The sequence below is a fragment of the Hyla sarda genome, chromosome 1, assembly GCF_029499605.1.
Source record: "Hyla sarda isolate aHylSar1 chromosome 1, aHylSar1.hap1, whole genome shotgun sequence".
NCBI classification, from domain to species: Eukaryota; Metazoa; Chordata; class Amphibia; order Anura; family Hylidae; genus Hyla; species Hyla sarda.
The window spans coordinates 894,409-966,497 of NC_079189.1; the positions used below are offsets into that span (position 1 = coordinate 894,409).

The 72,089-nt window shown below is 41.0% G+C and overlaps 3 protein-coding genes across 8 annotated transcripts in view; all 3 read left to right on the forward strand.

The window, feature by feature from the left end:
- The first annotated feature begins 15,952 nt into the window (after positions 1 to 15,952).
- Positions 15,953 to 39,179, forward strand: LOC130280068 (zinc finger protein 605-like). Of its 6 annotated transcripts, none has more exons than XR_008846026.1 (10): positions 15,953 to 16,134; positions 24,035 to 24,179; positions 25,417 to 25,596; positions 25,874 to 26,000; positions 26,098 to 26,189; positions 26,917 to 26,995; positions 27,103 to 27,194; positions 27,324 to 27,432; positions 29,592 to 34,537; positions 38,731 to 39,179. XR_008846026.1 is itself a non-coding variant. In XM_056528760.1 (9 exons), exons 2-9 carry the CDS (start codon positions 24,102 to 24,104, stop codon positions 31,442 to 31,444), a joined length of 2,610 nt encoding a protein of 869 aa, XP_056384735.1. In that variant the 5' UTR covers positions 18,909 to 19,053; positions 24,035 to 24,101; the 3' UTR covers positions 31,445 to 34,705. The 6 variants fall into 6 exon arrangements, 1 of the variants encoding a protein (XP_056384735.1); XR_008846018.1 differs by lacking the exon at positions 15,953 to 16,134 and adding an exon at positions 18,909 to 19,053; XR_008846020.1 differs by lacking the exon at positions 15,953 to 16,134 and adding an exon at positions 18,993 to 19,053 and having other exon boundaries at positions 24,013 to 24,179.
- On the forward strand, positions 34,362 to 40,242 carry LOC130299763 (gastrula zinc finger protein XlCGF17.1-like). The gene is made up of 2 exons (XM_056551490.1): positions 34,362 to 34,537; positions 39,043 to 40,242. Exons 1-2 carry the CDS (start codon positions 34,362 to 34,364, stop codon positions 39,995 to 39,997), a joined length of 1,131 nt encoding a protein of 376 aa, XP_056407465.1. The 3' UTR covers positions 39,998 to 40,242.
- Positions 40,243 to 67,223: 26,981 nt separating this feature from the next.
- Positions 67,224 to 72,089, forward strand: part of LOC130283320 (gastrula zinc finger protein XlCGF26.1-like) — a 15,550-nt gene continuing 10,684 nt past the window's right edge. The window contains exons 1-4 of the mRNA XM_056532691.1: positions 67,224 to 67,395; positions 67,789 to 67,977; positions 68,089 to 68,256; positions 70,194 to 70,320. Coding sequence (XP_056388666.1) covers positions 67,828 to 67,977; positions 68,089 to 68,256; positions 70,194 to 70,320 — 445 coding nt within the window. The 5' untranslated portion in view covers positions 67,224 to 67,395; positions 67,789 to 67,827. The remainder of the gene's footprint in view (positions 67,396 to 67,788; positions 67,978 to 68,088; positions 68,257 to 70,193; positions 70,321 to 72,089) is intronic.

Genomic DNA, 72,089 nt, shown 5'->3' on the forward strand with positions numbered 1-72,089 from the left:
TGTATGTGTGCGTATATATATATATATATATATATATATATATATATATATATGTAAACAAACAACAAAAAACATGGTCTCAAATGGCTGGAGGTTCTCAACCCCAAATGTTGTGCATTTATACTGGGGGAGCAGATCCTGCCCTTGTAGTCCGTTGCTAGGGGCGATCCCCAGCATAAAAATGCATACAATGGAGGATGCCTGCAGCGGACATATGTATATATGTATATGTGTATATGTATTATATGTGTATGTATATATTTATATGTGTATATGTATTATGTGTATATGTATTATATGTATGTATATGTGTATATGTATTATATATGTATGTATATATTTATATGTGTATATGTATTATATGTATGTATATATTTATATGTGTATATGTATTATATGTATGTGTATATATTTATGTGTATATGTATTATATGTATGTATATATTTATATGTGTATATGTATTATATGTATGTATATGTGTATATGTATTATATGTATGTGTATATATTTATATGTATTATATGTATTATATGTATGTGTATATGTATTATATGTATATGTGTATATGTATTATATGTGTGTATATATTTATATGTGTATATGTATTATATGTATATGTGTGTATATATTTATATGTGTATATGTATTATATGTATGTGTATATGTGTATATGTGTATATGTATTATATGTATGTATATGTGTATATGTATTATATATATGTATGTATATGTGTATATGTATTATATGTATGTATATATTTATATGTGTATATGTATTATATGTATGTGTATATATTTATGTGTATATGTATTATATGTATGTGTATATATTTATGTGTATATGTATTATATGTATGTGTATATATTTATGTGTATATGTATTATATGTATGTGTATATGTTTATATGTGTATATGTATTATATGTATGTGTATATGTTTATATGTGTATATGTATTATATGGTAAGGCCTGCGCAGCTGGCCTGTAATTGTGGGAGGAGCGGGATGACCATAAAACCCACGGCTCTCCCCCCTTCAATGACGCCGTGGGTTCTTCGCTTGAGGGTGTCACGTGATGTCGGCAGGAGGTGGAGTCACGTTCCCACCGGTCAGCTGACTGCACGAGTCAGCTGACAGGAAGCTCGCTTCAGCCGGCATGGTGGTGGTAAGTGGCCGTGGCTGACCGGGGGTAACGCTGGCTGTTCCCGGACTCCGGAGGTGAGCTGGAGTTCAGGGAACGGCTTGCTGCGCATGTATGTGTTTTCTTATGGCTTGCTTTATTATGTGATGATTACTTTGTTATGTGATCAGTCTCCTGCACATGTATATCATTACTGCACTATGTGATCAGTCTCCTGCACATGTATATCATTACTGCACTATGTGATCAGTCTCCTGCACATGTATATCATTACTGCACTATGTGATCAGTCTCCTGCACATGTATATCATTACTGCACTATATGATCAGTCTCCTGCACATGTATATCATTACTGCACTATGTGATCAGTCTCCTGCACATGTATATCATTACTGCACTATGTGAACAGTCTCCTGCACATGTATATCATTACCGCACTATATGATCAGTCTCCTGCACATGTATATCATTACTGCACTATATGAACAGTCTCCTGCACATGTATATCATTACTGCACTATATGATCAGTCTCCTGCACATGTATATCATTACTGCACTATGTGATCAGTCTCCTGCACATGTATATCATTACTGCACTATATGATCAGTCTCCTGCACATGTATATCATTACTGCACTATGTGATCAGTCTCCTGCACATGTATATCATTACTGCACTATGTGATCAGTCTCCTGCACATGTATATCATTACTGCACTATGTGATCAGTCTCCTGCACATGTATATCATTACTGCACTATGTGATCAGTCTCCTGCACATGTATATCATTACTGCACTATGTGATCAGTCTCCTGCACATGTATATCATTACTGCACTATATGATCAGTCTCCTGCACATGTATATCATTACTGCACTATATGATCAGTCTCCTGCACATGTATATCATTACTGCACTATGTGAACAGTCTCCTGCACATGTATATCATTACCGCACTATGTGTTAGGCCTCCTGCACATGTATATCATTACCGCACTATGTGATCAGTCTCCTGCACATGTATATCATTACCGCACTATATGATCAGTCTCCTGCACATGTATATCATTACTGCACTATATGATCAGTCTCCTGCACATGTATATCATTACTGCACTATGTGATCAGTCTCCTGCACATGTATATCATTACCGCACTATGTGATCAGTCTCCTGCACATGTATATCATTACCGCACTATGTGATCAGTCTCCTGCACGTGTATATCATTACTGCACTATGTGATCAGTCTCCTGCACGTGCATATCATTACCGCACTATGTGATCAGTCTCCTGCACATGTATATCATTACCGCACTATATGATCAGTCTCCTGCACATGTATATCATTACCGCACTATGTGATCAGTCTCCTGCACATGTATATCATTACCGCACTATATGATCAGTCTCCTGCACATGTATATCATTACCGCACTATGTGATCAGTCTCCTGCACATGTATATCATTACCGCACTATGTGATCAGTCTCCTGCACATGTATATCATTACTGCACTATGTGATCAGTCTCCTGCACGTGTATATCATTACTGCACTATGTGAACAGCCTCCTGCACATGTATATCATTACTGCACATGTATATCATTACCGCACTATGTGATCAGTCTCCTGCACGTGTATATCATTACTGCACTATATGATCAGTCTCCTGCACATGTATATCATTACTGCACTATGTGATCAGTCTCCTGCACATGTATATCATTACTGCACTATGTGATCAGTCTCCTGCACATGTATATCATTACTGCACTATATGAACAGTCTCCTGCACATGTATATCATTACCGCACTATGTGATCAGTCTCCTGCACATGTATATCATTTCCGCACTATGTGAACAGTCTCCTGCACATGTATATCATTACCGCACTATGTGATCAGTCTCCTGTACATGTATATCATTACTGCACTATGTGATCAGTCTCCTGTACATGTATATCATTACTGCACTATGTGATCAGTCTCCTGTACATGTATATCATTACTGCACTATGTGATCAGTCTCCTGTACATGTATATCATTACTGCACTATGTGATCAGTCTCCTGTACATGTATATCATTACTGCACTATGTGATCAGTCTCCTGCACATGTATATCATTACTGCACTATGTGATCAGTCTCCTGCACATGTATATCATTACTGCACTATATGATCAGTCTCCTGCACATGTATATCATTACTGCACTATGTGATCAGTCTCCTGCACATGTATATCATTACTGCACTATGTGATCAGTCTCCTGCACATGTATATCATTACTGCACTATGTGAACAGTCTCCTGCACATGTATATCATTACTGCACTATGTGATCAGTCTCCTGCACATGTATATCATTACTGCACTATGTGATCAGTCTCCTGCACATGTATATCATTACTGCACTATGTGATCAGTCTCCTGCACATGTATATCATTACTGCACTATGTGATCAGTCTCCTGCACATGTATATCATTACTGCACTATGTGATCAGTCTCCTGCACATGTATATCATTACTGCACTATGTGATCAGTCTCCTGCACGTGCATATCATTACTGCACTATGTGATCAGTCTCCTGCACGTGTATATCATTACTGCACTATGTGATCAGTCTCCTGCACATGTATATCATTACTGCACTATGTGATCAGTCTCCTGCACATGTATATCATTACTGCACTATATGATCAGTCTCCTGCACATGTATATCATTACTGCACTATGTGATCAGTCTCCTGCACATGTATATCATTACTGCACTATGTGATCAGTCTCCTGCACATGTATATCATTACTGCACTATGTGATCAGTCTCCTGCACATGTATATCATTACCGCACTATATGAACAGTCTCCTGCACATGTATATCATTACTGCACTATATGATCAGTCTCCTGCACATGTATATCATTACTGCACTATGTGATCAGTCTCCTGCACATGTATATCATTACCGCACTATGTGATCAGTCTCCTGCACATGTATATCATTACTGCACTATGTGATCAGTCTCCTGTACATGTATATCATTACTGCACTATATGATCAGTCTCCTGCACATGTATTTCATTACCGCACTATGTCATCAGTCTCCTGCACATGTATATCATTACTGCACTATGTGATCAGTCTCCTGCACATGTATATCATTACCGCACTATATGATCAGTCTCCTGCACATGTATATCATTACCGCACTATGTGAACAGTCTCCTGCACGTGCATATCATTGCCGCGCCATGTGAACGGCTTGCTGCGCATGTATATCATTACTGCATTGTGTGAACAGTCTCCTGCACATGTATATCATTACTGCACTATGTGATCAGTCTCCTGCACATGTATATCATTACCGCACTATGTGTTAGGCTTCTTGCACATGTATATCATTACCGCACTATGTGAACAGTCTCCTACTTATTTTATCATTTCCGCACCACGTGAACAGCCGCTCTATGTGAACAGTCTCCTGCACATATATATCATTATCACATTTTGTAGTTCTGTGCTGCGGGGAGGATCTATATGTGTCTCCCGTATACTGAGACTCGCACCTTTACACTCAATCGGACTCACCGCTCCGCCCCACCCTGTGGCCTTATGCTTCACCCCCACAGCTGCCAATCTGGTCAGTCTAAGGCACGCTACACCAACAGCTGCGCTCACCTCCAACCTTTGTCTCTTAACTAACTTCCTCACAGTTTTCTTTTCATTTATTTTATATTTGTGTTTCCGGGCGGTGTGCCTCCAGCTGTTGTGGAGCTACGATTCTCACTTATAGGAATCATGCCGTAGGGTTCATGCTGTACACATCCTGGTACCCATACACGTTGGTAGGATTCATGCCGGTAACATTTATACGCCACACACGCTTATAGGGTTCATTCGTTCTCTACGCGCTTGTAGTTTTATACCGTACACACGCTTTTAGGGTCATACTGTACACCCCCTTTGTAAGGTTTATACTGCACACACGCTTGTAATATTCATACAGTACACACTTGTAGTGTTTATACCGTTTACTTGCCTACAGGTTTCATACTGTGCACTCGCTTGTAGGATTATATTGTACATTCGCCATTAGGATTCATGCTGTACGCTTGCTTGTAGCATTCATACTGTACTCACACTTGCGTATATTTGGGGGGTGCATGCTTGTAGCATTTACTCTATACACACGCTTGTACATACTTGTAGCATTATGCTGTGTACACACTTATAAGATTCATGCTGTACACAGTACACACTGTACACACGCTTGTTGGATTCTTACTTTACACGCGTTAGGATTATGCAGTACATTCGCGGTAGCTTTTATACGGTACACTCGCTTGCATAATTCATAAAGTTCATGCGGTGCATACCAATGTAGCATCCATACTGTACACTTGCTCGTAGGTTTACGTGGTATACACGCTTGTACTCGCTTGCCGGGTTCATACTACACACACTCTTGTAGGAGTCATGTTGTACACACTCATAGGATTCATACTTTGTACACGCTCATACGAGTCACACTGTACGCACGTTTATAGTATTACATGGCCCACGCTCGTAGGATTACTACTGAGCATGCACTCATAAGGTTTGTGCTGCACACCCGCTCGCAGGACCTGTATCACGCGTGTTTGTAGGGTTATATTACTCGGGTGCACGCGGGAATCAGGCTGCGTGTGCACTCGTGGCATGTGTTCTGTACATGCACTTGCGCTATTTGTGAAGTTCGTACGCCCGCAGTTTTGTGCAGCGCACATGCTCATACAGCACACGGGGTGTGGCCCTGTACGCAGGTATGTGGTTATAATAGTTACTACTTGCCGGCATATTCTCTGCCATCAGGTCGTGGTTAGCTTCAGGCATTCACTGGTGGTCTGTACGCGTATATGGTTGGCCCGAGTATAGGTTCATCAAGTTGGTGGTATAGCCATGCTTAGCGGTTCACGACAGTTTCACACGTACTCGTTCTGCACGCATCTTTATATAGGCAGGGTGATACATAGCAGTTGTCGCTGCTGACACATATTCAGAACGACTATTACACGACGCACAGGCGGGGCTGACCCAGTAAACCTTGCAGACGGGGTATGTCTCATTATCGTTGGTACTGACATGCCTTCTGAACGTCAGACACTACGCATAGGTGGTATTTACCTGTTAAGCCTGTCATGTTACAGAAAGGGTACGTCACATAATTGTTATGACTGACACGCCACACATAGGTGATGTATACCCATCATGCCTGCCACGCCTGCAGGGAGTACGTTGCACGGTTGTTACTGACACGCCTTCAGAACAGCAATAACGCCACACATAGGTGATAAGATTTGTTTTATTATCCAAGTAATCACCTCATGAACCTGACACGTCTTCAGGTTGTGTTTACTTGTGTCGTCGGTGCACCTCTTTTACGATATAGTCACGTTCTCAAAAAACGGAATTCACGATGTTTTGGGTTGTAATGGTACTCGTATGAACTTTCGCACTTACCACTGGGCACACACTTATCTAGACTCAGTTACGCATATAATTCTCGTCCGACACGTCTTCGGATATTTTCCCTCTCTCCTGGTTTAAAGAGTTTTTTAGTGTTGTCCAAGTAATCACCTCATCAACCTGACACGCTTTCAGGTCGTGATTGCTTGCTTTGTCGATGCGCTCCTTTCTCTGTGTAGTTATGTCCCAAAAATGTACTTCATGGTGTTCTAGGTTGATATGGTACTCGTATAACGTTTCGCATTTGTCACCGGGCGCATACTCGTTTAGACCCGGTTACGCATACGATTCTCGTCCGACACGTCTTCGGATACTTTCCCTCTGTTCTGGTTTAAAGTGTCGTACATTGTTCTCCAAGTAATCACCTCATGAACTTGACACGCTTTCAGGTTGTGATTGCTTGCGTTGTCGATGCGCTCCTTTCTATGTGTAGTCATGTCCCAAAAATGTGCTTCATGGTGTTCTAGGTTGATATGATACTCGTATAACGTTTCGCACTTGTCACCGGGCGCATACTCGTCTAGGCCCGGTTACGCATACGATTCTCGTCCAACACGTCTTCGGATACTTTCCCTCTGTCCTGGTTTAAAGAGTTGATTATTGTTGTCCAAGTAATCACCTCATGAACCTGACACGCTTTCAGGTTGTGATTGCTTACGTTGTCGATGCGCTCCTTTCTCTGTGTAGTCATGTCCAAAAATGTACTTCATGGTGTTCTAGGTTGATATGGTACTCGTATAACGTTTCGCACTTGTCACCGGGCGCATACTCGTCTAGGCCCGGTTACGCACACGATTCTCGTCCAACACGTCTTCGGATACTTTCCCTCTGTCCTGGTTTAAAGAGTTGTTTATTGTTGTCCAAGTAATCACCTCATGAACCTGACACGTTTTCAGGTTGTGATTGCTTGCGTTGTCGATGCGCTCCTTTCTCTGTGTAGTCTCGTTCCTAAAGATGCTCTTCAGGGTGTTCTAGGTTGTTAAGGTACTTGTATAACGTTTCGCTCTTGTCACCGGGCACATACTTGTCTAGGTCCAGTCACGTATACATTTCTCATCCGTCACGTCTTCGGATACTCTCTCTCTGTCCTGGTGTTAGACGGTCAGCTATGTTATAGATAAATGAGCTTGGCTAGACGGTTAGTTTGGCTGTCCCTACTACATACATTTACTTTCACATGTGCTCACGTTGAAGGAGTCCAGAATATTGCAGCAGATGCCTTGTCCGCAAATACGCGAAAAATTTATGGTACGGCGTGGAACTCATTTCCAAATCCAGATCCAAGCACGCCGAGGGCGACAAGATTTCAGTTCCCTTCCTATTAGCATATGTCGGGTTTTGCCATTCCACACTGCATTTATCCCACAATACTATTAAGAGTTATCTAGCCGGTATCCAACACCATCTATCCTTGACCAATACCCGTAGTTACTCTATACTCTCTTCTCGCTTGGTGAAGTCCGCTCTGAAGGGCATCCTTGAGCAGGAAGTCCCTCGCAGCCCAGTCAGACAACCAATCACAGGCAACATGTTCAGGCAGTTGTCCGACTTGTTAGACTCCACTCCATTGGGTATCCGTGATAGCCTCACATTAAAAGCGGCCATGTACCTTGCCTGTTATGGGTTTCTCAGACCGGGTGAGTGTACTACTCGGACCATTAACGCGCCCTTTCCTAAGGTCAGTCAGCTGTCACATGTCTCTGATCATTTCGAGCTGTCCCTCAGTCAGACCAAGACCTCGTCTCCGGGTCAAACTGTGATTGTCCGGTTTTCCCCACCGTGCACAAAGGGTGTCCTGCCACAGTCCTCCGTGAATTGTTGAATGCCTGTGTTAACCTATCAGCTGACGACCCTTTACTCCATCTCAGGTCCAACCCGCTAACTACTTCTCAATTCATCAAACATTTACGCATTTCGGTCAGGTCGCTGGGAGGAGTCCCGACTTCATTATCCGGTCACTCCTTCCGTATTGGCGCAGCTACAGCCAATTCTAAGCACGGGGTCCCAGCCCACGTAATCATGAAATTAGGACGTTGGAAATGCGGATGCTACATGCAGTATTTCCCTAACCCTCGCAAAGAAATGGCTAGCGCATTCCAGTCTCTTGTGTTGTAATCTGCAATAAACAAATGTTTGTTTAAATCCGGGTTTTGCCCTCTTTTCCAGGCATATTCTTTACGCCGCAGTTATGGCACACTTCAAACTGCTTAGTTGAGGTTGATAGGTTATTGGTTACAGTTGGTTGTTAGGTTAGTACTAGGGTTGTACGCATATCAGTCATGTAGCAACGACCACAAATGTATGTGTATATATTTATATGTGTATATGTATTATATGTATGTGTATATATTTATGTGTATATGTATTATATGTATGTGTGTATATGTATTATATGTATGTATATGTGTATATGTATTATATGTATGTATATATTTATATGTGTATATGTATTATATGTATGTATATATGTATATGTGTATATGTATTATATGTATGTATATATTTATATGTGTATATGTATTATATGTATGTGTATATATTTATATGTGTATATGTATTATATGTATGTATATATGTGTATATGTATTATATGTATGTGTATATATTTATATGTGTATATGTATTATATGTATGTGTATATATTTATATGTGTATATGTATTATATGTATGTGTATATATTTATATATGTATTATATGTATGTGTATATGTAAATGTGTATGTGTATATATTTATATGTGTATATGTATTATATGTATGTGTATATATGTATATGTGTGTATGTATTATATGTATATGTGTATATGTATTATATGTATGTATATATGTATTATATATGTGTATATATGTATATGTGTGTATGTATTATATGTATGTATATATTGATATGTGTGTATGTATTATATCTATGTATATATGTATATGTGTATATGTATTATATATGTGTATATATGTATATGTGTGTATGTATTATATGTATGTATATGTATATGTGTGTATGTATTATATGTATGTATATATTTATATGTGTATATGTATTATATGTATGTATATATTTATATGTGTATATGTATTATATGTATGTATATATTTATATGTGTATATGTATTATATGTATGTATATATTATGTGTATATGTATTATATGTATGTATATATTATGTGTATATGTATTATATGTATGTATATATTTATATGTGTGTATGTATTATATGTATGTATATATTTATATGTGTATATGTATTATATGTATGTATATATTTATATGTGTATATGTATTATATGTATGTATATATTTATGTGTGTATGTATTATATGTATGTATATATTTATATGTGTGTATATATTTATATGTGTATATGTATTATATGTATGTGTATATATATATATATATATATATATATATATATATATATATATATCTATGTATATAACTAATTAGTAAACAGTTCATCTTGACAATGATCATATATATCCTTAGAGGGATCTAAAGAACTGGAAAAACTTGAACAATAGAAAATTGGTGGAATTATGAAATTCTCTTGGAAGTGAAGAATAAAGATAAAGAAAATATATAAGAGCCGTATCCAAAGGATCGGGGACAAGATGTCTGATCGCGGGGGTCCTACTGCTGGGACAATCTCTGTGCAGTACCAGACATTCCTTTAGAATACTTGAAGTGGGCAGCGGGGGCGTGAATCACTGCCACGCCCCTCGTGACATCACACCACACCCCCTCAATGCAAGTCTATGGAAGGGGGCGTGGTGGCTCATACAATCTCCTTACTACTGGGGTGACACACTGTAACAAACCTCCTCCTCATGTAATCTCCTTACTACTGGGGTGACACACTGTAACAAACCTCCTCATGTAATCTCCTTATTACTGGGGTGACACACTGTAACAAACCTCCTCCTCATGTTGTCTCCTTACTACTGGGTGACACACTGTAACAAACCTCCTCCTCGTGTAATCTCCTTACTACTGGGGTGACACACTGTAACAAACCTCCTCCTCATATAATCTTCTTACTACTGGGGTGACACACTGTAACAAACCTCCTCATGTAATCTCCTTACTACTGGGGTGACACACTGTAACAAACCTCCTCCTCATGTTGTCTCCTTACTACTGGGGTGACACACTGTAACAAACCTCCTCCTCATGTAATCTATTTACTACTGGGGTGACACACTGTAACAAACCTCCTCCTCATGTAATCTCCTTACTACTGGGGTGACACACTGTAACAAACCTCCTCCTCATGTAATCTCCTTACTACTGGGGTGAAACACTGTAACAAACCTCCTCCTCATATAATCTCCTTACTACTGGGGTGACACACTGTAACAATCCTCCCCCTCATGTAATCTCCTTACTACTGGGGTGACACACTGTAACAATCCTCCTCCTCATGTAATCTCCTTACTACTGGGGTGACACACTGTAACAAACCTCCTCCTCATGTAATCTCCTTACTACTGGGGTGACACACTGTAACAAACCTCCTCCTCATGTAATCTCCTTACTACTGGGGTGACACACTGTAACAAACCCTCTTCTCATGTAATCTCCTTACTACTGGGGTGACACACTGTAACAAACCCCCTCCTCATGTAATCTCCTTACTACTGGGGTGACACACTGTAACAACCCTCATCATGTAATCTCCTTACTACTGGGGTGACACACTGTAACAAACCTCCTCCTCATGTAATCTCCTTACTACTGGGGTGACACACTGTAACAAACCCTCTTCTCATGTAATCTCCTTACTACTGGGGTGACACACTGTAACAAACCCCCTCCTCATGTAATCTCCTTACTACTGGGGTGACACACTGTAACAAACCTCCTCCTCATGTAATCTCCTTACTACTGGGGTGACACACTGTAACAAACCTCCTCCTCATGTAATCTCCTTACTACTGGGGTGACACACTGTAACAAACCTCCTCCTCATGTAATTTCCTTACTACTGGGGTGACACACTGTAACAAACCTCCTCCTCATGTAATCTCCTTACTACTGGGGTGACACACTGTAACACACCTCCTCATGTAATCTCCTTACTACTGGGGTGACACACTGTAACAAACCCCCTCCTCATGTAATCTCCTTACTACTGGGGTGACACACTGTAACAAACCTCCTCCTCATGTAATCTCCTTACTACTGGGGTGACACACTGTAACACACCTCCTCATGTAATCTCCTTACTACTGGGGTGACCCACTGTAACAAACCCCCTCCTCATGTAATCTCCTTACTACTGGGGTGACACACTGTAACAAACCTCCTCCTCATGTAATCTCCTAACTACTGGGGTGACACACTGTAACAAACCTCCTCCTCATGTAATCTCCTTACTACTGGGGTGACACACTGTAACAAACCTCCTCCTCATGTAATCTCCTTACTACTGGGGTGACACACTGTAACAAACCTCCTCCTCATGTAATCTCCTTACTACTGGGGTGACACACTGTAACAAACCTCCTCATGTAATCTCCTTATTACTGGGGTGACACACTGTAACAAACCTCCTCCTCATGTTGTCTCCTTACTACTGGGTGACACACTGTAACAAACCTCCTCCTCGTGTAATCTCCTTACTACTGGGGTGACACACTGTAACAAACCTCCTCCTCATATAATCTTCTTACTACTGGGGTGACACACTGTAACAAACCTCCTCATGTAATCTCCTTACTACTGGGGTGACACACTGTAACAAACCTCCTCCTCATGTTGTCTCCTTACTACTGGGGTGACACACTGTAACAAACCTCCTCCTCATGTAATCTATTTACTACTGGGGTGACACACTGTAACAAACCTCCTCCTCATGTAATCTCCTTACTACTGGGGTGACACACTGTAACAAACCTCCTCCTCATGTAATCTCCTTACTACTGGGGTGACACACTGTAACAATCCTCCCCCTCATGTAATCTCCTTACTACTGGGGTGACACACTGTAACAATCCTCCTCCTCATGTAATCTCCTTACTACTGGGGTGACACACTGTAACAAACCTCCTCCTCATGTAATCTCCTTACTACTGGGGTGACACACTGTAACAAACCTCCTCCTCATGTAATCTCCTTACTACTGGGGTGACACACTGTAACAAACCCTCTTCTCATGTAATCTCCTTACTACTGGGGTGACACACTGTAACAAACCCCCTCCTCATGTAATCTCCTTACTACTGGGGTGACACACTGTAACAACCCTCATCATGTAATCTCCTTACTACTGGGGTGACACACTGTAACAAACCTCCTCCTCATGTAATCTCCTTACTACTGGGGTGACACACTGTAACAAACCCTCTTCTCATGTAATCTCCTTACTACTGGGGTGACACACTGTAACAAACCCCCTCCTCATGTAATCTCCTTACTACTGGGGTGACACACTGTAACAAACCTCCTCCTCATGTAATCTCCTTACTACTGGGGTGACACACTGTAACAAACCTCCTCCTCATGTAATCTCCTTACTACTGGGGTGACACACTGTAACAAACCTCCTCCTCATGTAATTTCCTTACTACTGGGGTGACACACTGTAACAAACCTCCTCCTCATGTAATCTCCTTACTACTGGGGTGACACACTGTAACACACCTCCTCATGTAATCTCCTTACTACTGGGGTGACACACTGTAACAAACCCCCTCCTCATGTAATCTCCTTACTACTGGGGTGACACACTGTAACAAACCTCCTCCTCATGTAATCTCCTTACTACTGGGGTGACACACTGTAACACACCTCCTCATGTAATCTCCTTACTACTGGGGTGACCCACTGTAACAAACCCCCTCCTCATGTAATCTCCTTACTACTGGGGTGACACACTGTAACAAACCTCCTCCTCATGTAATCTCCTAACTACTGGGGTGACACACTGTAACAAACCTCCTCCTCATGTAATCTCCTTACTACTGGGGTGACACACTGTAACAAACCTCCTCCTCATGTAATCTCCTTACTACTGGGGTGACACACTGTAACAAACCCCCTCCTCATGTAATCTCCTTACTACTGGGGTGACACACTGTAACAACCCTCCTCCTCATGTAAGTTCCGTACCACTGGGGTGACACACTGTAACAAACCTCCTCCACATGTAATCTCCTTACTACTGGGGTGACACACTGTAACAAACCTCCTCCTCCTGTAATCTCCTTACTACTGGGGTGACACACTGTAACAAACCTCCTCCTCATGTAATCTCCTTACTACTGGGGTGACACACTGTAACAAACCTCCTCCTCATGTAATCTCCTTACTACTGGGGTGACACACTGTAACAAACCTCCTCCTCATGTAATCTCCTTACTACTGGGATGACACACTGTAACAAACCTCCTCCCCATGTAATCTCCTTACTACTGGGATGACACACTGTAACAAACCTCCTCATGTAATCTCCTTACTACTGGGGTGACACACTGTAACAAACCTCCTCCCCATGTAATCTCCTTACTACTGGGGTGACACACTGTAACAAACCTCCTCCTCATGTAATCTCCTTACTACTGGGGTGACACACTGTAACAAACCCCCTTCTCATGTAATCTCCTTACTACTGGGGTGACACACTGTAACAAACCTCCTCCCCCTGTAATCTCCTTACTACTGGGGTGACACACTGTAACAAACCTCCTCCTCATGTAATCTCCTTACTACTGGGGTGACACACTGTAACAAACCTCCTCCTCATGTAATCTCCTTACTACTGGGGTGACACACTGTAACAAACCTCCTCCTCATGTAATCTCCTTACTACTGGGGTGACACACTGTAACAAACCTCCTCATATAATCTCCTTACTACTGGGGTGACACACTGTAACAAACCTCCTCCTCATGTAATCTCCTTACTACTGGGGTGACACACTGTAACAAACCTCCTCCTCATGTAATCTCCTTACTACTGGGGTGACACACTGTAACAAACCTCCTCCTCATGTAATCTCCTTACTACTGGGGTGACACACTGTAACAACCCTCCTCCTCATGTAAGTTCTGTACCACTGGGGTGACACACTGTAACAAACCTCCTCCACATGTAATCTCCTTACTACTGGGGTGACACACTGTAACAAACCCCCTCTCATGTAATCTCCTTACTACTGGGGTGACACACTGTAACAAACCTCCTCCACATGTAATCTCCTTACTACTGGGGTGACACACTGTAACAAACCTCCTCCACATGTAATCTCCTTACTACTGGGGTGACACACTGTAACAAACCTCCTCCTCATGTAATCTCCTTACTACTGGGGTGACACACTGTAACAAACCTCCTCCACATGTAATCTCCTTACTACTGGGGTGACACACTGTAACAAACCTCCTCCTCCTCCTGTAATCTCCTTACTACTGGGGTGACACACTGTAACAAACCTCCTCCTCATGTAATCTCCTTACTACTGGGGTGACACACTGTAACAAACCTCCTCCTCATGTAATCTCCTTACTACTGGGGTGACACACTGTAACAAACCCCCTCTCATGTAATCTCCTTACTACTGGGGTGACACACTGTAACAAACCTCCTCATGTAATCTCCTTACTACTGGGATGACACACTGTAACAAACCTCCTCATGTAATCTCCTTACTACTGGGGTGACACACTGTAACAAACCTCCTCCCCATGTAATCTCCTTACTACTGGGGTGACACACTGTAACAAACCTCCTCCTCATGTAATCTCCTTACTACTGGGGTGACACACTGTAACAACCCTCATCATGTAATCTCCTTACTACTGGGGTGACACACTGTAACAAACCTCCTCCTCATGTAATCTCCTTACTACTGGGGTGACACACTGTAACAAACCCCCTCCTCATGTTATCTCCTTACTACTGGGGTGACACACTGTAACAAACCCCCTCCTCATGTTATCTCCTTACTACTGGGGTGACACACTGTAACAAACCCCCTCCTCATGTTATCTCCTTACTACTGGGGTGACACACTGTAACAAACCCCCTCCTCATGTAATCTCCTTACTACTGGGGTGACACACTGTAACAAACCTCCTCCTCATGTAATCTCCTTACTACTGGGGTGACACACTGTAACAAACCTCCTCCTCATGTAATCTCCTTACTACTGGGGTGACACACTGTAACAAACCTCCTCCTCATGTAATCTCCTTACTACTGGGGTGACACACTGTAACAAACCCCCTCCTCATGTAATCTCCTTACTACTGGGGTGACACACTGTAACAAACCTCCTCCTCATGTAATCTCCTTACTACTGGGGTGACACACTGTAACAAACCCCCTCCTCATGTAATCTCCTTACTACTGGGGTGACACACTGTAACAAACCTCCTCCTCATGTAATCTCCTTACTACTGGGGTACTGGAGCTCAGCAAGATAGAAGAGATCGTGATAAAGGACCTGTGAAGATGGTCATGTGACTGGAGTGGGCGGAGCTCAGCAGTAGGATATTTTATTTTTTATTATAAATTGAATACATACAAAGTCCATTAATGCTTACATCATTATCACAAAAGAAAAAAAAAAAAAAAAACCCCACCTCCTCCCTTTTCCCTCCCCTTAAGACAGCCTGCCCGAAATCCATTAAAGGGGTAGTCCAGTGGCGAAAAACGTATCCCCTATCCTAAGGATAGGGGATAAGTTTGAGATCGCGGGGGTCCGACTGCTGGGGCCCCCTGCGATCTCTCTGTACAGGGCCCAGGCTCTCCGGCCAGATAGTGGGTGTCGACCCCCGCACGAAGCGGCGGCCGACACGCCCCCTCAATACATCTCAATGGCAGAGCCGGAGATTGATGAAGGCAGCGCTTCGGCTCTGCCATAGAGTTGTATTGAGGGGGCGTGTTGGCCGCCGCTTCGTGCGGAGGTCGACACGCCTCCTTCCCGCGGACTGTCGGGGCTCTGTACAGGAGATCGCAGGGGGCCCCAGCAGTCGGACCCCCCGCGATCTCAAACTTATCCCCTATCCTTAGGATAGGGGATAAGTTGTTCACCACTGAGTCACCACTGGAGTTCTCCTTTAACTTCCTTCCTTTCCTTCCTCCTCTCTTGCTCTTTTCTCCTTTTCACTATCTCCTTTCTCCCAGGGCGGCCATTTATTCTCGTTTTTTTTATTTCTTTCACTGTCCTTGAACCACAACAACTCATAAGTTCTAACCCTATTTATACCTCCCAACCATTCTTCCCTTGATGGAACCGCTGGGGCCAACCATTCTTCCCTTTATGGAACCGTTGGGGCCAACCATTCTTCCCTTGATGGAACCGCTGGGGCCAACCATTCTTCCCTTGATGGAACCGCTGGGGCCAACCATTCTTCCCTTGATGGAACCGCTGGGGCCAACCATTCTTCCCTTGATGGAACCGCTGGGGCCAACCATTCTTCCCTTGATGGAACCGCTGGGGCCAACCATTCTTCCCTTGATGGAACCGCTGGGGCCAACCATTTCCTGAGAATCAAATTACTCCAAGTATAAGATCCGTATGCTTAGTTCCCATTGTTCCTAGTCCATAAATTGCGACCTTAGGTTCAAAGAGCAATACCCCCCCCCCCCTATTCTAGCTTTAATAGTTCCAAACACTACACTCCAAAATTTTAGCAACTTTGTACAATTCCATATCATATGTAACCAATTACTTCCCTCAAACCCACACTTGGGGCATTGTGCATTCTCCCTAACATTAATTTTATAGAGAATTTGCGGTGAGTACTGAGCCCGATACTAACATTAGGAAAGACCCCCTATTATTTGCATTGATCGTTGTTCTTCTAATATTCTTTAACACCAGTTTCCACTCTTCTTCTGTGATTCCACCTATATCCAGTGCCTGTCCTAACCGTACGTCCTCCCAACCCTTCTGACCTAACATTTTATATAAAGTGCTCATTATTTTCTCCCCCCCCCCCCCCGTGCACTTTTAATATATTCTGTAATGTGATAACACTCTACCTTTAATTTCCCTTTCGGTTCTTCTTGTCCCAAGGCGTCTTTTCACTGTACATAACCAAAGTAATTAGTATTTTTTAGATTAAAGCGTTCACTCAGACATTCCCAATCTATTATTTTCCCATTTGTACAAACCTGCTCCAACAACCTAATTCCTTTATCTTCCCGATTCACATATTCTGCGATTTTCTTTATTTCTGGGAAGTTCTCATCTTCCCATAAGGGGGTACACCACACACTACTCGTTATCCCTGTGGCTGACTTCATACTATCCCATACTTGTACCAATAAATCTTTAGCTACGTTCTCCTCTTCTACACCCTTCTTCAAACTCCCACTCTCCATCCACTCCAATATGGACCCATATTTCTCACCCCCTTCCCAAATAATCCAACAGTGTTTGTTGCTCTTGAATAACCAATGTTATTTGGGATGCTATGAAGTATTGATGAAAATTAGGGAGACCCGGCCCTCCTTCCTCTAAGGGATGGTACAGATACTGACTCTTGATCCTGACTCTTTTTCCACCCCATATAAGATTGTTTAATATACTTTCCAATTTTTTAAACCAAGTATTTTTAATCCATATGGGAGAAGCTCTCAAATAATGTGTTATCAGCAGTAGGATATGATTAGAGGTGAAGGACCTGTGAGGTTAGTCATGTGACAGGAGTGGGCGGGGCTCAGCAGTACATTTAGATTAGAGGTGAAGGACCTGTGAAGATGATCATGTGACAGGAGTAGGCGGAGCTCAGCAGTAGGATATGATTAGTGGTGAAGGACCTGTAAGAATGGTCATGTGACAGGAGTGGGCGGGGCTAAGCAGTAGGGCAGGATTAGAAGTGAAGGGCCTGTGAGGTTGGTCATGTGACAGGAGTGGGCGGGGCTAAGCAGTAGAAGAGGATTAGTAGTGAAGGACCTGTACGGATGGTCATGTGACAGGAGTGGGTGGGGCTCAGCAGTAGGAGAGGATTAGTGGTGAAGGACCTGTGAGGATGGTCATGTGACAGGAGTGGGCGGGGCTAAGCAGTAGGAGAGGATTAGTAGTGAAGGACCTGTACGGATGGTCATGTGACAGGAGTGGGCGGGGCTAAGCAGTAGGAGACGATTAGTGGTGAAGGACCTGTGAGGATGGTCATGTGACAGGAGTGGGCGGGGCTCAGCAGTAGGAGAAGATTAGTGGTGAAGGACCTGTGAGGATGGTCATGTGACAGGAGTGGGTGGGGCTCAGCAGTAGGATGGGATTAGTGGTGAAGGACCTGTGAGGATGGTCATGTGACAGGAGTGGGTGGGGCTCAGCTGGGAGGAGGTGCAGTGTGTGAGGTAAGATTCCATGAGGATTTTGTTATATTGGAGATTTATCAGGACATTTATGAAGCTTTTTTACTCTGGGTCCGTGCGACTTTTTGTGCGAATATTGGTGAGTGGTGAGTGCGCCCATCAGGTTCTTCACCCCCTGTATCCCGGGTATTCCTGTAGGAACCAACCGGTTTTATGGCTCCTCGGCTGATATCCGGGTGATCACCTATATGGGCTCCAGGGGCCCCTAATAACTTCACTGATAAGAGACATTACACCTGGAACCTTATAGAAGCCTTATGGCCAGAGGCGAAGGGTTTGGTTTATTGGGGCCTCTATACACCCCGAGACCGGCTTGTGATGGAGCAAATCCTCCTGATATATGATGTGACCCCTGTATAATATATATAATAAGTGAGGATGTGTATGTGATATATGATGTGATCCCTGTATAATATATATATAATAAGTGAGGATGTGTATGCGATATATGATGTGACCCCTGTATGATATATATAATAAGTGAGGATGTGTATGTGATATATGATGTGACCCCTGTATGATATATATAATAAGTGAGGATGTGTATGTGATATATGATGTGATCCCTGTATGATATATATATATATATATATATATATATATATATATATATATAATAAGTGAGGATGTGTATGTGATATATGATGTGACCCCTGTATAATATATATAATAAGTGAGGATGTGTATGTGATATATGATGTGATCCCTGTATGATATATATAAGTGAGGATGTGTATGTGATATATGATGTGACCCCTGTATAATATATATAATAAGTGAGGATGTGTATGTGATATATGATGTGACCCCTGTATAATATATATAATAAGTGAGGATGTGTATGTGATATATGATGTGACCCCTGTATAATATATATAATAAGTGAGGATGTGTATGTGATATATGATGTGACCCCTGTATAATATATATAATAAGTGAGGATGTGTATGTGATATATGATGTGATCCCTGTATGATATATATAAGTGAGGATGTGTATGTGATATATGATGTGACCCCTGTATAATATATATAATAAGTGAGGATGTGTATGTGATATATGATGTGATCCCTGTATGATATATATATAATAAGTGAGGATGTGTATGTGATATATGATGTGACCCCTGTATAATATATATAATAAGTGAGGATGTGTATGTGATATATGATGTGACCCCTGTATAATATATATAATAAGTGAGGATGTGTATGTGATATATGATGTGACCCCTGTATAATATATATAATAAGTGAGGATGTGTATGTGATATATGATGTGATCCCTGTATGATATATATAAGTGAGGATGTGTATGTGATATATGATGTGACCCCTGTATAATATATATAATAAGTGAGGATGTGTATGTGATATATGATGTGATCCCTGTATGATATATATATAATAAGTGAGGATGTGTATGTGATATATGATGTGACCCCTGTATAATATATATAATAAGTGAGGATGTGTATGTGATATATGATGTGATCCCTGTATGATATATATAATAAGTGAGGATGTGTATGTGATATATGATGTGATCTCTGTATGATATATATAAGTGAGGATGTGTATGTGATATATGATGTGATCCCTGTATGATATATATATAATAAGTGAGGATGTGTATGTGATATATGATGTGATCCCTGTATGATATATAATAAGTGAGGATGTGTATGTGATATATTATGTGGTCCCTGTATGATATATATAAGTGAGGATGTGTATGTGATATATTATGTGGTCCCTGTATGATATATATAAGTGAGGATGTGTATGTGATATATGATGTGACCCCTGTATGATATATATAATAAGTGAGGATGTGTATGTGATATATGATGTGACCCCTGTATGATATACATATATATAATAAGTGAGGATGTGTATGTGATATATGATGTGATCTCTGTATGATATATATATAATAAGTGAGGATGTGTATGTGATATATGATGTGATCCCTGTATAATATATATAATAAGTGAGGATGTGTATGTGATATATGATGTGATCTCTGTATGATATATATATAATAAGTGAGGATGTGTATGTGATATATGATGTGATCTCTGTATGATATATATATAATAAGTGAGGATGTGTATGTGATGTATGATGTGATCCCTGTATAATATATATAATAAGTGAGGATGTGTATGTGATATATGATGTGACCCCTGTATAATATATATAATAAGTGAGGATGTGTATGTGATATATGATGTGACCCCTGTATAATATATATAATAAGTGAGGATGTGTATGTGATATATGATGTGACCCCTGTATAATATATATAATAAGTGAGGATGTGTATGTGATATATGATGTGGTTCCTGTATGATATATATAATAAGTGAGGATGTGTATGTGATATATGATGTGACCCCTGTATAATATATATAATAAGTGAGGATGTGTATGTGATATATGATGTGATCTCTGTATGATATATATATAATAAGTGAGGATGTGTATGTGATATATGATGTGATCCCTGTATAATATATATAAGTGAGGATGTGTATGTGATATATTATGTGACCCCTGTATAATATATATAATAAGTGAGGATGTGTATGTGATATATGATGTGATCCCTGTATGATATATATAATAAGTGAGGATGTGTATGTGATATATGATGTGATCCCTGTATGATGTATATAATAAGTGAGGATGTGTATGTGATATATGATGTGACCCCCTGTATGATATATATATAATAAGTGAGGATGTGTATGTGATATATGATGTGATCCCTGTATGATATATATAATAAGTGAGGATGTGTATGTGATATATGATGTGACCCCTGTATGATATATATATATAATAAGTGAGGATGTGTATGTGATATATGATGTGATCCCTGTATGATATATATAATAAGTGATGATGTGTATGTGATATATGATGTGACCCCTGTATGATATATATAATAAGTGAGGATGTGTATGTGATATATGATGTGATCCCTGTATGATATATATATAAGTGACGATGTGTATGTGATATATGATGTGGTCCCTGTATGATATATATATAATAAGTGAGGATGTGTATGTGATATATGATGTGATCCCTGTATGATATATAATAAATGAGGATGTGTATGTGACATATGATGTGATCCCTGTATAATATATATATAATAAGTGAGGATGTGTATGTGATATATGATGTGATCCCTGTATGATATATATATAATAAGTGAGGATGTGTATGTGATATATGATGTGATCCCTGTATGATATATATAATAAGTGAGGATGTGTATGTGATATATGATGTGATCCCTGTATGATATATATAATAAGTGATGATGTGTATGTGACATATGATGTGATCCCTGTATGATATATATATATGTGAGGATGTATATGTGATATATGATGTGACCTCTGTATGATATATATAATAAGTGAGGATGTGTATGTGACATATGATGTGATTCCTGTATGATATATATAATAAGTGAGGATGTGTATGTGATATATGATGTGACCCCTGTATGATATATATATATATATATATATAATAAGTGAGGATGTGTATGTGATATATGATGTGATCCCTGTATGATATATATATAAGTGAGGATGTGTATGTGATATATGATGTGATCCCTGTATGATATATATAATAAGTGAGGATGTGTATGTGATATATGATGTGATCCCTGTATGATATATATAATAAGTGAGGATGTGTATGTGATATATGATGTGATCCCTGTATGATATATATAATAAGTGAGGATGTGTATGTGATATATGATGTGATCCCTGTATGATATATATAATAAGTGATGATGTGTATGTGATATATGATGTGACCCCTGTATGATATATATAATAAGTGAGGATGTGTATGTGATATATGATGTGATTCCTGTATGATATATATAATAAGTGAGGATGTGTATGTGATATATGATGTGACCCCTGTATGATATATATATATATATATATATATATAATAAGTGAGGATGTGTATGTGATATATGATGTGATCCCTGTATGATATATATATAAGTGAGGATGTGTATGTGATATATGATGTGATCCCTGTATGATATATATAATAAGTGAGGATGTGTATGTGATATATGATGTGATCCCTGTATGATATATATATAAGTGAGGATGTGTATGTGATATATGATGTGATCCCTGTATGATATATATAATAAGTGAGGATGTGTATGTGATATATGATGTGATCCCTGTATGATATATATAATAAGTGAGGATGTGTATGTGATATATGATGTGATCCCTGTATGATATATATAATAAGTGAGGATGTGTATGTGATATATGATGTGATCCCTGTATGATATATATAATAAGTGAGGATGTGTATGTGATATATGATGTGATCCCTGTATGATATATATAATAAGTGAGGATGTGTATGTGATATATGATGTGATCCCTGTATGATATATATATAATAAGTGACGATGTGTATGTGATATATGATGTGACCCCCTGTATGATATATATATAAGTGAGGATGTGTATGTGATATATGATGTGATCCCTCTATGATATATATAAGTGAGGATGTGTATGTGATATATGATGTGATCCCTGTATGATATATATATAAGTGAGGATGTGTATGTGATATATGATGTGATCCCTCTATGATATATATAAGTGAGGATGTGTATGTGATATATGATGTGACCCCTGTATAATATATAATAAGTGAGGATGTGTATGTGATATAAGATGTGATCCCTGTATGATATATATAATAAGTGAGGATTTGTATGTGATATGATGTGACCCCTGTATGATATATATAATAAGTGAGGATGTGTATGTGTCATATGATGTGATCCCTGTATAATATATATAATAAGTGAGGATGTGTATGTGATATATGATGTGATCCCTGTATGATATATATAATAAGTGAGGATGTGTATGTGATATATGATGTGATCCCTGTATGATATATATAATAAGTGAGGATGTGTATGTGACATATGATGTGGCCCCTGCATGATTTAGGGCCCCTTCCTCTCCCATATAGGCCCCGGCAGGACTATTTCCCTCCAGCTGGCCCAGTTGTCTCCTCTTCTCCTGAATGACCCCCAAGGATGGACAAGGACAGGAATGAGATGACTAAGAGAATATTACACTTCACCTTGGAGATCCTCCACCTGCTGACCGGAGAGGTGAGGTGACCCATCTACATTTCCGCCATTGTTGCCCCGCCCATCTACATTTCCACCATTGTTGTCCCCATCTACATTTCCACCATTGTTGTCCCCAATCTACATTTCCTCCATTGTTGTCCCCATCTACATTTCCTCCATTGTTGTCCCCATCTACATTTCCACCATTGTTGTCCCCATGTACATTTCCACCATTGTTGTCCCCCAGCTACATTTCCACCATTGTTGTCCCCCCCCAGCTACATTTCCACCATTGTTGTCCCCATCTACATTTCCACCATTGTTGTCCTCCATCTACCTTTCCACCATTATTGTCCCCATCTACATTTCCACCATTGTGTCCCCCATCTACATTTCCACCATTGTTGTCCCCATCTACATTTCCACCATTGTTGTCCCCCAGCTACATTTCCACCATTGTTGTCCCCCATCTACATTTCCACCATTGTTGTCCTCCATCTACATTTCCACCATTGTTGTCCCCCCCCATCTACATTTCCACCATTGTTGTCCCCCCCATCTACATTTCCACCATTGTTGTCCCCCCCCATCTACATTTCCACCATTGTTGTCCCCCAGCTACATTTCCACCATTGTTGTCCCCCCATCTACATTTCCACCATTGTTGTCCCCCCAGCTACATTTCCACCATTGTTGTCCCCCCAGCTACATTTCCACCATTGTTGTCCCCCCATCTACATTTCCACCATTGTGGTCCCCCCATCTACATTTCCACCAATGTGGTCCCCCCATCTACATTTCCACCATTGTTGTCCCCCCCATCTACATTTCCACCATTGTTGTCCCCCCATCTACATTTCCACCATTGTTGTCCCCCCATCTACATTTCCACCATTGTTGTCCCCCCATCTACATTTCCACCATTGTTGTCCCCCCATCTACATTTCCACCATTGTTGTCCCCCCATCTACATTTCCACCATTGTTGGTCCCCATCTACATTTCCACCATTGTTGGTCCCCCATCTACATTTCCACCATTGTTGTCCCCATCTACATTTCCACCATTGTTGTCCCCATCTACATTTCCACCATTGTTGTCCCCCATCTTTGGAGCCGCTCTATGTTCTGGATGTCTCTTTGTAGGGGAGGTCTCCAGAACTGACCCCAATATTCCAGATGTGCTCACTAGAGCTCTATACAGGGGGCACAATCTCTTCTTTGTAGTGGGGGAGGAATACTGGGGTCAGTCCCCTCATTGTCTCTCTCCATACACAGGATTACACCATAGTGAAGAAGACATGGGGGGAGTGTGTGGCCCCCAGCAGCCATCTCCATAAGTCAGGAGGACGGAGCAGGGCCCGGGGCCCCATCACAGAGCCTTCACCTCACTCACTGATACATGAAGAGAAGATTCTGGGACTCATCCACAGGATCACTGAGCTGCTGACTGGAGAGGTGACCCTGCTGGGACATTATACAGTAATGGAGGGGTCTGGTGATTAGAGAGGTGACACTGCTGGGACATTATACAGTAATGGAGGGGTCTGGTGATTAGAGAGGTGACCCTGCTGGGACATTATACAGTAATGGAGGGGTCTGGTGATGATTAGAGAGGTGACACTGCTGGGACATTATACAGTAATGGAGGGGTCTGGTGATTAGAGAGGTGACACTGCTGGGACATTATACAGTAATAGAGGGGTCTGGTGATGACGGTATCATTGTGTGTCAGGTTCCTATAAGGTGTCAGGATGTGGCGGTCTATTTCTCCATGGAGGAGTGGGAGTATGTAGAAGGACACAAGGATCTGTACCAGGACATAGTCATGATGGAGGATCACCGGCCCCTCACATCACAAGGTAAGAAGAGACATATATATAGATATCACTCTCACTACCTAGTAACATAGAAATCTATCCAGCTCTGATGTATTCATTCCCTGTGTGTTCCCCACAGATGGAGTCATTGATAGAAATCCACCCGAGAGGTGTCCCCGCCCTCTGTATTCCCAGGACTGTCCAGAGGGAAATGTCGCAGAGAAGCATCAGGTAGATGGCGTTAAAGTCTCCAAAATATGGCCATAAAGTGATTGAACCCCTGATCATGCACCATAGGTCCCACCTGAATTAAAGGGGAACTCCATGTGATCTGGGTAGGGACCCCCACGATCTCCTGCCTGGCCCCCGACTCTGCTCATGCAAGAATAAATGAATAACTATGATCAAAATACCAAATCCTCAAACCAAAGTCATAGTAATAAAATCCCAGAACCACAATAAGATATAATAATAGACATGTCCCCCATGACTTCTCGGGTCACTTACCTCTTCTATAAAACATTGTGATGGAAAGGAAAGTGAAATAAAAGGGGGAGGGCGGGGCTTCTTCTAATCTTCCCACAGGTGACTGAGCTGGAGACACCACAGCCCAGTATAGAAGGGAAATACTTTTCCCGCCAATGGGCCTCCAGCCAATCAGAATGCTGTTGTTGGGCTGGAGCATCGCTGGGCAGAAGATCATGGTTACCGGGCAGAATCTGATCCTCCAATCAGAAGCAGGAATCCATCTCTCAGCAGAACAGCTGTTACCGGGCAGAATAACTGAGGAAAACAACCTGTGGAGATAAAGGGGAAGAAGGAAATAAGGAGGAGGGGGGGGGGACATGTATACTGGGGACCATGGGGCCGTGTGCCCCCCCAGGTTATAATGGAATTCGGGAGCCACCTTTTATTTTGTTTGTTTTTTCTTTTTCTGGTTTTTATTTTTCCTCTTTAGGGTGAAGATCTGATGGATATTAAGGTTGAGGTTAAAGTTGAACCAGAAGAGGAGACGGATTTGGGGTCCGATCAGCAGTGTAAGGAGGGGGAGACTTTTATTGGTGGAGGGTCTCCTAGATACTACTACACCCATCATCTGATCATCACATGGAATAATCTATTCATCACTGTGTGTTCCCTACAGATGGAGTCATTGATAGAAATCCACCCGAGAGGTGTCCCTGTCCTCTGTATTCCCAGGACTGTCCAGAGGGAAATGTCCCAGAGAAGCATCAGGTAGATGAGGCTGATCCTATATCTCTATAGGGGGGTCCTGCTGTCATAGATGTGGGGATAGATTTTGGGGGTCTCTGTTGCTCCTCCTGTCTGCTGTATTGTAGTGAATTGTTCTATATGTCACATCAGGGGGGAGATCTGACTAATAATAAAGTGGAGGATGAAGAAGAGAGGATGAGGGGCCATCACCCGTGTATGAGGGAAGTGAAGGAGGAAATTCCAGGAGGTGTTATCCCAGGTATGTAATAATTCCAGGAGGTGTTGTCCCAGGTATGTAATAATTCCAGGAGGTGTTATCCCAGGTATGTAATAATGCCAGGAGGTGTTGTCCCAGGTATGTAATAATTCCAGGAGGTGTTGTCCCAGGTGTGTAATAATTCCAGGAGGTGTTGTCCCAGGTGTGTAATAATTCCAGGAGGTGTTGTCCCAGGTATGTAATAATTCCAGGAGGTGTTATCCCAGGTATGTAATAATGCCAGGAGGTGTTGTCCCAGGTATGGAATAATTCCAGGAGGTGTTGTCCCAGGTGTGTAATAATTCCAGGAGGTGTTGTCCCAGGTGTGTAATAATGCCAGGAGGTGTTGTCCCGGGTGTGTAATAATGCCAGGAGGTGTTGTCCCGGGTGTGTAATAATGCCAGGAGGTGTTGTCCCGGGTATGTAATAATGCCAGGAGGTGTTGTCCCAGGTGTGTAATAATGCCAGGAGGTGTTGTCCCGAGTATGTAATAATGCCAGGAGGTGTTGTCCCGGGTATGTAATAATGCCAGGAGGTGTTGTCCCAGGTGTGTAATAATGCCAGGAGGTGTTGTCCCAGGTGTGTAATAATGCCAGGAGGTGTTGTCCCGAGTATGTAATAATGCCAGGAGGTGTTGTCCCGGGTATGTAATAATGCCAGGAGGTGTTGTCCCGGGTATGTAATAATGCCAGGAGGTGTTGTCCCGGGTATGTAATAATGCCAGGAGGTGTTGTCCCGGGTATGTAATAATGCCAGGAGGTGTTACCCCAGGTATGTAATAATGGATTACAGAGGGAATTCAGAGGTGTCTTCAGGGGAGGCTCCACCTTAGATCTACATTACATTAACCCTTCAGGCCCCAGTGATCCCCTGTGTTATGTATAGTCAGGACCTGAGGGAGGTGACTATATAGAGATCCTCTCCAGGTTCATCTATGGATCCTGTCATGCTCCAGGTATAACACTAGGGGCAGTATTTGTGGTCACCAGATGTGATGAGCGGCTGAACTAATGTACTGAATCGGTGTAAGGGTAGTGTCACACGTAAAGGATCCACAGCAAATTTTACAATGTGGATCCGCCGGTGACCCGTCCCATAGTGTGCGTCCAGCTGCCTTCCCCGCCCCCGGCCTGCTCGCAGCAGCAATACGCCGCTCTGAGCAGCCACACAGGGGCCGATAGATTGGATTTGGGTTTTTTGCCTGGTATGACCCCATGAGGTCTCCTGTGTTTGTCTTTTACCCCTTTTGGGTCATTCACAGCAAATCTCACAGATCTTCTCCAGAGTCAGGAGAAAGGGGAGAAATGGCGTCTATCAGAGGATGTAATGTGTCCGGAGGGAGAAGACCCCTAAGAAAGTCCAACAATAGGTATTACATCCCCCAATGATCAGGATCGGCCATTATTCACACAGATTGATTCAATTCAGAAGTTTCCTTCATGGAATTTGAGATTTATAAGAAGTCCATCCCTCCAGCAGAATAAGAAATGGGCGTCACATACGGGCAGGGATACAGAGCTCTCTAATTCTCAGCCCGAACCCGTCCCTGTCTATTTTATACTTTCCCTAAACAGCGACTCCACAACTAGAAGACGATCCCTACTCTGAATCAGTGCAGGGACATTACAGGTCAAAATAACAAACTACAGCAATACAGTAAGGTCAGAGAGAAACAGAACACAGTGGGTTAACACGCACTAAATACAATAACGGAGAGAGACAAACAAACAGAAAGGATAGTAAACAAGTCGGATCAGAAATCCAAGAGGACAGCAAAGGTACAGAATCGAGAATCAAAGGGTTAACAAATTTCAGAACTATAATAACAAAAACAACAGAATCCGATGCAGGTAAAGGCTTCAGAAACAATCGTGTTATTACCTGTATATACAGAATGATTCAGGGTCTTGTAGATTGGGGTTTTTCTCTTCTTCTTTTGCAGACAGTATAATATATATGTTGTATGGGGATGTGATGGATACTTGTTGTTATATATGTAAATGTGGTCATGTGACCCTAATGGTCTGAAACTAGGCGGAGTTTACTCCATAAACTGCATGAAAAAAAAACTTGTTTGTGTTTCCTGCCCAATAGAAATGTTATCAATTCCTTTACTTTGTAGTTGGGATAAAAATGGATTCTGTTATTTTATTTCCCAATAGGAAATCCCAGTAAGAATGAGGGAAACGTCCTGTTATCCCTGAATAATAAACGAGAAGATGGAGAGATCATGAAGCGCTCCTCAGGACAAGATGGAGAGATCATGAAGCGCTCCTCAGGACAAGATGGAGAGATCATGAAGCGCTCCTCAGGACAAGATGGAGAGATCATGAAGCGCTCCTCAGGACAAGATGGAGAGATCATGGAGCGCTCCTCAGGAGAAGATGGAGGGATCATGGAGCGCTCCTCAGGACAAGATGGAGAGATCATGGAGCGCTCCTCAGGAGAAGATGGAGAGATCATGGAGCGCTCCTCAGGAGAAGATGGAGAGATTATGGAGCGTCCCTCAGGACAAGATGGAGAGATCATGGAGCGCTTCTCAGGAGAAGACCTCCTTACCCCTAATGTCCATCCAGATCTATCCTATAATAATCCACCTGATCATGAGGAACCTTCTCCTGACCAACCACACATTGTTACACACAGAAAGAAGCTGTATGTGTGTTCAGATTGTGGACAATGCTGTTTAAGGCAATCAGATCTTACTATACATGAGAGAACTCATACAGTAGAGAAGCCATATTTATGTTCAGAATGTGGGAAATGCTTTAAACATAAATCACTTCTTGTGTTACATGAGAGGATTCACACAGGAGAGAAGCTACATTCATGTTCAGAATGTGATAAATGTTTTACATGTAAATCGCATCTTGTTAGACATGAGAGAACTCACACAGGAGAGAAGCCGTATTCATGTTCAGAATGTGATAAATATTTTTCATCTAAATCGCATCTGGTTAGACATGAGAGAAGTCACACAGTAGAGCAGCCACATTCATGCTCAGAATGTGGGAAATGCTTTAAACATAAATCACTTCTTGTGTTACATGAGAGGATTCACACAGGAGAGAAGCTACATTCATGTTCAGAATGTGATAAATGTTTTACATGTAAATCGCATCTTGTTAGACATGAGAAAACTCATACAGGAGAGAAGCCGTATTCATGTTCAGAATGTGATAAATGTTTTGCTTGTAAATCGCATCTTGTTAGACATGAGAGAAGTCACACAGGAGAGAAGCCACATTCATGTTCAGAATGTATGAAATGTTTTATAACTAAAGCAGAGCTTAAAAGACATCAGAGAACTCACATAAGAGAGAAGCCATTTTCATGTTTAGAATGTGGGAAATGTTTTAGGACTAAAGGAGAGCTTGTTCTACATGAGAGAAGTCACACAGGAGAGAAGCCATTTTCATGTTCAGAATGTATGAAATGTTTTATAAGTAAAGCAGATCTCGAAAGACATCAGAGAACTCACACAGGAGAGAAGCCATTTTCATGTTTAGAATGTGGGAAATGTTTTAGAACTAAAGGAGAGCTTGTTAGACATGAGAGAAGTCACACAGGAGATAAGCCATTTTCATGTTCAGAATGTAAGAAATGTTTTACAGCTAAATCAGATCTTGTTAGACATGTGAGAAGTCACACAGGAGAGAAGCCATTTTCATGTTCAGAATGTGGGAAATGTTTTAGAGATCATTCAGATCTTGTTAGACATCAGCGAACTCACACAGGAGAAAAGCCATTTTCATGTTCAGAATGTGAGAAATGTTTTACAGCTAAATCAGATCTTGTTATACATAGAAGAAGTCACACAGGAGAGAGGCCATATTCATGTTTAGAATGTAGTAAATGTTTTACAACTAAATCAGAGCTTGTTAAGCATGAGAGAATTCACACAGGAGAAAAGCCGTATTCATGTTCACAATGTGGGAAATGGTTTATACGTAAATCACATCTGCGTAGACATGAGAGATGTCACACTGGTCAAAAGGCATTTTCATGTTCATAATGTATAAAATGTTACATAACTAAAGCGGATCTTGAAGGACATCAGATAACTCACACAGGAGAAAAGTCATTTTAAAGTTCAGAATGTGGGAAATGTTTCTTAAATAAATTATATCTTGTTATACGTGAGAGGATAGAAGCCGTATTCATGTTCAGAATGTGGGATTTTTTTTTTTTTTTTACAGAAATCCCATCTTGTTAGAGATGAGAGAAGTCACAATCATATTCAGAATGTGGGATATGCTTTATATGTAGTTCAGGTCTTGTTGGACATGAGAGAAGTCACACAGGAGCGAAGCCACATTCATGTTGAAAATGTAGAAAATGTTTCACAACTAAAGCAGAACCTGGTAGACCTAAGACAACTGAGACATTAAACATCAATGAGAGATTCTACAGAGTCTGGAATAGATGAAATTAGTTTTTTTTTCTCCATCTCAAGTATTTTTTTCCCCTCCATCTCTCCCCCCTCTCCCCTCTTCTTGTAATCTTGGGGATTTAATGTAAAGTGGTTTAATGTTACTATATATATATATTGATATGTGTATATAGGTGGAGATATGACATTGTTATTTTTGTACGTATGATGTAGAAATCAATCTGACTATTGCTATAATCTGGGGGGGGGGGGGCTAAAAAGTGAAGAATAAATCTTCAAAAAGAAAAAAATACAAAAGTGAAAAACTCCCTCCCCCAATAAAAATGTAACCCCTTAAGGACTCAAAATAATTGGAGATTTTCCTATCCTTGGTGACAGAAAATGTAGATTTAATTAAAGACAGGAGGTGAACATTATGCCATCTCTTCTTTACTGGTAAATATAGCAGCAAGGGTTAATAGATAACATTTAGAGAGAAAAAAAATGACAATATGTAAATTAGGTATGAACAGTAGCCAATCATCAGACAGTACAGGTAATATAAAGGTATGCACAGGTAACAGTCTTTCTCTTCGTTGATCCTAGGAAAAAAATTAAAAACTAATTCTAAACAAATATATATAATAGGGAAAAAGGACTATAAAAGTCCAAAATATAAACACTGCTCAAAAAAGTAATGTGAACACTTAAATAACACAATGTAACTCCAAGTCAATGACACTTCTGTGAGATCCCACTGTCCACTCAGGAAGAACACTGATTGACAATTTCACATGGAACAGACAACAGGTGGAAATTATAGGCAATAAGCAAGACACCCCCAATAAAGGAGTAGGTGGTGACCACAGACCAATTCCCAGTTCCTATGCTTCCTGGCTGATGTTTTGGTCACTTTTTAATGGTGGCAGTGCTTTCACTCTAGTGGTAGCATGAGACTGAGTCTACAACCCACACAAGTGGCTCGGGTAGTGCAGCTCATCCAGGATGGTACATCAATGCGAGCTGTGAAAAGAAGGTTTGCTGTGTCTGTCAGCGTAGTGTCCAGAGCATGGAGGCGCTACCAGGAAACAGGCCGGTACATCAGGAGACGTGGAGGAGGCCGTAGGAGGGTATTAACCCAGCAACAGGACCGCTACCTCCGCCTTTGTGCAAGGAGGATCACTGCCAGAGCCCTGCAAAATGACCTCCAGCAGGCCACAAATGTGCAAACGGTCAGAAACAGACTCCATGAGGGTGGTATGAGGGCCTGACGTCCACAGGTGGGGGTTGTGCTGACAGCCCAACACCGTGCAAGATGTTTGGCATTTCCCAGAGAACACCAAGATTGGCAAAATCGCCTCTGGCGCCCTGTGCTCTTCACAGATGAAAACAGGTTCAAACTGAGCACATGGGACAAAGTCTGGAGACGCCGTGGAGAATGTTCTGCTGCCTGCAACATGCTGCAGCATGACCGATTTGGTGGTGGGTCAGTAATGGTGTGGGGTGGCATTTCTTTGGGGGGCCACACAGCCCTCCATGTGCTTGCCAGAGGTAGCCTGACTGCCATTAGGTACTGAGATGAGATCCTCAGACTCCTTGTGAGACCATATACTGGTGCGGTTGGCCCTGGGTTCCTCCTAATACAAGACAATGCTGGACCTCATGTGGCTGGAGTGTGTCAGCAGTTCATTCAGATCTAGGATGTGTTATCGCAGTGTTATCAACTGGAAAAAGTTGAACAATAGCTTAGGGTAGGGATAAAAGTGGATAATGTTCGCCTCCTATCTAATAAAATCTATATTTTTCATCACCAAGAATAGGAAAATCTCCAATTTTATTACAAGATGAGGAGGCTCCCATTATGCTTGTTTAACCCCTTAACGACAATTGACGTAAATGTACATCATGGTACCGTGGTACTTAACGCACCATGGCATACATTTACGATCCGCCATGACCACGAGCACCGGAACGGTGCTTGCGGCAGGTCCCGGCTGCTATCAGCAGCCAGGGACCCGCCGGTAATGGCGGACATCCGGGATCACGTGGATGTCCGCCATTAACTGCTCAGATGCCATGATATATACAGATCACAGCATCTGTGGCAGTGCAGTACTTTAAATGGATGATTGGATCGCCCGCAGCGCTGCATATTTGGTATTGCCGTGTGCGAAATGTCCGAACTACTAAAATATAATGTTATTCATCCTGTACTGTGAACAGAAAAAAAACTCTGAATTGCTGCTTTTTTTGTCACATTTTATTATAAAATAATAATAATAAAAGTTTTATATACACAAATGTGGTATCAATAAAAAGCACAGAACATGGCGCAAAAAATGAGCCCTCATACCGCTGCTTATACGGAAAAATGAAAAAGTTATAGGTCGTCAAAATAGAAGGATTTTAAACGTACTAATTTGGTTAAAATGTTTGCAATTTTTTTAAGCGCAATAATAATAGAAAAGTATATAATCATGGGTATCATTCTAATCGTAGGAGGTTATATATAAAAAGTTATATATGGAAACCGCTACTGAGATCGCGCGCGCGATCCAACATGAGGACGCCAGTTTACTTCCAAGTCCAGGTCCCTGTCCACACCATCCAGGATTACTTCGGCCGGACGCACATCCATGCCCACCTGCACCCTGCTGGAGATATTATCCCGAGGCCGGACGTCACTCCGTGCCAACTCCGACTAACATCTTTGCCGCAGCACATCCTGCTAAGATGGTGAGTTACACTCCATTGCGGACTACAGGTACCACTCTATGACTATTACAGCTTCCTGTTAAACATCTCCTATACACTGGGAATGACCTGGCACATTAATTCTACACATCAATATTGTATCTTAAAGGGGTACTCCGGTGGAAAAACATTTTTTTTTTTCTTTTTTAAATCAACTGGTGCCAGAAAGTTAAACATACCGTATTTGTAAATTACTTCTATTAAAAAATCTTAATCCTTCCTGTATTTATTAGCTGCTGAATACTACAGAGGAAATTCTTTTCTTTTTGGAATGCTCTCTGATGACATCACGAACACACTGCCCTCTGCTGACGATATTATAATAATAAGTCTATATCTATTGTTGTCCTTAGTGGGATTTGAACCCAAGGCCCCAGCACTGCAAGGCAGCAGTGCTAACCATTAAGCCACACTGCTGCCCTTAGCACAGTTGCTAAAATGGACAGAGATGTCAGCAGAGAGCACTGTGGTCATGATGTCATCAGTGTTCCAAAAAGAAAGGAATTTCCTCTACAGCATTCAGCAGCTAATAAGTACTGGAAGGATTAAGATTTTTTAATAGAAGTAATTTACAAATATGTTTAACTTTCTGGCACCAGTTGATTTAAAAAAGAAAAAAAAAATGTTTTTCCTCCGGAGTACCCCTTTAACTAAATAAATGTGATTTAATATTTTCAATTTATTTTGTTTCCAACCTTAATTCGGGTACTCCATTAAAGTATATACCCCAGGAATATTTCACAAATACCATAATCAGCAATTTTATCTCTTTTTTTTTTCTTATTATTTTATCATTCTCTATTTTCCAAATTCACTAACTCTTGAGGACTGGTTTCCATATTTTTATACTTTATATATAACCTCCTACATGTTTTTAGGTCTGTGGGATATAGACCTACACAGTTAACCTCGAGTCAGCTGGCTGAGTGAGCTACACAATTTCTATTGCATTTTTATCATTTTAATCGTATTGAACCACAGAATAAAGAACACGTCATTTTTACCGTAAATTGTACGGCGTGAAAACAAAACCTTCCAAAATTTGCTAAATTGTGGTTTTCTTTTTTAATTTGGAAGACTAGACCGCTGCTTTCATGATGTCTGAAAGAGATCCACCTGCTTGGCTTAATTTGGTGGACATGGCTCCTCTAGTAGAGTGGGCTCCAAAATGAGATACACCTATTCCTGCTAAATACATTTTGTTTCACCTATCTAGCTAAAGTAGTTGAAGAAACAGGAAGATGTGGTTTGCAAAAAGGATAAAAGTAATTGATTTGAATTAGGATTTAGCAAGGGAGCTGTCTTTTGTTTTTATACTTTAAGACAGCGAACAACACATAATTGTTCATGAAGTGGGAACTCAGGATAGAAAACTGAATGGAGATTTGTTTTTGTTCTTCTATATATGGGAAAAAGAACTCCAGTAGGGATAAATTGTCTTCGAGAAACATCTAGAGCTCTAACATCTGATATCCTTTTTATGGAAATGAGACTCAATAACAGTGATCTTGAAGAACAATAATTTTAACCCCTTAAGGACGCAGGACGTAAATGTACGTCCTGGTGAGGTGGTACTTAACGCACCAGGACGTACATTTACGTCCTGTGCATAACCGCGGGCATCGGAGCGATGCCCGTGTCATGCGCGGCTGATCCCGGCTGCTGATCGCAGCCAGGGACCCGCCGGCAATGGCCGACGAACGCGATCTCGCGGGCGTCCGCCATTAACCCCTCAGGTGCCGGGATCAATACAGATCCCGGCATCTGCGGCAGTGCGCGATTTGAATGAATGATCGGATCGCCCGCAGCGCTGCTGCGGGGATCCGAGCATTCATACCGCCGCACGGAGGTCCCCTCTCCTTCCTCCGTCCGGCTCCCGGCGTCTCCTGCTCTGGTCTGTGATCGAGCAGACAATACTAGAAGATCGCCGATAATACTGATCTGTTCTATGTCCTATACAGATCAGTATTAGCAATCATGGTATTGCTATGAATAGTCCCCTATGGTGTTGCCCTGTGTTAACCCTTCAGACGCGGCGATCAAAGCTGACCGCCGCGTCTGAAGGGAAAGTGACACTAACCCGGCTGCTCAGTTGGGCTGTTCGGGACCGCCGCGGTGAAATCGCGGCGTCCCGAACAGCTTACAGGACACCGGGAGGGACCTTACCTGCCTCCTCGGTGTCTGCTCCGTGCCGGGATCCCCTGCATGGCCGGCGCTCTCCTTCGACGTCATCACGTCGTCGTGCACGCCGTCCCGTCATCCAATAGGAGCAGCGTGCGTAGCGACGTGATGACGGTGACGGAGAGCATGGATCCCGGGGAAGAAGACGTCCGGAGCGTCAGGGACACCACGGGGACGCGGAGAGAGCGATGGAGGGCGACATCCAGGGCAGCGGTGACGGGTCCGGAGCGGCGCGGACAGGTGAGTACTACCTCCTATACCAGTGGTCTTCAACCTGCGGACCTCCAGATGTTGCAAAACTACAACTCCCAGCATGCCCGGACAGCCAACGGCTGTCCGGGCATGCTGGGAGTTGTAGTTTTGCAACATCTGGAGGTCCGCAGGTTGAAGATCACTGTTAGGTGCAGAATCTTTTTTTTTTTCTAGATTTTGCACCTTTAAAATTGGGTGCGTCTTATATACTGGTGCGTCCTATAGGGCGAAAAATACGGTATGTACTGGGCTGCGTCCCGGGTTATGCTTTGATTGCGCTTTAGTGCGCTCCTGTTTTCTTTTGTGAAAATCTTTAATAAATATTACAGTTTCAAAAAAAAAATGTAAAATTAAAAAGGCCAAAATTTTGAAAAAAAATTGGAAGTGTTAGAATTTTTTCTGAATTCCAGCTTCTCTACATGTAATAAAGATCGTCCTGCCCCATAAATTCGTTATTAATTCCCATTTACAATCTGTCTTATTTATGTCGCCTCATTTGTTTGTTCTTTTACTTTTTTAGGATGTTTCGGGGATTAGAAGTTTGGCGACAGTTTTCTAAATTTTAGATATCAGATATTTTTAGGGACCTGTTCAGTCCTAAAGTAGATTTGAGGGGCCTGAATGTTAGAACCCCTATAAATCCCCCATTATAAACACTGCACCCCTCAACGTAATCAAAATGACATTTTGGGAGTTTTTTTTTTTAACCCTTTAGGTGTTTCATTGAAATAAAAATTAAAGTGAAGTTGGAATTCAAAAATGTTAATTTTTCTTGTCGATACGTCATTTATTCCCCTAATTCTGACGTATTTAGAAATATCCCATATGTGGCCCTAGATCTCCAGGACACCGGCCTCCGACATGACAGAGCACCGTGTGTATTTGGGGTCTTCCTGTTATTTAGGATATTTTCTATCAAGATGCAGATGCCTTGGGGGTCCCAAAATACCTAATTTATATACTTTATTATTTATTTATTTTTTTAAGGGTGCTGTTATACCAAAAATTTCTATAAAATTTTTCGGGGCTAAAAACATAATTTATAATGGCGGGAAAGGGGGATTGTGTATATTTATTTATTTTATATTTATTGTTCAACTATTTATTTATTTTTATATATTTACTTAATTTTGACTTTTTTTTGTTTTTCTTACTGTCCCATTAGGAGACTTGACACTTATAATACATTACAATGCAGAGCCCGATTGGTTTCTGTAGTCGGGTAACCAGAGGTCGATTGGAGGTCTTTGGTTGCCATGGCTACCATCAGGACCCCACGATCACATTGTAGGATTGGAGGGAGCTTACGTTCTCTGTCGCCCTGATCGATGCTGCGGTCACACTGTCTGGATTAGAGCGCAGCAATACGGGGCAGCCGACTCCTGCCGCCAATCGTGAACGAGCGTCTATTTGCGACAAGGCAGTGCTAATGTATATATAGGTCCATCTGCGGGAAGGGGTTAACAAAAGAAAAGTGGGAGGGGCAAGTCATATTCAATTTTGAGTTTCAGCCAAGCACAATCCTAAATTTTCGGTTTTGGACAAAAGTTTTCATTTCGTTGCACCAATATTTTTTTATATGTAAATGTGGTCTTATGACCGGAAACAAGGCGGAGTCTACTCCATAAACTGCATGAAAAAAACTGTGTGTGTGTTTCCTGCCCAATAGAAATTTCTCTACTTCTCAGAAAAATAAAAACTTTCATTTAAATTTTTTGATTCTTTTTTTTTTTTTTAAACAGAAAATGAAGATGATGTGATGGAGAAGATGGAGAGATCATGGAGCGCTCCTCAGGACAAGATGGAGAGATCATGGAGCGCTCCTCAGGACAAGATAGAGAGATCATGGAGCGCTCCTCAGGAGAAGACCTCCTTACCCCTAATGTCCATCCAGATCTATCCTATAATAATCCACCTGATCATGGGGAACCTTCTCCTGACCAACCACACATTGTTACCACAAGGACAGATCAGGATCATGGGAAAGGTTTCTATTGTGATGAATGTGGGAAACAATTTACAAAAAGATCAGCTCTTGTTATGCAATAAAAAAGTCACTCAAGAAAGAAGCTGTATGTGTGTTCAAAATGTGGGCAACGCTGTACAAGTCCATCAGCTTTTATTACACATGAGAGAATTCACGCAAGAGAGAAGCCATATTCATGTTCAGAATGTGAAAAATGTTTCCCAAGTAAATCAGGTCTTGTTCAACATCAGAGAACTCACACAGGAGAGAAGCCATTTTCATGTTCAGAATGTGGGAAATGTTTTTTATGGAAAGAAAATCTTGTTATACATGAGAGAAGTCACACAGGAGAGAGGCCATATTCATGTTCAGAATGTGGGAAATGTTTCATAAGTAAACCTCTGCGTGCTGGACATGAGAGAATTCACACAGGGGAGAAGCCATTTTCATGTTTAGAATGTGGGAAATGTTTTACAATTAAAGCAGAGCTTGTTATACATGAGAGAAGTCACACAGGAGAGAATCCATTTTTATGTTCAGAGTGTGGAAAATGTTTCACAACTAGATCATATCTTGTTATACATGGGAGAAGTCACACAGGAGAGAAGCCATATTCATGTACAGAATGTGGGAAATGTTTCATAAGTAAATCTATGCGTGTTAGACATGAGAGAACTCACACAGGGGAGAAGCCATTTTCACAGAATCTACATTCATGTTCAGAATGTGGAAAATGTTTTAGAGATAAATTCCATCTTGTTAGACATGAGAGAACTCACACAGGAGAGAAGCCATTTTCATGTTTAGAATGTGGGAAATGTTGCTCAAGTAAATCAAATCTTGTTACACATGAGAAAATTCACACAGGAGAGAAGCAATTTTCATGTTCCGAATGTGAGAAATGTTTCCCAAGTAAACAAAGTCTTGTTACACATGAGAGAATTCACACAGGAGAGAAGCCATTTTCATGTTCCGAATGTGAGAAATGTTTTACAGCTAAAAGCACATCTTGTTTTACATCAGAGAACTCACACAGGCGATAAGCCATTTTTATGTTTAGAATGTGGGAAATGTTTCCCAAGTAAACATAGTCTTGTCACACATCAGAGAACTCACACAGGAGAGAAGCCATATTCATGTTCAGAATGTTGAAAATGCTTTACAGGTAAATCAAATCTTGTCAGACATGAGAGAAGTCACACAGGGAAGAGGACATTGTGATGTTTATTTGCTCAAATATTTTTATTTAAATATTGTGAATAAAGTAAACATGAGCTTTACATCCCAGTTTTCCCAGGCGTATTTTTTTCTTTTTTTTTTTTTGGGGGGGGGGGGGGGGGGGTGGGATCTTGATTTTAAGATTAGTAATGACGAGTCTACATACCTTTTATACAGAGGAAAGGAGGGGAGGGGGGGGCAAAAAAGTAAAGTTCAGGGTGTGGATCATCTGTGGAATGTGACAAACGGGGATGTGAGTGCGAATGGACATGAAAGAATGGAGTGACACCATAGTTTAAGCTAAGATATATGTTTCTAATACAGCCGGAGTAATATGGTGTCAATGGGGGGTATTTATCAAAGGATTTATATGTCTTTTTTTAACGTAACTTTGGCGCAATACTTTGGCGCAGTGTCTTTTTGCGCCAAAGTTTGGCAAATCTTCTCCACTGTCATTTTTACAACTTTCTCAAAATCACACGGTCCTGTGTATTTGATTTCAACTTTAGTCAGTAATTCATCCTTTGCGCCAATCAATTTTTGGCGCAAATCCCGTTTTTTTTTTTGGGCGCAAATCACCGCCAAGAAATTTTGCACTTGGAAAACACACTTAGCAATGTAAGAAAATGTAAAGGCGTCAAAATACATTAAAAAAAGGGGCTGCGCAATACTATCCTGAGGGACCTTCACCCTCCGTGGAGCCGGCATTGGACAATGGCCGCACAGGTTCAGGAAAGATAAGCACTAAAGCAGTGGTCTCCAACCTGCGGACCTCCAGATGTTGCAAAACTACAACTCCCAGCATGGGAATGGGAATTGCAGTTTTGCAACATCTGGAGGTCCGCAGGTTGAAGACCACTGCACTAAAGTAAAAAAAAAAAATAAAAAAAAATAAAAAAAAATACCCAAGTTGAAAATAAAATCAATTTCACACGGTGACTATAAACCCCACAAAAGAAAATAACTCCCGTCGCTTGCTGATATACTGCGGGAGGGACTCCGAAATGGCTGCTCTACAGGGTAAAATACGCGTCCTTTTTGGTGGTAACTTCTGTGTAAAAGGCGCTGGGAACGGCTGATTTCAACATTTGAGCCAAAATTACTAACAACTTGCACCAAATGATAAATTTGGCGCATGTCCACGAAAACCAAAAGTAAAAAAAAAAAAGGGTAAAAAGAAACTGTCAACAGGCAAAATTGATGAATACCCCCCCCCCAATGTGTTGCTCCAGAAGCGTATGGTGTTGTATCATGTGGGGGGGGGGGGGGGAAGGAAACCATAAAGGAGGAAAACCGTATAAATATATATGTGGAGAATGTGTGTAGCGCCCCCATATAAGAAGCATGTATGAAACATACCCTGTTTCCCCCAAAAATAAACCCTACCCCAAAAGTAAGCCCTAGCAGGATTATCAGGGTGGGCTGCAATATAAGCCCTACCCCAAAAATAAGACCTAGGCCAGGGGTAATCAACTGGCGGACCGCGGTCCAGATCTGGATCGCGGCCACCAGTACTTCCCGCAGACCAGACGCCCCACCCCTCCTCACCGCCTTTAGCTGGTCGCGGCAAGTTACCGTAGTTGAGCTTTAAAACGTCCGCGGGTATGCACGGCCGACGTCACGCCCTGCCCCCGACTGCTAAGCCACAGGCAACAGAAGGAGATCCCGTACAGAACAAGTACAGTACAAGTTGCGGGCGCTACGGTACGGACGAAGGTGGGGAAGTGCTGGTCTCCGCTGGGGATGAAATGTGTAATGTACCATGGTTTATTATGGCAGAGGGGTGGGGGGCACTGTAGGAGTGTGGAGGACGATGGGGGAAGGGGAGGATGGGGGGCTGTAGCAGTGTGGAGGATGGGGGGGGCTGTAGCAGTGTGGAGGATGGGGGGCTGTAGCAGTGTGGAGGATGGGGGGCTGTAGCAGTGTGGAGGATGGGGGGCTGTAGCAGTGTGGAAGATGGGGGGGGGTGCGGCATCCTCCACACTCCTGCAGCCCCCCATCCTCCACACTCCTGCAGCCCCCCCATAAATAAATAAGCCCTACCCTGAAAATAAGGCCTAGTGTGTTTTTTGGGACTAAAATTAATATAAGACCCGGTCTTATTTGCGGAGAAACACGATAGTACAAATATAGAAAAGATGTAATAGAGAGAGAAAATTCTAAGGTAAAAGCCAATGCTCGGACTAAAAAGACATATGAGCTACATCTGCCAATGAGATGTAATATCAGCCCAAGCCTCTTGGATGTATGAATGATGGGTCACCGTACGTGGTGGAAAAAGACCAAGTCCCAGGCGTTTTTTTTCCATTAAGGTACATATATGGAGAATCACTTTTTGGAGGTCTTCTACTAGAGGGAAAAAGAAAGAGAGAAAATAATATAAAAACAATTAAAAACATATGTTAAAAGCCAGGGTCCGAGCACAAAGCGACCACCAAGTTATACTACAAGTATGATGCAGGATTTTGTGCCAGTTTCCTCCCCGTATTCCAACTGGCACATGGTCAATACCTTTAAATCTCAATAGTGAGGCATCTCCATGATGGTGGGTCTTGGAGTGTCTTGGAATGGTTGTGACACAAGGGCGTTCAGGTTGCTCAATTGCCGTACGAATATCCAGGACGTGTTCTCTGATTCTTCTTCTAAATTCCCGCGTTGTTTTGCCAAGGTAAGTCAACCCACAGGGGCAAGTTGCGGCATATACAACCCCTTTTGTATTTGTTCTCTGATTTCGTAAGTTTTGTCACCTGATGAACTTGGAAAGTACATGGATGGGTCCATATTACTGCAAGCTGTGCAATTTTTACAAGGATAGCTACCATTCTTAGGTCCTTGTGATCCAAAGATGTAGGATGGTTTTTGTGGGGCATAGTGGCTGTGGACCAGAATATCTTTAAGGTTCTTAGCCCGATGGTAAGCTATAGCTGGGTAGGATGGTAAAATCCTCTCTAGATTGTCATCAGTTAGCAGGATGGGCCAACGGGTCCTCATAATCTGTACTACCTCCTTGCTTCTGGAATTGAAGTCCATTATGCATCTTACAAAGACAGCCGGAAGAAGCGCGACCTGACGAAACTTTGCCGGCAGTCGCCTCCAGTCTGAGCACTCTGCTACCAGCCTGAAGCTAGTTCTACCTGAGATGCCAGATGAATCGGTCTACTGTTACTTTGCGGTGAGTGCGGGTACCAGTTTTTCTTTATTTGAGTACTGTTCAGTGACTTTGGGTTTCATGGTTCCCAGCACCTCCGGATTCAAGGGCACTAGGACTCCGCGCTGCCATAATGACAGAACACCAGTCTCTACAGTATTGGCTGACATACAGCGGTGGTATAGGTGTCTGCTTTCATTGCAGCAGTGCCCTCTATCTTGTGTTAGTTATTGAATGTAGACGATATCTGCCCTCAAGGCCACCAACTCCCTCTGCAGCAGATGCCGTTTAGTGGGGGTGTTAAGACCCTTCACGTTCAAGGAGATGCACTTAGCCATGAGAGATTAGGAAAAATGTGGAACAGATACGTTATAGAGTACTCAGAGCGGCAGGGGCGCCTCGAGCTGGCCAATAAGAAGATGGAGACCTCCACAGCTCTCTTCCACACCGAAGAGGAAAGAAAAGGAGAGAAGAAAACATACAGCCGAGAAGACTGGCAGGGTAAAAAACGGGGGAAACACAAGGAGCAGACAAACAGGAACAAGAGGCAGGGAGCACTGAACACATAGAACCAAAAATAAACCAATGGCGTGTAAGACAGAGAGGAGACCAGTATGAATAAGAAGAACAGTAGTATAAGTAAGAACTGTGACATAATGGCCTCAGAGGGGAAAGGTGGAAGAACGTACCAAAGGGGACCAACAACAAAAGTCTCACTGGGAGGCCATGCAAAAGGACAGCCCTGTGGAGACTTCTCGTGGGATAATAATCAACAAAACTAATAACCTAAAAACGAGAAGAGAGGGAGAGATATGAAAGTCCCACATACATTCAACAGTCCCTTCACTAGAGTCCCAGCTGAAGTCCTCAGGGAGGGTTTGGTCAGGGCCATGAGAGCCGGAGAGTGGAACGGCTCTGCCACTTCTGGAACGCCTCCCATGGACCGGTTGCCACACCGGTAGCAGAGAAGGAGGTGGGAGGGATCAGACCCCAATCCTGGAGCCGGGGGATGGGAAGATCCAAGGTGGCACAGAAGTCTGGCAAGTCAGCAAATGTTTGCAATACAGCAGAGCGTCCATCTCTCCTGGCTGGTAGAGAAAACGGAATTGACCAAAGAAAATAGTGAAGAAATTCCAGATCACCACCTTGTGGCAGTGCACGGATCTGTGCCTGGCATGGAACTCCAACGTAGAACAGAAGAGCAATGATCCAGCACATGAAAATACGAAAAAGCTTTATTGAAGATGACTGGACACAGGTAAAACCGACCATACCAACAGACGCATTTCGAGCGCATGCGCTCTTCCTCAGTGATGTCAATCCATTCACCAGTGAGGGTTTTTATATTATAGGGGTGGGAAGAATCTCCACCTACAATCCTATTAACTCTTCACCCTCCTAGGAATTGATTGATTACAATGATATACATAAAAAGAACATATACATAAAAACCCTCACTTGTGAATGGACTGACATCACCGAGGAAGTGCGCATGCGCTCGAAACGCGTCTGATGGTATGGTTGGTTTTACCTGTGTCCGGTGATCTTCAATAAAGCTTTTTCAAGTGCTGGATCATTGCTCTTCTACAAATGGAAGGGACCACTTGTAAGGTATCTGCGCAGAACGCAGGGGTGACAGAAGAGGCTGCTGCAATCTTCTTTTACGCAGAGTGATCCACGAAAGGTTTTGAAAGAGCTGGATAGGAGCACCGTCTAAATCAAAGTCTTTCAAAGAGCGAGATTTAGCCATTATCCTCTCCTTCAGCAACACAACAGATGACATCACGGGGAGGGCCACCCGTGGGGCGGGTACACAGGGCCAGATGAGCACGATCTAATTAGATCTTGTAGGATGTTAAAGATAGCCTCCAAAGTGAGGTGCAGGTGTTCAGCCTGGGTAGCCTCAGGGAGACCACTAACATGAATGTTGTTACAGCCGCCCGTTATCCTTATGAGAGTGTAGATCATTACGGAAGTCGGTCTGAGCAGACATAGAGCCTTGAATCTTTCCGATATAGGACCTTCTGGAGTCGTGGGCTTCCTCCAAATCGTCCTCATGCTGAAGGTCTTGGCGCATCAGAGCAATTTCAGCCCGGCAAGCATCTTTAACTTCTGCAATGAGAGCCTTAAAGGGGTACTCCGGCCCCAAGACATCTTATCCCCTATCCAAGGGATAGCGGATAAGATGTCTGATCGCGGGGGTCCCGCCGCTGGGGACCGTCGCAATCTTTCATTCTGCACCCACCTTTGTGAGCTCTCCGCAGAGCTGTAGGCTCAGAGTGTGAAGCGTTAAGACCACGGGGCCGAAGTATCGTGGCGTCGCAACTAAGCCCCCGTGTGACGTCACGCCCCCTCAGTGCAAGTCTATGGGAGGGGGCATAGACTTGTCACATGGGGGCGGAGTCGTGACATCACAATACTCCGGCCCCGTGGTCGGGAGGCATAAAACTGAGAGCCTCCAGCGCTTCCGGCAGTACTTACAGGTGGCTGCTGCATGATAGAGTGCGGGACCCCCACGATTAGACATCTTATCCCCTGTTCTTTGGATAAGATGTCTAGGGGCAGTGAGAGAGCAATGGCTGAAGTCCATAGAAAGCGGAGCAGATGCAGGCAGCCCCGAGCACGCTAAATCCATGTCCAGGCCATCATCCCAAGTAGAGTCGGCTCCTTACTACTGGGGTGACACACTGTAACAAACCTCCTCCTCATGTAATCTCCTTACTACTGGGGTGACACACTGTAACAAACCTCCTCCCCATATAATCTCCTTACTACTGGGGTGACACACTGTAACAAACCTCCTCCTCATGTAATCTCCTTACTACTGGGGTGACACACTGTAACAAACCTCCTCCTCATGTAATCTCCTTACTACTGGGGTGACACACTGTAACAAACCTCCTCCTCATGTAATCTCCTTACTACTGGGGTGACACACTGTAACAAACCTCCTCCTCATGTAATCTCCTTACTACTGGGGTGACACACTGTAACAAACCTCCTCCCCATATAATCTCCTTACTACTGGGGTGACACACTGTAACAAACCTCCTCCTCATGTAATCTCCTTACTACTGGGGTGACACACTGTAACAAACCTCTTCCTCATGTAATCTCCTTACTACTGGGGTGACACACTGTAACAAACCTCCTCCTCATGTAATCTCCTAACTACTGGGGAGACACACTGTAACAAACCTCCTCCTCATGTAATCTCCTTACTACTGGGGTGACACACTGTAACAAACCTCCTCCTCATGTAATCTCCTTACTACTGGGGTGACACACTGTAACAAACCTCCTCCCCATATAATCTCCTTACTACTGAGGTGACACACTGTAACAAACCTCCTCCTCATGTAATCTCCTTACTACTGGGGTGACACACTGTGACAAACCTCCTCCTCATGTAATCTCCTAACTACTGAGGTGACACACTGTAACAAACCTCCTCATGTAATCTCCTTACTACTGGGGTGACACACTGTAACAAACCTCCTCTTTATGTAATCTCCTTACTACTGGGGTGACACACTGTAACAAACCTCCTCCCCATGTAATCTCCTTTCTACTGCGGTGACACACTGTAACAAACCTCCTCATGTAATCTCCTTACTACTGGGGTGACACACTGTAACAAACCTCCTCCTCATGTAATCTCCTTACTACTGGGGTGACACACTGTAACAAACCTCCTCCTCATGTACTCTCCTTACTACTGGGGTGACACACTGTAACAAACCTCCTCCTTATGTAATCTCCTTACTACTGGGGTGACACACTGTAACAAACCTCCTCCTCATGTAATCTCCTTACTACTGGGGTGACACACTGTAACAAACCTCCTCCTCATGTAATCTCCTTACTACTGGGGTGACACACTGTAACAAACCTCCTCCTCATGTAATCTCCTTACTACTGGGGTGACACACTGTAACAAACCTCCTCCCCATATAATCTCCTTACTACTGGGGTGACACACTGTAACAAACCTCCTCCTCATGTAATCTCCTTACTACTGGGGTGACACACTGTAACAAACCTCTTCCTCATGTAATCTCCTTACTACTGGGGTGACACACTGTAACAAACCTCCTCCTCATGTAATCTCCTAACTACTGGGGTGACACACTGTAACAAACCTCCTCCACATGTAATCTCCTTACTACTGGGGAGACACACTGTAACAAACATCCTCCTCATGTAATCTCCTTACTACTGGGGTGACACACTGTAACAAACCTCCTCCTCATGTAATCTCCTTACTACTGGGGTGACACACTGTAACAAACCTCCTCCCCATATAATCTCCTTACTACTGGGGTGACACACTGTAACAAACCTCCTCCTCATGTAATCTCCTTACTACTGGGGTGACACACTGTGACAAACCTCCTCCTCATGTAATCTCCTAACTACTGAGGTGACACACTGTAACAAACCTCCTCATGTAATCTCCTTACTACTGGGGTGACACACTGTAACAAACCTCCTCTTTATGTAATCTCCTTACTACTGGGGTGACACACTGTAACAAACCTCCTCCCCATGTAATCTCCTTTCTACTGCGGTGACACACTGTAACAAACCTCCTCATGTAATCTCCTTACTACTGGGGTGACACACTGTAACAAACCTCCTCCTCATGTAATCTCCTTACTACTGGGGTGACACACTGTAACAAACCTCCTCCTCATGTACTCTCCTTACTACTGGGGTGACACACTGTAACAAACCTCCTCCTTATGTAATCTCCTTACTACTGGGGTGACACACTGTAACAAACCTCCTCCTCATGTAATCTCCTTACTACTGGGGTGACACACTGTAACAAACCTCCTCCTCATGTAATCTCCTTACTACTGGGGTGACACACTGTAACAAACCTCCTCCTCATGTACTCTCCTTACTACTGGGGTGACACACTGTAACAAACCTCCTCCTTATGTAATCTCCTTACTACTGGGGTGACACACTGTAACAAACCTTCTCCTCATGTAATCTCCTTACTACTGGGGTGACACACTGTAACAAACCTCCTCCTCATGTAATCTCCTTACTACTGGGGTGACACACTGTAACAAACCTCCTCCTCATGTACTCTCCTTACTACTGGGGTGACACACTGTAACAAACCTCCTCCTTATGTAATCTCCTTACTACTGGGGTGACACACTGTAACAAACCTTCTCCTCATGTAATCTCCTTACTACTGGGGTGACACACTGTAACAAACCTCCTCCTCATGTAATCTCCTTACTACTGGGGTGACACACTGTAACAAACCCCCTCCTCATGTACTCTCCTTACTACTGGGGTGACACACTGTAACAAACCTCCTCTTTATGTAATCTCCTTACTACTGGGGTGACACACTGTAACAAACCTCCTCCTCATGTAATCTCCTTACTACAGGGGTGACACACTGTAACAAACCTCCTCTTTATGTAATCTCCTTACTACTGGGGTGACACACTGTAACAAACCTCCTCCTCATGTAATCTCCTTACTGCCCGACCAGGACCTGCTCTGTATCTGCTGGATGCTGGAGGTGTAGGACCTGTGATGATGTCACAATCATGTGACCAGTACATGTGGGGGCGGAGCTCAGCTGGATAGAAGAGATTGTGGATGAAGGACCTGTGAGGATGGTCATGTGACAGCAGTGGGCGGGGCTCAGCTGGATAGAAGAGATTGTGGATGAAGGACCTGTGAGGATGGTCATGTGACAGCAGTGGGCGGGGCTCAGCTGGATAGGAGAGATTGTGGATGAAGGACCTGTGAGGATGGTCATGTGACAGCAGTGGGCGGGGCTCAGCTGGATAGAAGAGATTGTGGATGAAGGACCTGTGAGGATGGTCATGTGACAGCAGTGGGCGGGGCTCAGGTGGGAGGAGTTGGAATGTGTGAGGTAAGATCACATGAGGAGTTTTTTTTGCTGCTTTCAAACTATAAAAATTAATCCGTTACGAACGTCCGTCAGAAAACTCTCGTTAAACGATCTCATTAAAGTCTATGGTATTTTTTGATTATCTGTTATGACCCGTTATAGGTCGTTATGAATAATGGACGTTAGTTGTGACGGGAGAAATAACGGCTCGTGCACTAACTTTTCTTCCGTCACAAGAAACGGGTAAATTATCGGCCGTTATTTATAACACTGAAGTCTATGGGTGACGGATATTATAAATATAACACTGAAGTCTATGGGTGACGGATATTATAAATATAACACTGAAGTCTATGGGTGACGGATATTATAAATATAACACTGAAGTCTATGGGTGACGGATATTATAAATATAACACTGAAGTCTATGGGTGACGGATATTATAAATATAACACTGAAGTCTATGGGTGACGGATATTATAAATATAACACTGAAGTCTATGGGTGACGGATATTATAAATATAACCCTGAAGTCTATGGGTGACGGATATTATAAATATAACACTGAAGTCTATGGGTGACGGATATTATAAATATAACACTGAAGTCTATGGGTGACGGATATTATAAATATAACACTGAAGTCTATGGGTGACGGATATTATAAATATAACACTGAAGTCTATGGGTGACGGATATTGTAAATATAACACTGAAGTCTATGGGTGACGGATATTATAAATATAACCCTGAAGTCTATGGGTGACGGATATTATAAATATAACACTGAAGTCTATGGGTGACGGATATTATAAATATAACACTGAAGTCTATGGGTGACGGATATTATAAATATAACACTGAAGTCTATGGGTGACGGATATTATAAATATAACCCTGAAGTCTATGGGTGACGGATATTATAAATATAACACTGAAGTCTATGGGTGACTGATATTATAAATATAACACTGAAGTCTATGGGTGACGGATATTATAAATATAACCCTGAAGTCTATGGGTGACGGATATTATAAATATAACCCTGAAGTCTATGGGTGACGGATATTATAAATATAACCCTGAAGTCTATGGGTGACGGATATTATAAATATAACACTGAAGTCTATGGGTGACGGATATTATAAATATAACCCTGAAGTCTATGGGTGACGGATATTATAAATATAACCCTGAAGTCTATGGGTGACGGATATTATAAATATAACCCTGAAGTCTATGGGTGACGGATATTATAAATATAACCCTGAAGTCTATGGGCGACGGATATTATAAATATAACCCTGAAGTCTATGGGTGACGGATATTATAAATATAACCCTGAAGTCTATGGGTGACGGATATTATAAATATAACCCTGAAGTCTATGGGTGACGGATATTATAAATATAACCCTGAAGTCTATGGGTGACGGATATTATAAATATAACCCTGAAGTCTATGGGTGACGGATATTATAAATATAACCCTGAAGTCTATGGGTGACGGATATTATAAATATAACACTGAAGTCTATGGGTGACGGATATTATAAATATAACCCTGAAGTCTATGGGTGACGGATATTATAAATATAACACTGAAGTCTATGGGTGACGGATATTATAAATATAACACTGAAGTCTATGGGTGACGGATATTATAAATATAACCCTGAAGTCTATGGGTGACGGATATTATAAATATAACCCTGAAGTCTATGGGTGACGGATATTATAAATATAACACTGAAGTCTATGGGTGACGGATATTATAAATATAACCCTGAAGTCTATGGGTGACGGATATTATAAATATAACCCTGAAGTCTATGGGTGACGGATATTATAAATATAACCCTGAAGTCTATGGGTGACGGATATTATAAATATAACCCTGAAGTCTATGGGTGACGGATATTATAAATATAACCTTGAAGTCTATGGGTGACGGATATTATAAATATAACACTGAAGTCTATGGGTGACGGATATTATAAATATAACACTGAAGTCTATGGGTTACGGATATTATAAATATAACACTGAAGTCTATGGGTGACGGATATTATAAATGTAACCCTGAAGTCTATGGGTGACGGATATTATAAATGTAACCCTGAAGTCTATGGGTGACGGATATTATAAATATAACACTGAAGTCTATGGGTGACGGATATTATAAATATAACACTGAAGTCTATGGGTGACGGATATTATAAATATAACACTGAAGTCTATGGGTGACGGATATTGTAAATATAACACTGAAGTCTATGGGTGACGGATATTGTAAATATAACACTGAAGTCTATGGGTGACGGATATTGTAAATATAACACTGAAGTCTATGGGTGACGGATATTGTAAATATAACACTGAAGTCTATGGGTGACGGATATTGTAAATATAACATTGAAGTCTATGGGTGACGGATATTATAAATATAACACTGAAGTCTATGGGTGACGGATATTATAAATATAACCCTGAAGTCTATGGGTGACGGATATTATAAATATAACACTGAAGTCTATGGGTGACGGATATTCTAAATATAACACTGAAGTCTATGGGTGACGGATATTATAAATATAACACTGAAGTCTATGCTTGACAAAGACAGCGAGAGGCTGTCGAAACGTAGCTCACGGTGGAGTGAATAAAAGACATCACTTTGCACTGAATCAACGGGAGTGCCCCTGCTTCTTTTTTGGATATACACTTATTGGACCTCTTACCAAGGTTTACAACAGGAGGCACCCACGCACCTTATCTTTCGGAGTGCTGCTTTGTTCTTCTTCTATATATATAAGTGAGGATGTGTATGTGATATATGATGTGATCCCTGTATGATATATATATAATAAGTGAGGATGTGTATGTGATATATGATGTGGTCCCTGTATGATATATATAATAAGTGAGGATGTGTATGTGATATATTATGTGACCCCTGTATGATATATATAATAAGTGAGGATGTGTATGTGATATATGATGTGATCCCTGTATGATATATATATATATAAGTGAGGATGTGTATGTGATATATGATGTGATCCCTGTATAATATATATAATAAGTGAGGAAGTGTATGTGATATATGATGTGATCCCTGTATGATATATATAATAAGTGAGGATGTGTATGTGACATATGATGTGATCCCTGTATGATATTTATAATAAGTGAGGATGTGTATGTGATATATGATGTGATCCCTGTATGATATATATAATAAGTGAGGATGTGTATGTGATATATGATGTGATCCCTGTATGATATATATTATAAGTGAGGATGTGTATGTGATATATGATGTGACCCCTGTATGATATATATAATAAGTGAGGATGTGTATGTGATATATGATGTGACCCCTGTATGATATATATAATAAGTGAGGATGTGTATGTGATATATGATGTGATCCCTGTATGATATATATTATAAGTGAGGATGTGTATGTGATATATGATGTGATCCCTGTATGATATATATTATAAGTGAGGATGTGTATGTGATATATGATGTGACCCCTGTATGATATATATAATAAGTGAGGATGTGTATGTGATATATGATGTGACCCCTGTATGATATATATAATAAGTGAGGATGTGTATGTGATATATGATGTGATCCCTGTATGATATATATTATAAGTGAGGATGTGTATGTGATATATGATGTGACCCCTGTATGATATATATAATAAGTGAGGATGTGTATGTGATATATGATGTGACCCCTGTATGATATATATAATAAGTGAGGATGTGTATGTGATATATGATGTGATCCCTGTATGATATATATATATATAAGTGAGGATGTGTATGTGATATATGATGTGACCCCTGTATAATATATATAATAAGTGAGGATGTGTATGTGATACATGATGTGACCCCTGTATAATATATATAATAAGTGAGGAAGTGTATGTGATATATGATGTGATCCCTGTATGATATATATAATAAGTGAGGATGTGTATGTGACATATGATGTGATCCCTGTATGATATTTATAATAAGTGAGGATGTGTATGTGATATATGATGTGATCCCTGTATGATATATATAATAAGTGAGGATGTGTATGTGATATATGATGTGATCCCTGTATGATATATATTATAAGTGAGGATGTGTATGTGATATATGATGTGACCCCTGTATGATATATATAATAAGTGAGGATGTGTATGTGATATATGATGTGACCCCTGTATGATATATATAATAAGTGAGGATGTGTATGTGATATATGATGTGATCCCTGTATGATATATATTATAAGTGAGGATGTGTATGTGATATATGATGTGACCCCTGTATAATATATATAATAAGTGAGGATGTGTATGTGATATATGATGTGACCCCTGTATGATATATATAATAAGTGAGGATGTGTATGTGATATATGATGTGATCCCTGTATGATATATAATAAGTGAGGATGTGTATGTGATATATGATGTGATCCCTGTATGATATATAATAAGTGAGGATGTGTATGTGATATATGATGTGATCCCTGTATGATATATAAGTGAGGATGTGTATGTGATATATGATGTGACCCCTGTATGAGATATATATATAAGTGAGGATGTGTATGTGACATATGATGTGATCCCTGTATGATATATATAATAAGTGAGGATGTGTATGTGATATATGATGTGATCCCTGTATGATATATAATAAGTGAGGATGTGTATGTGACATATGATGTGACCCCTGTATGATATATATAATAAGTGAGGATGTGTATGTGACATATGATGTGATCCCTGTATGATATATATAATAAGTGAGGATGTGTATGTGAAATATGATGTGACCCCTGTATAATATATATAATAAGTGAGGATGTGTATGTGATATATGATGTGATCCCTGTATGATATATATATATAAGTGAGGATGTGTATGTGATATATGATGTGATCCCTGTATGATATATATAATAAGTGAGGATGTGTATGTGATATATGATATGATTCCTGTATGATATATATAATAAGTGAGGATGTGTATGTGATATATGATATGATTCCTGTATGATATATATAATAAGTGAGGATGTGTATGTGATATATGATGTGATTCCTGTATGATATATATATAATAAGTGAGGATGTGTATGTGATATATGATGTGACCCCTGTATGATATATATAATAAGTGAGGATGTGTATGTGATATATAATGTGACCCCTGTATGATATATATAATAAGTGAGGATGTGTATGTGATATATGATATGATTCCTGTATAATATATATAATAAGTGAGGATGTGTATGTGATATGATGTGATCCCTGTATGATATATATAAGTGAGGATGTGTATGTGATATATGATGTGACCCCTGTATGATATATATAATAAGTGAGGATGTGTATGTGATATATGATGTGATCCCTGTATGATATATATAATAAGTGAGGATGTGTATGTGATATATGATGTGATCCCTGTATGATATATATATAATAAGTGAGGATGTGTATGTGATATATGATGTGATCCCTGTATGATATATATATATAAGTGAGGATGTGTATGTGATATATGATGTGACCCCTGTATGATATATATAATAAGTGAGGATGTGTATGTGATATATGATGTGACCCCTGTATGATATATATATAATAAGTGAGGATGTGTATGTGATATATGATGTGATCCCTGTATGATATATATAATAAGTGAGGATGTGTATGTGATATATGATGTGATCCCTGTATGATATATATAATAAGTGAGGATGTGTATGTCATATATGATGTGATCCCTGTATGATATATATATATATATATATATATATATAATAAGTGAGGATGTGTATGTGATATATGATGTGATCCCTGTATGATATATATATAATAAGTGAGGATGTGTATGTGATATATGATGTGACCCCTGTATGATATATATAATAAGTGAGGATGTGTATGTGATATATGATGTGATCCCTGTATAAAATATATAATAAGTGAGGATGTGTATGTGATATATGATGTGATCCCTGTATAATATATATATATATAATAAGTGAGGATGTGTATGTGATATATGATGTGATCCCTGTATGATATATATATAATAAGTGAGGATGTGTATGTGATATATGATGTGACCCCTGTATGATATATATAATAAGTGAGGATGTGTATGTGATATATGATGTGATCCCTGTATAATATATATAATAAGTGAGGATGTGTATGTGATATATGATGTGACCCCTGTATAATATATATAATAAGTGAGGAAGTGTATGTGATATATGATGTGATCCCTGTATGATATATATAATAAGTGAGGATGTGTATGTGACATATGATGTGATCCCTGTATGATATATATAATAAGTGAGGATGTGTATGTGACATATGATGTGATCCCTGTATGATATTTATAATAAGTGAGGATGTGTATGTGACATATGATGTTGTCCCTGTATGATATATATAATAAGTGAGGATGTGTATGTGATATATGATGTGATCCCTGTATGATATATATAATAAGTGAGGATGTGTATGTGATATATGATGTGATCCCTGTATAATATATATATAATAAGTGAGGATGTGTATGTGATATATGATGTGACCCCTGTATGATATATATAATAAGTGAGGATGTGTATGTGATATATGATGTGACCCCTGTATGATATATATATATAATTGAGGATGTGTATGTGACATATGATGTGACCCCTGTATGACATATATAATAAGTGAGGATGTGTATGTGACATATGATGTGACCCCTGTATAATATATAATAAGTGAGGATGTGTATGTGATATATGATGTGACCCCTGTATGATATATATATATGTGAGGATGTGTATGTGATATATGATGTGACCCCTGTATGATATATATATGTGAGGATGTGTATGTGATATATGATGTGATCCCTGTATGATATATATAATAAGTGAGGATGTGTATGTGACATATGATGTGACCCCTGTATGATATATATATAATAAGTGAGGATGTGTATGTGATATATTATGTGACCCCTGTATGATATATATAATAAGTGAGGATGTGTATGTGATATATGATGTGATCCCTGTATGATATATATATAATAAGTGAGGATGTGTATGTGATATATTATGTGACCCCTGTATGATATATATAATAAGTGAGGATGTGTATGTGATATATGATGTGATCCCTGTATGATATATATATATATAAGTGAGGATGTGTATGTGATATATGATGTGACCCCTGTATAATATATATAATAAGTGAGGATGTGTATGTGATACATGATGTGACCCCTGTATAATATATATAATAAGTGAGGAAGTGTATGTGATATATGATGTGATCCCTGTATGATATATATAATAAGTGAGGATGTGTATGTGACATATGATGTGATCCCTGTATGATATTTACAATAAGTGAGGATGTGTATGTGATATATGATGTGATCCCTGTATGATATATATTATAAGTGAGGATGTGTATGTGATATATGATGTGACCCCTGTATGATATATATAATAAGTGAGGATGTGTATGTGATATATGATGTGACCCCTGTATGATATATATAATAAGTGAGGATGTGTATGTGATATATGATGTGATCCCTGTATGATATATATTATAAGTGAGGATGTGTATGTGATATATGATGTGACCCCTGTATGATATATATATAATAAGTGAGGATGTGTATGTGATATATGATGTGGTCCCTGTATGATATATATAATAAGTGAGGATGTGTATGTGATATATGATGTGATCCCTGTATGATATATATTATAAGTGAGGATGTGTATGTGATATATGATGTGACCCCTGTATGATATATATATAATAAGTGAGGATGTGTATGTGATATATGATGTGGTCCCTGTATGATATATATAATAAGTGAGGATGTGTATGTGATATATGATGTGACCCCTGTATGATATATATAATAAGTGAGGATGTGTATGTGATATATGATGTGATCCCTGTATGATATATATATAAGTGAGGATGTGTATGTGATATATGATGTTGTCCCTGTATGATATATATAATAAGTGAGGATGTGTATGTTATATATGATGTGATCCCTGTATGATATATATAATAAGTGAGGATGTGTATGTGATATATGATGTGATCCCTGTATAATATATATATATATATATATATATATAAGTGAGGATGTGTATGTGATATATGATGTGACCCCTGTATGATATATATATAATAAGTGAGGATGTGTATGTGATATATGATGTGACCCCTGTATGATATATATATATGTGAGGATGTGTATGTGATATATGATGTGACCCCTGTATGATATATATATGTGAGGATGTGTATGTGATATATGATGTGATCCCTGTATGATATATATAATAAGTGAGGATGTGTATGTGACATATGATGTGATCCCTGTATGATATATATAATAAGTGAGGATGTGTATGTGATATATGATGTGACCCCTGTATGATATATATATATGTGAGGATGTGTATGTGATATATGATGTGACCCCTGTATGATATATATATGTGAGGATGTGTATGTGATATATGATGTGACCCCTGTATGATATATATAATAAGTGAGGATGTGTATGTGATATATGATGTGATCCCTGTATGATATATAATAAGTGAGGATGTGTATGTGATATATGATGTGATCCCTGTATGATATATAATAAGTGAGGATGTGTATGTGATATATGATGTGATCCCTGTATGATATATATAATAAGTGAGGATGTGTATGTGATATATGATGTGATCCCTGTATGATATATATAATAAGTGAGGATGTGTATGTGACATATGATGTGATCCCTGTATGATATATATATAATAAGTGAGGATGTGTATGTGATATATGATGTGATCCCTGTATGATATATATAATAAGTGAGGATGTGTATGTTATATATGATGTGATCCCTGTATGATATATATAATAAGTGAGGATGTGTATGTGATATATGATGTGATCCTTGTATAATATATATAATAAGTGAGGATGTGTATGTGATATATGATGTGATCCCTGTATGATATATATAATAAGTGAGGATGTGTATGTGATATATGATGTGATCCCTGTATAATATATATATATATATATATATATATATAAGTGAGGATGTGTATGTGATATATGATGTGACCCCTGTATGATATATATAATAAGTGAGGATGTGTATGTGATATATGATGTGACCCCTGTATGATATATATATAATAAGTGAGGATGTGTATGTGATATATGATGTGACCCCTGTATGATATATATATATATGTGAGGATGTTTATGTGATATATGATGTGACCCCTGTATGATATATATATGTGAGGATGTGTATGTGATATATGATGTGATCCCTGTATGATATATATAATAAGTGAGGATGTGTATGTGACATATGATGTGATCCCTGTATGATATATATAATAAGTGAGGATGTGTATGTGATATATGATGTGACCCCTGTATGATATATATATATGTGAGGATGTGTATGTGATATATGATGTGACCCCTGTATGATATATATATGTGAGGATGTGTATGTGATATATGATGTGACCCCTGTATGATATATATAATAAGTGAGGATGTGTATGTGATATATGATGTGATCCCTGTATGATATATAATAAGTGAGGATGTGTATGTGATATATGATGTGATCCCTGTATGATATATAATAAGTGAGGATGTGTATGTGATATATGATGTGATCCCTGTATGATATATAAGTGAGGATGTGTATGTGATATATGATGTGACCCCTGTATGAGATATATATATAAGTGAGGATGTGTATGTGACATATGATGTGATCCCTGTATGATATATATAATAAGTGAGGATGTGTATGTGATATATGATGTGATCCCTGTATGATATATATAATAAGTGAGGATGTGTATGTGACATATGATGTGATCCCTGTATGATATATATAATAAGTGAGGATGTGTATGTGAAATATGATGTGACCCCTGTATAATATATATAATAAGTGAGGATGTGTATGTGATATATGATGTGATCCCTGTATGATGTATATATATATAAGTGAGGATGTGTATGTGATATATGATGTGATCCCTGTATGATATATATAATAAGTGAGGATGTGTATGTGATATATGATATGATTCCTGTATGATATATATAATAAGTGAGGATGTGTATGTGATATATGATATGATTCCTGTATGATATATATAATAAGTGAGGATGTGTATGTGATATATGATGTGATTCCTGTATGATATATATATAATAAGTGAGGATGTGTATGTGATATATGATGTGACCCCTGTATGATATATATAATAAGTGAGGATGTGTATGTGATATATAATGTGACCCCTGTATGATATATATAATAAGTGAGGATGTGTATGTGATATATGATATGATTCCTGTATAATATATATAATAAGTGAGGATGTGTATGTGATATGATGTGATCCCTGTATGATATATATAAGTGAGGATGTGTATGTGATATATGATGTGACCCCTGTATGATATATATAATAAGTGAGGATGTGTATGTGATATATGATGTGATCCCTGTATGATATATATAATAAGTGAGGATGTGTATGTGATATATGATGTGATCCCTGTATGATATATATAATAAGTGAGGATGTGTATGTGATATATGATGTGATCCCTGTATGATATATATATAATAAGTGAGGATGTGTATGTGATATATGATGTGATCCCTGTATGATATATATATATAAGTGAGGATGTGTATGTGATATATGATGTGACCCCTGTATGATATATATAATAAGTGAGGATGTGTATGTGATATATGATGTGACCCCTGTATGATATATATATAATAAGTGAGGATGTGTATGTGATATATGATGTGATCCCTGTATGATATATATAATAAGTGAGGATGTGTATGTGATATATGATGTGATCCCTGTATGATATATATAATAAGTGAGGATGTGTATGTCATATATGATGTGATCCCTGTATGATATATATATATATATATATATATATATAATAAGTGAGGATGTGTATGTGATATATGATGTGATCCCTGTATGATATATATATAATAAGTGAGGATGTGTATGTGATATATGATGTGACCCCTGTATGATATATATAATAAGTGAGGATGTGTATGTGATATATGATGTGATCCCTGTATAATATATATAATAAGTGAGGATGTGTATGTGATATATGATGTGATCCCTGTATAATATATATATATAATAAGTGAGGATGTGTATGTGATATATGATGTGATCCCTGTATGATATATATATAATAAGTGAGGATGTGTATGTGATATATGATGTGACCCCTGTATGATATATATAATAAGTGAGGATGTGTATGTGATATATGATGTGATCCCTGTATAATATATATAATAAGTGAGGATGTGTATGTGATATATGATGTGACCCCTGTATAATATATATAATAAGTGAGGAAGTGTATGTGATATATGATGTGATCCCTGTATGATATATATAATAAGTGAGGATGTGTATGTGACATATGATGTGATCCCTGTATGATATATATAATAAGTGAGGATGTGTATGTGACATATGATGTGATCCCTGTATGATATTTATAATAAGTGAGGATGTGTATGTGACATATGATGTTGTCCCTGTATGATATATATAATAAGTGAGGATGTGTATGTGATATATGATGTGATCCCTGTATGATATATATAATAAGTGAGGATGTGTATGTGATATATGATGTGATCCCTGTATAATATATATATAATAAGTGAGGATGTGTATGTGATATATGATGTGACCCCTGTATGATATATATAATAAGTGAGGATGTGTATGTGATATATGATGTGACCCCTGTATGATATATATATATAATTGAGGATGTGTATGTGACATATGATGTGACCCCTGTATGACATATATAATAAGTGAGGATGTGTATGTGACATATGATGTGACCCCTGTATAATATATAATAAGTGAGGATGTGTATGTGATATATGATGTGACCCCTGTATGATATATATATATGTGAGGATGTGTATGTGATATATGATGTGACCCCTGTATGATATATATATGTGAGGATGTGTATGTGATATATGATGTGATCCCTGTATGATATATATAATAAGTGAGGATGTGTATGTGACATATGATGTGACCCCTGTATGATATATATAAGTGAGGATGTGTATGTGATATATGATGTGACCCCTGTATAATATATATAATAAGTGAGGATGTGTATGTGATATATGATGTGATCCCTGTATAATATATATATATATAATAAGTGAGGATGTGTATGTGATATATGATGTGATCCCTGTATGATATATATATAATAAGTGAGGATGTGTATGTGATATATGATGTGACCCCTGTATGATATATATAATAAGTGAGGATGTGTATGTGATATATGATGTGATCCCTGTATAATATATATAATAAGTGAGGAAGTGTATGTGATATATGATGTGATCCCTGTATGATATATATAATAAGTGAGGATGTGTATGTGACATATGATGTGATCCCTGTATGATATATATAATAAGTGAGGATGTGTATGTGACATATGATGTGATCCCTGTATGATATTTATAATAAGTGAGGATGTGTATGTGACATATGATGTTGTCCCTGTATGATATATATAATAAGTGAGGATGTGTATGTGATATATGATGTGATCCCTGTATGATATATATAATAAGTGAGGATGTGTATGTGATATATGATGTGATCCCTGTATAATATATATATATATATATATATATATAAGTGAGGATGTGTATGTGATATATGATGTGACCCCTGTATGATATATATAATAAGTGAGGATGTGTATGTGATATATGATGTGACCCCTGTATGATATATATATATAATTGAGGATGTGTATGTGACATATGATGTGACCCCTGTATGACATATATAATAAGTGAGGATGTGTATGTGACATATGATGTGACCCCTGTATAATATATAATAAGTGAGGATGTGTATGTGATATATGATGTGACCCCTGTATGATATATATATATGTGAGGATGTGTATGTGATATATGATGTGACCCCTGTATGATATATATATGTGAGGATGTGTATGTGATATATGATGTGATCCCTGTATGATATATATAATAAGTGAGGATGTGTATGTGACATATGATGTGACCCCTGTATGATATATATAAGTGAGGATGTGTATGTGATATATGATGTGACCCCTGTATGATATATATAATAAGTGAGGATGTGTATGTGATATATGATGTGATCCCTGTATGATATATAATAAGTGAGGATGTGTATGTGATATATGATGTGATCCCTGTATGATATATATATAATAAGTGAGGATGTGTATGTGATATATGATGTGATCCCTGTATGATATATATAATAAGTGAGGATGTGTATGTGATATATGATGTGATCCCTGTATGATATATATAATAAGTGAGGATGTGTATGTGACATATGATGTGACCCCTGTATGATATATATAAGTGAGGATGTATATGTGATATATGATGTGACCCCTGTATGATATATATAATAAGTGAGGATGTGTATGTGATATATGATGTGATCCCTGTATGATATATATAATAAGTGAGGATGTGTATGTGATATATGATGTGATCCCTGTATGATATATATAATAAGTGAGGATGTGTATGTGATATATGATTTGATCCCTGTATGATATATATAATAAGTGAGGATGTGTATGTGATATATGATGTGATCCCTGTATGATATATATAATAAGTGAGGATGTGTATGTGATATATGATGTGATCCCTGTATGATATATATAATAAGTGAGGATGTGTATGTGATATATGATGTGACCCCTGTATAATATATATAATAAGTGAGGATGTGTATGTGATATATGATCTGATCCCTGTATGATATATATATAATAAGTGAGGATGTGTATGTGATATATGATGTGATCCCTGTATGATATATAAGTGAGGATGTGTATGTGATATATGATGTGATCCCTGTATGATATATATAATAAGTGAGGATGTGTATGTGATATATGATGTGATCCCTGTATGATATATATAATAAGTGAGGATGTGTATGTGATATATGATGTGATCCCTGTATGATATATATAATAAGTGAGGATGTGTATGTGATATATGATGTGACCCCTGTATGATATATATAATAAGTGAGGATGTGTATGTGATATATGATTTGATCCCTGTATGATATATATAATAAGTGAGGATGTGTATGTGATATATGATGTGATCCCTGTATGATATATATAATAAGTGAGGATGTGTATGTGATATATGATGTGATCCCTGTATGATATATATAATAAGTGAGGATGTGTATGTGATATATGATGTGACTCCTGTATGATATATATGTATTAGGGATCGACCGATTGTTTTTTTTTTTTTAGGGCCGATATCCGATAACTTATACTGAAATTCCAGTATAAGTTATCGTCTATTTATCCTCCCGCGACATCCCTGCAGATCATTGATTTAAAGCGGGGGTGTCGCGATTCGGCTGGCTGAAGGTGGATCCTCTGTGCCAGAGAGGGATTGGCGTGGACCGTGTCGGTGGACCGGTTCTAAGTTGCTACTGGTATTCACCAGAGCCCGCCGCAAAGCGGGATGGTCTTGCAGCGGCGGTAGCAACCAGGTCGTATCCACCGGCAACGGCTCAACCTCTCTGACTGCTGAGATAGGCGCGGTACAAGGGAGTAGACAGAAGCAAGGTCGGACGTAGCAGAAGGTCGGGGCAGGCAGCAAGGATCGTAGTCAGGGGCAACGGCAGGAGGTCTGGAACACAGGCTAGGAACACACGAGGAAACGCTTTCACTGGCACAATGGCAACAAGATCCGGCAAGGGAGTGCAGGGGAAGTGAGGTATAAGTAGGGAGTGCACAGGTGAAGATACTGATTAGGCCTGCTGCGCCAATCAGTGGCGCAGTGGCCCTTTAAATCGCAGAGACCCGGCGCGCGCGCGCCCTAAGGAGCGGGGCCGCGCGCGCCGGGACAACACAGACGGAGAACGGGTCAGGTACGGGAGCCGGGATGCGCATTGCGAGCGGGCGCGTTCCGCGTCGCGAATCGCATCCCGGCTGGGAGTGATATCGCAGCGCACCCGGTCAGGAGGTCTGAACGGGGCGCTGCGAATGAGAGGACGCTGCGAGCGCTCCGGGGAGGAGCGGGGACCCGGAGCGCTCGGCGTAACAGGGCGCTTTAAATCAATGAACTGCAGCGGCTTTTGCGGTGCCATAGACCGCCGCTGCCACCCGCTTCTCTCCCCCAGCCTGTCCGGGGGTCCTGAGTCCTATCACCGACACCCCCCCCCACCGCCGCACTGCTCCGAGCCCCCTACCGCCCCACCGCACCGCGCTACACACCACCACACCGCCCTGGCCCCATTGCCTCCCCCATCCTCGGTTTTATAATTACCTGTTCCCAGGGTCCACTCTACATCTGGCTCCGGTGGCGTCCTCCTGAGCTGTCACTGTGCGCACTGACGGTGACGTCGCGTTACGTCACTCGTCATTGCGCACAGCGTAACGTAGGACGCAGCAGAAGCCAGAAGTAGCGTTGACCCCGGGCCCCGGGAACAGGTAATTATAAAACCGGGGATGGGGGAGGCAATGGGACCGGGGCGGTGCGGTGGGGGGGTGCGACGCTGTGTGGTGCAGGTGGTCGGTGTGGGGGTGGTGCGTGGGGTGGAGCATTATAGGATTATCGGCAAGGTAATTGTTGATACCAATAATGCCCAAAATCGTGATTATCGGCCGATCTATGTACTAGCTGATCCTACCTTATCCTTGTGGGGGAGGAAAAGCAACAAAGGAGGAAGCTTTTGTCCTCATATCCTGTCCTTATATTTTGTCCCCGTATCCCGACCCCGTATCCCGCCACCATATCCCGCCCCCATATCCCTGACTCATATCCCGTCCTCAGGTGGGGCAGAGTTGTGGTAAAGATATTGTAAGCTGAAAATAAAAGGGGTGTGGGTTAAAGGGTGGGCGTGTCTTTGCAAGATCGGGCATGGAATGCGGGGAGGGTGTGGCTTGCAGAGCTTGTGGATTATGGCACCAAAAGTCCTATATACTTGCAGGGGACTTGAAACAAAAACCCATCCTTCATATATGGGGGCAGGTTAGGGGTTAATTTAACTATATATAGATAGATAGACATATAAGTATCATGTGACCAAGTATTATTGAAATATCTCCAGCTGTACGGGAGTTATGCTGGAACACACATTTCCCATAGATTTGCATTGGACTTTAAACAAAAACCCCGACCCTCACAAATGGGGGTTAGTAAGAGTTAAATCACCTATCCAATGTTTGTTGGTGACATATAAGTAACATGTGACCAAGTTTCATGTTAATATCTTCAGCTGTTTGGACGTGATGCTGGAACATATATACATACACACATACACATACATATATACATACACACATACATATATACATACACACATACACATACATATATACATACACACATACATATATACATACACACATACACATACACACATTGAGTTGTATACATATAGACAAGTGAGGATGTGTATGTGACATATGATATGGTCCCTGTATGATTTATGGCCCCTTCCTCTCTCATAAAGGCTCCAGCAACACCATTCCCCTCCAGCTGATCCAGTTGTCTCCTCTTCTCCTGAATGACCCTCAAAGATGGACAAGGACAGGAATGAGATGACTAAGAGAATATTACACTTCACCTTGGAGATCCTCCACCTGCTGACCGGAGAGGTGAGGTGACCCATCTACATTTCCACCATTGTTGTCCCCCATCTATATTTCCACCATTGTTGTCCCTTATCTACATTTCCACCATTGTTGTCCCCCCATCTACATTTCCACCATTGTTGTCCCCATCTACATTTCCACCATTGTCGTCCCCATCTACATTTCCACCATTGTTGTCCCCATCTACATTTCCACCATTGTCGTCCCCATCTACATTTCCAACATTGTTGTCCCCATCTACATTTCTACCATTGTTGTCCCCCATCTACATTTCTACCATTGTTGTCCCATCTTCATTTCCACCATTGTTGGCCCCCCCATCTACATTTCCACCATTGTTGTCCCGCCATCTACATTTCCACCATTGTTGTCCCCCATCTACATTTCCACCATTGTTGTCCCCCCATCTACATTTCCACCATTGTTGTCCCCCATCTACATTTCCACCATTGTTCCCCCATCTACATTTCCACCACTGTTGTCCCCATCTACATTTCCACCATTGTTGTCCCCATCTACATTTCCACCATTGTTGTCCCCATCTACATTTCTACCATTGTTGTCCCCCCATCTACATTTCTACCATTTTTGTCCCCCCATCTACATTTCTACCATTGTTGTCCCCCCCATGTACATTTCTACCATTGTTGTCCCCCCCATCTACATTTCTACCATTGTTGTCCCCCCATCTACATTTCTACCATTGTTGTCCTCTCATCTACATTTCCACCATTGTTGTCCCCATCTACATTTCTACCATTGTTGTCCCCCATCTACATTTCTACCATTGTTGTCCCCCATCTACATTTCCACCATTGTTGTCCCCCCATTTACATTTCTACCATTGTTGTCACCATCTACATTTCCACCATTGTTTTCCCCATCTACATTTCCACCATTGTTGTCCCTATCTACATTTCCACCATTGTTGTTCCCCCATCTTTGGAGCCGCTCTATGTTCTGGATGTCTCTTTGTAGGTGAGGTCTCCAGAACTGACCCCAGTATTCCAGATGTGCTCACTAGAGCTCTATACAGGGGGCACAATCTCCTCTTTGTAGTGGGGGAGGAATACTGGGGTCAGTCCCCTCATTGTCTCTCTCCATACACAGGATTATACAATAGTGAAGAAGACATGGGGGGAGTGTGTGGCCCCCAGCAGACATCTCCATGAGTCAGGAGGACGGAGCAGGGCCCGGGGCCCCATCACGGAGCCTCCACCTCACTCACTGATAAATGAGGAGAAGATCCTAGAACTCACCCACAGGATCACTGAGCTGCTGAATGGAGAGGTGACCCTGCTGGGACATTATACAGTAATGGAGGGGTCTGGTGATGACTGGAGAGTTGACACTGCTGGGACATTATACAGTAATGGAGGGGTCTAGTGATGACTGGAGAGGTGACACTGCTGGGACATTATACAGTAATGGAGGGGTCTGGTGATGATTAGATAGGTGACACTGCTGGGACATTATACAGTAATGGAGAGGTCTGGTGATGATTAGAGAGGTGATACTGCTGGGACATTATACAGTAATGGAGGGGTCTGATGACTGGAGAGGTGACACTGCTGGGACATTATACAGTAATGGAGGGGTCTGGTGATGATTAGAGAGGTGACACTGCTGGGACATTATACAGTAATAGAGGAGTCTGGTGATGACGGTATCATTGTGTGTCAGGTTCCTATAAGGTGTCAGGATGTGGCGGTCTATTTCTCCATGGAGGAGTGGGAGTATGTAGAAGGACACAAGGATCTGTACCAGGACATGATGGAGAATGACCCCCCGGAGATGGATGAGGACAGAGAACAGACGGCTGCAGAGATATTTGTCCTCACATTGGAAATAATCTACTTGATATCTGGAGAGGTGAGAGGTCACATGACATAAATTATTTCTCTATTAATAAAACAAGTAAATGACTGAGAAGGTGAAGAATCCTTAGAATATATGTAGTGATCAGTGTCTCCGCATATACAGGATTATACAATAATGAAGAAGTCAACTGGAGAGAGTGTGACCCCCCATGAGTCAGGAGGACGGAGCAGGGCCCGGGGCCCCATCATGGAGCCTCCACCTCACTCACCAATACATGGGAAGAAGATCGTAGAACTCACCCACAGGATTACTGAGCTGCTGACTGTAGAGGTGACACTGCTGGGACATTATACAGTAATGGAGGGGTCTGGTGATGATTAGATAGGTGACACTGCTAGGACATTATACAGTAATGGAGGGGTCTGGTGATGATTAGAGAGGTGACACTGCTAGGACATTATACAGTAATGGAGGGGTCTGGTGATGACTGGAGAGGTGACACTGCTGGGACATTATACAGTAATGGGAGGGGTCTGGTGATGATTAGAGAGGTGACACTGCTGGGACATTATACAGTAATGGAGGGGTCTGGGGCTGACTGGAGAGGTGACACTGCTGGGACATTATACAGTAATGGAGGGGTCTGGTGATGACTGGAGAGGTGACACTGCTGGGACATTATACAGTAATGGAGGGGTCTGGTGATGACTGTAGAGGTGACACTGCTGGGACATTATACAGTAATGGAGGGGTCTGGTGATGACCAGTGAGGTGACACTGCTGGGACATTATATAGTAATGGAGGGGTCTGGTGATTTCTGGAGAGGTGACACTGCTGGCACATTATACAGTAATGGAGGGGTCTGGTGATGATTAGAGAGGTGACACTGCTGGGACATTATACAGTAATGGAGGGGTCTGGTGATGACTGGAGAGGTGACACTGCTGGGACATTATACATTGATGGAGGGGTCTGGTGATGATTAGATAGGTGACACTGCTGTGACATTATACAGTAATGGAGAGGTCTGGTGATGACTGGAGAGGTGACACTGCTGGGACATTATACAGTGATGGAGGGGTCTGGTGATGATTAGATAGGTGACACTGCTGTGACATTATACAGTAATGGAGAGGTCAGGTGATGACTGGAGAGGTGACACTGCTGGGACATTATACAGTAATGGAGGGGTCTGGTGATGACTGGAGAGGTGACACTGCTGGGACATTATACAGTAATGGAGGGGTCTGGTGATGATTAGAGAGGTGACACTGCTGGGACATTATACAGTAATGGAGGGGTCTGGTGATGACTAGTGAGGTGACACTGCTGGGACATTATACAGTAATGGAGGGGTCTGGTGATGACTGGAGAGGTGACACTGCTGGAACATTATACAGTAATGGAGGGGTCTGGTGATGACTGGAGAGGTGACACTGCTGGGACATTATACAGTAATGGAGGGATCTGGTGATGATTAGAGAGGTGACACTGCTGGGACATTATACAGTAATGGAGGGGTCTGGTGATGACTGGAGAGGTGACACTGCTGGGACATTATACAGTAATGGAGGGGCCTGGTGATGACTGGAGAGGTGACACTGCTGGGACATTATACATTGATGGAGGGGTCTGGTGATGATTAGATAGGTGACACTGCTGTGACATTATACAGTAATGGAGAGGTCTGGTGATGACTGGAGAGGTGACACTGCTGGAACATTATACAGTGATGGAGGGGTCTGGTGATGATTAGATAGGTGACACTGCTGTGACATTATACAGTAATGGAGAGGTCTGGTGATGACTGGAGAGGTGACACTGCTTGGACATTATACAGTAATGGAGGGGTCTGGTGATGACTGGAGTGGTGACACTGCTGGGACATTATACAGTAATGGAGGGGTCTGGTGATGACTGGAGAGGTGACACTGCTGGGACATTATACAGTAATGGAGGGGTCTGGTGATGATTAGAGAGGTGACACTGCTGGGACATTATACAGTAATGGAGGGGTCTGGTGATGACTGGAGAGGTGACACTGCTGGGACATTATACAGTAATGGAGGGGTCTGGTGATGATTAGAGAGGTGACACTGCTGGGACATTATACAGTAATGGAGGGGTCTGGTGATGACTGGAGAGGTGACACTGCTGGGACATTATACAGTAATGGAGGGGTCTGGTGATGATTAGAGAGGTGACACTGCTGGGACATTATACAGTAATGGAGGGGTCTGGTGATGACGGTATCATTGTGTGTCAGGTTCCTATAAGGTGTCAGGATGTGGCGGTCTATTTCTCCATGGAGGAGTGGGAGTATGTAGAAGGACACAAGGATCTGTACCAGGACATGGTCATGATGGAGGATCACCGGCCCCTCACATCACATGGTAAGAGGAGACACACACATATATATATATATAGACATATTTGGGGACATTTAATATAGTTGTTTTGTAATCCAGTTCTGTCCTGTAGGCATTTTTTTCTTGATTTTGGTTTTGCTTATATGTGACACATTTATTATACTATCATGGTGGGTTGATAAATTTGGCTTACATAAGCAAAAACCAATAAATGACTTCAGAACACAAATTTGAAGCTTTGAAAAAAAATTGTAATATATATATATATATATATATATATATATATATATATATATATATATATATGCAGTGACCCCCCGACCTACGATGGCCCCGACATATGATCAAACCGACATACGATGGCCTCTCAGAGGCCATCGCATGTCGATGTCAGCATCGACATATGATGCTTTTTTATGTCGGGGCCATCGCATTAAGTGCTATCCGGCAGCGCCAAATGCTTAAGCTGCTGCCGGATAGCAGCTTAATGTTCCCCGTGTGGTGCGGTAAGTATTACTTACCCCTCCACGATGCTCCGGGGTGACCTCCGGGTCCAGCGCTGGTCTTCCGGTGTCTTCTCGGCCCTCTCCGATGACGTCAATACGCTGCTGCGCACGTCATCCAATAGGAATGGCGTACGCAGTGGCGTAATGACGTCGCTACGCAGGCCCAGTAAGGCCTTGCAGAAGACCGCAGAGGACCGGAGAAGACAGCGGAGGACCGGAGAAGACAGTGGAGAGCCCAGCGGAGGCCCGGGGACACCATCTCGAGCGGCGGGGACAGGTGAGTACAGCTTCCTATACTTTACATTGCACGAATCCCTCGACAAACGATGGCTCGTTTGGAACGAATTACCATCGTATGTTGAGGGACCACTGTATATATATATATATATATATATATATATTTATTTGCGTTCGGTGCTTGAGATAGCGAGCCTGCCTAACTACGAACCCTAACCAACCAAACCTATATCTAACTAGGTAGTTTGAGTTGTGCCATATACTGCCGCGTAGGGGTACACCTGAAAAATTAGAGGGCTTTATTACAATTACAACACAAGGGAAGAAAAAGCATTTCTCATTTCACTTTTTGGGTTGGGGATGTAACGCATATATGCACCCGATTTCCATCTTCCCAGCTTTCTGATCACGTGGGCCGGTATGCCATGCTTGGAGGCGGATGCTGCCGCCCCAATGCGTAAGGAATGGCCGGAAATCATGGAACTGTCATGACCTAGCGACTTAATGACGGCCCGTAAATATCGGACAAACACAGACGTGGTCAAAGCCGTATTATGAAATGAAAGAAGCGGGCTGTCTGAACTATCAAGCTTGCAAGTAGCCAACAATGTGTGAAACACAGATACCGGGGACCATTTGTGTGCCGTGGGGAAGTACCTGACACAAATGAGTTGACCTGGTAGAGACGTCTTGGTACTGAGTAGTGTGAGCACGTAGTGATCGGATGCCCAAGATAACTGAGACAGCTTCAAATGAGGCGACTTGCCGTTAGGGGCTGTGAACTCCCCAGGTCTAAGGAACCCATAAAAGCCAAGAAATAAAGCGGCCTTCAAACACAAACCGTATGGGGCTAAATCCAATGCATCCGATAGTTGCCTAAACAACTCTCCCGACAAGGGTTGCCTAGTGGGAGATTTAAGTACCTTGCTTTTGGCCACACCCTTGAGTGCTGCCTTGACCACATGGGATGAGAACAGTGAACTTCGGTCGGGGTAGGATAATGATAAAATGTATTGTATGCCTGATAGGTAGATCTTAATGGTGTTATGT

Coding starts and splice junctions, on each gene's coding strand:
- LOC130280068 (XM_056528760.1), top strand. CDS start 24,102: ATGGACAAGGACAGGAATGAGATGACTAAGAGAATATTACACTTCACC. Junction 25,597..25,873: donor CTGAGCTGCTGACTGGAGAG/GTGACCCTGCTG, acceptor ATTGTGTGTCAG/GTTCCTATAAGGTGTCAGGA. Junction 27,433..29,591: donor TCCAGGAGGTGTTATCCCAG/GTATGTAATAAT, acceptor ATTTCCCAATAG/GAAATCCCAGTAAGAATGAG.
- LOC130299763 (XM_056551490.1), top strand. CDS start 34,362: ATGAGGACGCCAGTTTACTTCCAAGTCCAGGTCCCTGTCCACACCATC. Junction 34,538..39,042: donor CAGCACATCCTGCTAAGATG/GTGAGTTACACT, acceptor GCAATAAAAAAG/TCACTCAAGAAAGAAGCTGT.